Source organism: Trifolium pratense, linkage group LG3 (genome assembly GCF_020283565.1).
Source record: "Trifolium pratense cultivar HEN17-A07 linkage group LG3, ARS_RC_1.1, whole genome shotgun sequence".
Taxonomy (NCBI): domain Eukaryota; kingdom Viridiplantae; phylum Streptophyta; class Magnoliopsida; order Fabales; family Fabaceae; genus Trifolium; species Trifolium pratense.
In genome coordinates, this window is record NC_060061.1 from 21,620,840 (window position 1) to 21,678,744 (window position 57,905).

Sequence of the window (57,905 nt, forward strand, 5' to 3'; positions counted from 1 at the left end):
GAGAACCTAGGAGAAAATTGGACCCCAAAAGTGATGAGGGGATCTTTTTAGGTTACTCAACCAACAGCAGAGCCTACAGGGTTTTTAACTCCAGAACAAGAACTATGATGGAATCAATTAATGTTGTAGTTGATGATAGTGATACAACAAGTGCAGATCCAGCTGAAGAGACAGATGTCATAACACCTGTCCCAACACCTGATGATGATCAATCTGAACCTGAACCTGATCAACATTCTGAATCTACAACAGAGGTTCCTAGACCAAACAAGGGACCATCTACTAGAACACAGAAGAATCATCCTCTGGAACTTGTCATTGGAAATCCAAATCAAGGAATTGCAACAAGAAGATCAAAAGAAGCAATCTCCAATTCATGTTTCATATCAAAGATTGAACCAAAGAATGTTAAAGAAGCTTTAACTGATGAATACTGGATCAATGCTATGCAGGATGAACTAACTCAGTTCAAAAGAAGTGAGGTATGGGATCTAGTACCTAGACCAGATGGTATAAATGTTATTGGTACAAAGTGGGTGTACAAGAACAAAACTGATGAAAATGGTGATATTACTAGAAATAAAGCCAGACTTGTAGCACAAGGATACACCCAGATAGAAGGAGTAGATTTTGATGAAACTTTTGCTCCAGTTGCTCGCTTGGAGTCCATAAGATTACTCTTGGCTGTGGCATGCATTTTAAAATTCAAGCTATATCAAATGGATGTAAAAAGTGCATTCCTAAATGGCTATTTAAATGAAGAGGTATATGTTGAGCAACCAAAAGGGTTTGTAGATCCAAGCTTTCCTGACCATGTTTACAAACTAAAGAAAGCACTCTATGGATTGAAACAAGCCCCTAGAGCATGGTATGAAAGATTGACTGAATTCCTTGTCAGCCATGGATACAAGAAGGGTGGTAATGATAAAACCCTGTTTGTAAGAGAAGAGAAAGGGAAGCTAATGATAGCTCAGATATATGTGGATGATATTGTATTTGGTGGAATGTCGCGACAAATGGTGGAACATTTTGTGCATCAAATGCAATCTGAATTTGAAATGAGTCTTGTAGGTGAGCTAACTTATTTTTTAGGTCTTCAGGTCAAACAAATGGAAGACACCATATTTATTTCTCAAGAAAAATATGCAAGAAACATTGTGAAGAAATTTGGAATGGAGGGTGGTAGTCACAAAAGGACACCTGCACCTACACATTTGAAGCTTACCAAAGATGAGAAAGGGGTTGATGTGGATCAAAGTCTCTATAGAAGTATGATTGGGAGCTTGCTATATCTCACAGCTAGCAGGCCTGATATCATGTTTGCAGTTGGAGTTTGTGCTAGATACCAATCTGAACCCAAGATGAGTCATCTGACTCAAGTAAAGAGGATCTTCAAATATGTCAATGGCACATGTGGCTATGGAATTCTATACTCTCATGGTAATGATTCTACCTTAATTGGATATTGTGATGCAGATTGGGCTGGAAGTGCTGATGATAGAAAGAGCACCTCTGGTGCATGTTTCTTCTTGGGAAACAATCTAGTATCTTGGTTTAGTAAGAAGCAAAATAGTGTGTCTCTATCAACAGCTGAGGCAGAATATATAGCAGCTGGAAGTAGTTGCTCTCAATTGTTATGGATGAGACAAATGTTGAAGGAGTATAGTGTTGAGCAAGATGTCATGACACTTTACTGTGACAATCTGAGTGCTATAAACATTTCTAAAAATCCTATTCAACATAGTAGGACTAAGCACATTGATATACGTCATCATTTTATAAGAGAGCTTGTAGAAGAAAAAATTGTTACACTTGAGCACATTGCATCTGAAGAACAATTAGCAGATATTTTTACTAAAGCTTTGGACGCAAGTCAATTTGAAAAATTGAGGGGCAAATTGGGAATTTGCCTTTTTGAAAATCAATAGCAGTTATTGCAAGGAGAGTGTACAACAGTTACTTTATCTTCCCTCCTACACTCTCTGCACGTTTACAAAGGGAAATCATTACAACATTTATTCTATTCCCAAAACACGCAACCAACTGCTCAACTTCTTGTGTTCGTTCCAAACACAAACAGAACTGCATCTTCTCTCGCTCAAAATCTCTCCAACTTCTTCATCAACTCTGTTTTAATCTTAACCTTTCTTAGAAAATCTTACTCAATAATCATGTCTGATTCTGCAAAATCCTCACCAACGAAGAATGAAGATGTTCCGTCACCACAAATGGTGATTAATGCTATTCCTCTCAACACCATACCTTCCACAAGTCCAACGATGAGGAGAAAATCAGTCGCAAAGAAGGAAAAATCATCACGAACGAATATAAATCCTTCATCTCCCTCCACTTCAATTAAGAAAACGAAGAAGAAGAGCAAGAAATCGCGAACTGAATCGAGAAGGGCCTATACAATGTCTGAACTGTATAATGATCCACTACCATCGACTGATGCTCCTACACCTGTCATTAATCCTGCAGAAGAGAATGTTGACACATCTGGTAAGACTTCTGTTAATTTAGGTCTTAATGTTGAAAAACCTGCTGAAACCCTAGGCTTAAAGGACCCTGCTATGTCTGAAAAATTGGGGAAAACTGTTCCTAACCCCCCTACTGTTGTTGATGCTAATATTGGTGCTTCCACTGAGACCAATGAGGCTGTTGCTGATGAGTCTCTCCAGAAAACTGTTCCTGAGACTCATGATGCGCCAAATGTTGCAACACATGGCGCTGCGCCAAATGTGGTGCCAGATGTTCCCACATCTTTGGCACAAGAAAATTTGGTTGACTATTCTGAGTCTGATGAGAGTCCCCCACCTAAGGATATTGATAAAGAAGCTGTTTCTGATAAAGTTGTTAAAACTCCTGAGGTCATCATTGTTAATGAAAATGAAACTACTGTTAGTGATAAGGCTATTCCTGCACATTCTGAAGCTAGTGTGGCTAGGAGGACTAGAAGTAGGGTTAATAAAGGTGTAGAGACTGCTAGAACACCTGTCCAAACACCCAAACCCTCTAAGGCTGGAAAGGCTACTGGTAAAAAGCCTGTGTATGGACCTCCAAAACCTGTCAGTAAAGTGGTCCCTAGGTCAGAGACCAAGAAAAGAAAAACTCCTCCAACCAGTGATTCTGATTTTGAACCTGAGACAGATGTTGCTGCATCTGGCAGCACATCTAGAAAGAGTATAGGAAGGAAGAAGGTTCCTCAAACTGTTCCCTATGCTCCTTTAGATAATGTCTCATTCCATCTAGAAAATGGGTCTGCAAGATGGAAATTTGTGTATCATAGAAGGTTAGCTCTAGAAAGGAATTTGAAGAATGATATTCTTGAATGTCCAAGTGCTGTTGAAGCTCTTGAGTATGCTGGTTTGATGAAAACTGTTGTGGGTTTGGACAAGTGCTATGACAGGCTTGTCAAAGAATTTTTGATTAATGTAGCTGCAGATTGTAATGACCCAACAAGTCCTGAATACAGGCAAGTGTTTGTTCGTGGAAAGTGTGTGAAATTCTCACCTATTGTGATAAACCAATATCTCCAAAGAAGCTCTGATGAAGTGGCTCCTCTAAAAGCCACAGATAATGAAATCTGCAAGGTCCTCACTGGTGGAAAAATTAAAGTGTGGCCAAGCAAGGCAAAGTTGTCTGCAACTTCCCTCTCACCATTCTATGCTGTTTTAAATAGGATTGCTGCCCATAATTGGGTACCTACCACCCACTCAGGTGATATTGCAAGAGGATTGGGCAAGTTCATTTATGCTGTGGGTACAAAAGCCAACTTTGACTATGGTGCATATTTCTTTCAAGAGACTCTGAGCCATGCCCTGACTTATGCTGTTGAGAAGCCAGTTGCTCTCCCCACTCTGCTATGCAATATAATACTTGAGCAACACCCAGATATACTAAGGAGTACTGATGTTCCTTGCAAAAGGAAAGGGGTGTTGGTTATTGAGCAGAGACTGCTGGATGGGACAAATGCTGCAGCAGGTGTTGGCACATCTGTCCAGGCTGGTGTACTCTCTAGGAAGCAGATGATTGCAGACTTGACTGAGACCAGCAGAGCTCTTGAGGCCAGGAAGCTGAAAATAGACCGTGTAATTGAGGCACTCAAGGCTGAGGAAGCTGCTGAAATGGCTGAAGGTGAGCTAGATGGACAAGAAGGAAAGGAGGCTAGTGAGTCTGAGGATGGTTCTGAGGATGTGATGGAGGACTCTGATGAAAGTTCTTCAATCTGATTTCTGATGTTTTTCTTATGATTTTTTTTTTGATGTACTTTTGGGGTTTCTTTGATGTTCTTTTTGGGCAAGGCCCTGAATTTCTAGCACCTGTGTGTGCTCTATGGTCTGTAATAACTGCACACTGATATTCTCTATGCTCTGGTACACTATGATTTCCTATTCATGATGTTTGTCTAAATTGTGGCTAAAAAGGGGGAGTAGTGTGTGTGTGTGTGTGACAAGTGTGTGGTCAGATGTTCTCACATCTGGTGACTGTTGACTGTTTTTGTGCTAGTATCCGTATGCTCGTATTGAGGGGGAGTGTGAGTAATATGCATGTACTAAGGGGGAGTAGTAAATATTCTGGTATGTGTATGCATGAATTCAGGGGGAGTGTGAGTGAAATTATCTCTTGATCGCCTGAATGTATTTGATGACAAATGTTGTGCCAAGTGTTACGGCACCTGACTATTGAGTCCACTATCCACTATGACTGAGAATTTATTTTTCTCAGATGTTTATGGGAATTTATTTTTCCCTGTTGTTCTTATGTTGAAGAAATGCGCGTTAAACTATTAGGAGTTTATTTCTCCTACTTCTTAGCATCTACTATTGGGAGTTTATTTCTCCCTTGTGTTGTTCCATGAGGCTAGTTGTGTTTTATTCCGCTGTTGCATTGCCTCTGATGCTACTTGACTTTCTTGGAAGTAGTTTTTATTATGTGTTACCTTCTTTCCTAGTTGTGTGATCATGTTGACTCGAAGGAAAGGTAATACTGTATCTCTCTATATACTGGTCTAATATTGTTTTAGCCAAAATTTGCCAAAGGGGGAGATTGTTGGGTTTTTGTATGATTGGCTACATTTTGCAAAAACATATTTTAGCCAAGTGTTGAGACAAGTGTGCTGACCCCAAGTGTTGTGACAAATGTTGTGACACTTTGGAACAACACCTGACTCTGTTCTGCGCGCGCCAGCTGGATGTTATTATTTTCTACTCAATCTTTTGAAGATCTGTTTGAAGAATTATATCAAGGTTTCTTACAGAAGAAGGCGCACGTGTTTAATGTGTTTCATGAGGCAGCTAAACCCTAGTTTTATTTTCCAAAAGAATTATATTTTTGGAAAATATATTTTTGCGGTTTCAAAAATATAACTATTGTTTTCAAAAATATATCACTGCTGCCGCAATTCTAGAAGCCCTAATTTTTCTTGAAGCCCAAGTCGTTCTACTACTATAAATACGAAGGCAAGCATATGGTTTCAAGCATCTAAAATCGAGTCTTACAAAGCGTGTGTTTTTAGGGATTTTAGAGTGTTAATTGTGAGCCTTTCTTGTGTCTTATTGATGCAAGCTTAGGACCTGAGTGTTATTGAGTTGTAAGTGTGAACTTCTCCTAAGCTTTGAAGTACGGAGATTGTTCTATTGTGTTGTGTGGTTTACTCGCAAGCTTTTAAGCAAGAGTGAATCCTAGTTTCTTAGGAGTGTGTCTCCACCTGTTGTGTTTGTGTAAATTGAATAGCAGCACTGTCTGTGTTGCTAAGGTGGGAATTGGGACGGGGTCTCATATCTAGGAGTTCCTAGGTAGAAGTGTCATTGGGTAGTGATTAAGTGAGAAGTTGTAAACGGGTGAGTTTAGCTTCGAAGTAATACTGCTGATAGTGGACTTCATTCCTGGATTGGTATCCCCCAGAGTAGGCTTTAGGCTGAACTGGGTTAACAACTCTCGTGTGTTATTTACTTTACTGTTTGTATTGTTTTATGTTATTTGCTCTGTTTATAGACAAGTGTTGGCGCACCAGTGACAACATCTGTCTACAACAGACAAGTGTTGCTACACCTTGAGCAACACCTGTCCACTGTGTGCCAGGAATTTCAGGTAGAAATATTTTTTTTTCAAATTTTACTTATCTTTCATCCGAACTTTCGATTTACTAATACCCCATGCTCAAAAAAATCAGAAGGATAATAAAAAGAAGGCTTAATTAGTAAAATGGTCCCTTAAAGACATTTTTGGTTTCACATTGGTCCCTTAAAGAAAAAAAAGACCAAATAGGTCCCTTAAAGAAAAAAAGGTTCGAATAGGTCCCTTAAAGACATATCCGTTAATCAGTTTGATCCCTTAAAGACATCTCCGTTAATCAGTTTGGTCCTCGAAAAAATGGACGGAAAGGACCAAACTGATTAATGGAGATGTCTTTAAGGACCTATTCAAACTTTTTTTTCTTTAAGGGACCTATTCGAACATTTTTTTCTTTAAGGGACCAATGTAAAACTAAAAATATCTTTAAGGGACTATTTTACTAATTAAGCCCGAAAAGAAAAAAGGTAGAGATTATGAAGAAGAAAAAATAGAAATTGAATTGGTTTTTTTTAAATAAAAATTTAATTGTAATTAGTAAAATAAAAAAAATGAGAAATTACAATTATTAAAAAACTTAACCCAAGACCTCTTATTTCGTGAGTTTATTATTTTTGCCGAGGCATATTTCCTCTCATTCTTCTTCTTTTCCTTCTGTTCAATTCTAAACTTCAGTGGTGCACTCGCAGAGGCACCTATAGAAAAAACATTGCGTAATTTCCAGATCTCATAGATTCACCAACTCCGGCGATGGCTCAGCCGCTTGTCAAGAAAGACGATGACCGTGACGACGAAGGTAATTCATTTTTCACTCGTTTCCATCCACTTTTCTCTTTCGCAATTCGATCTACTCTCTTCCGTGCTCCTTTTCTAGATCCAATGTTTAATTTCTGTTTCTAATGAGGAATGCGTTAGGGTTTGCGTAGATCACAATACTTGAATTGGATTAGTGCGTTTTTTGATTCGTTTTATATATGATTTCGATTTGTAGAAATTTGAATTGATCTAATCGTGTAATCTGAAATGCAGTTCATTTTTAACATGCAATTGTTTGTGTGAATTTGAACAAGTTTATGATTAATAGATGATTTAGTCATTTAGATATTTCATAGCTTTAATTTTCACACTTTGGTTATTACTCAAGCTGGTTTATTGTGATGTGCATATTATAATGTTCATATTTGTTGATTAATTCTGTTTTTTTGTTTAATAGCTGATTATTCCCCCTTTATGGGAATTGAAAAGGGGGCTGTTCTTCAAGAGGCCAGGGTTTTTAATGATCCACAACTAGATGCTAGGAGATGTTCACAGGTTCTTTTATTTGTTTATTTATGATTTATGATTATGATTCCGCTGTCTTAATCGGTGGTTGATTTTTGACGGTGTGTGTTTTATATCCTTTTTTAGGTTATCACGAAACTTTTATACCTACTGAATCAGGGAGAGACATTTACAAAGGTCAAGATAATTTCCTTTTATTTCTTAATAATAAAAAGACTGTATCTTATTTATAGATGTACTTTGATTTGAAGGGTTATGTTAGAGTCAATATGAATCCATTTTCAGTAATTTTTTCTTGCCACATTTTCATAGGTTGAAGCCACAGAAGTTTTCTTTTCTGTTACCAAGCTTTTCCAGTCCCGAGATCTTGGGTTGAGGAGAATGGTCTACTTGATAATAAAGGAGCTCTCCCCCTCTGCAGACGAGGTTACAATTTCTCATGCAATTTATATCTGACTGTTGTATATCTTGTCAGATCCACTTAAACAGGTTTTGTTTTACTAAATTAAATTCTGACTGTGTCTGTCTCTTTTATTTTTTAAAAAAGGTTATTATTGTCACAAGCTCTCTCATGAAGGACATGAATAGTAAGACTGATATGTATAGGGCAAATGCCATTCGCGTGCTGTGTCGCATCACGGATGGAACCCTCCTTACCCAAATTGAGCGGTATTTGAAACAAGCAATTGTAGACAAGAATCCAGTTGTTGCAAGTGCGGCCCTAGTTAGTGGTATTCATCTACTTCAGGTATTATTAATATCTATTTGTAATTCCTTATATCTGTATCTGTATATTTCACATACATCAGTTGCTTATTCCATATCCCCCACTTTCAGACAAATCCTGAGATTGTAAAAAGGTGGAGCAATGAGGTTCAGGAAGCTGTGCAATCAAGAGCAGCTCTTGTACAATTTCATGCACTGGCTTTGTTACATCAGGTATGTGTGAATGGTTTGATGATGAAAGCCTTCTTGGTGTAATAAAATATTTTCTACTGAATAGCCTTAAACTCGGTCGTTGGTGCTGCAATATCATTCATCAGTTTCTGGGATATGTAACAGATCAATTTCTAGTACACTCAATATTTCAATTTATCACAGTTGAAGTTTGTTGAATATTCGGCATGAGCTAGTGTTTCATTATTTCCTTTTCAAACCACTTAGATATTCAGCATGACATCGATGCTTTATGCTAAAGTGGTTTAGAGTTAAATCCTTGTTACCTCCATATTTCCAAATAAAAATTCAAATTCAGTACAAGGGGAAGGGGGTGTTAAATATGAAAACCATTAAATTCCTTTAGTGGACAACTTGAATTTTCTTAATAATCGGTTCATGTCAGAACCATCCGTTGAATTACAACTAATCAAATAATTTGTCTAACTTTTCTATAAGCTTCTCAAGGAAATGAGTTTACCACAATAAAAGAAAGCAAAACTCCTTGTTATACACTTGAAGATTGGTTATTTGATTGTTTGTTATCTATTCCATCTTACGACATTATGCCATCTATTGTGACTAAATTTTTTGGAATAATCCTATTTATACTCTTATTTTTGCTTCAACTACTGCTGCAATTGATAACCGGCTGCATCATATAGCACTGTGAATAGTTTTTTTTTTTTTACAAAAGCACTGTGAATAGTTTTAAAGACTGATTATCTTGAACATTGCCGTGTTCCCAACTTTGGCAAAGTTTGTATATTATTTCGAACTCTTGTGGTAAATATGTATATGAATTTAATTTATATCACTCTTAAAGTCCTCCTATGACATATTGATTATACTTTCCAAACATCCTTCTTTTATCGGGCATACAAACAAGTTATTAACATATTTGTTGACACATGGTGACGTGAACATTGCAGATACGGCAGAATGATCGACTAGCAGTTAGCAAGCTGGTTACCAGCTTGACAAGGGGAAGTGTTCGCTCACCTTTGGCCCAATGTCTCTTGATCCGTTATACAAGTCAGGTGTGTTTTCCTTTTTTTTTTATATAGTTTCCCTGGGAGGGTATTCATTTGAATAATCTTTATGTAGCATAATATCTGCAGGTTATTCGTGAGTCAGGAAATACTACACAATCAGGGGACCGCCCCTTCTATGATTTTCTTGAAAGTTGCCTTCGTCACAAGTCAGAAATGGTGATTTTTGAAGCTGCTAAGGCAATTACAGACCTTAATGGGGTAACTAGCCGAGAATTAACTCCAGCAATAACTGTTCTTCAGCTCTTCCTAAGTTCTTCCAAGCCAGTTTTGAGATTTGCTGCTGTCCGCACGTTGAACAAGGTTGAACTTCTTTAATCACATAAACTTTAGTAGAAATATTATTCATGCTTTAACAGAATTTGAGAAATGATACAAGTCGATTCTCTCCCTTCTGGAGACACATTTTGCTTTTCTGGTCTGCTATGATTTTGGGAAAGTTGATGAAAAATCATACCTAATATTGTATTGTAGCTAATGTTATAAGATTTTTCACGTTCTAACTTGATCATTGTTTTTATTAACAATTTTGAGCGTGGCTTTGAACTTTGCAGGTGGCAATGACACATCCAATGGCAGTCACCAACTGCAACATTGATATGGAAAGTTTAATCTCTGACCAGAACAGAAGCATTGCCACACTTGCTATTACTACTCTTTTGAAGACAGGAAATGAATCAAGTGTGGATCGCCTCATGAAGCAGATTACAAATTTCATGTCTGATATTGCAGACGAGTTCAAAATTGTTGTTGTTGAAGCAATAAGATCATTGTGCTTGAAGTTTCCTTTAAAATATAGATCTTTGTGAGTATATGTGTCATTCTTTTTTATTTTTATAATAGTATGTGTCATTTGATATGTTTCTTTCAGTCAGATGTTACATCTTTCATTTGAATATTTTCCCCTAATAAATGTCTAAATTACTGGTTTATATTATGTTATTATTTTCAGGATGAATTTCCTGAGTAACATTCTTAGGGAAGAAGGTGGTTTCGATTACAAGAAAGCAATTGTTGATTCAATAGTGATTCTTATTAGAGATATCCCTGATGCTAAGGAAAGTGGGTTGCTTCATCTTTGTGAGTTCATTGAAGATTGTGAATTCACTTACCTGTCTACACAGGTGGTAATTTTGGTTGTCCTTTGTTGTTTACTTTGTGTGCTTTTGGAATTTCACCTTTTGTTAATCGTTTACCCTTGTACCTTAGATACTCCACTTCCTTGGAATTGAAGGACCAAAAACAGTGGACCCTAGCAAATATATTCGGTATATTTATAACAGAGTACATCTTGAGAATGCAACTGTTAGGGCCAGTGCTGTGAGCACACTGGCCAAATTTGGTGCTTCTGTTGATGGATTAAAGGTATTGTTGCCTTTATTTATTAATCATTTTCTCTAGAATATTTATTTTATTTATTTAGGTTAATATCTGTTATTAACTTGATTAAAAATCTCTTTATTATTCTTTTCAGCCCCGCATATTTGTTCTGCTAAGGCGATGTCTTTTTGACAGTGATGATGAGGTCAACTTCTATATCATTTCTTACATTGCATCTCTAAATTACACGGTTCCTTAAGTCATACATTTTTTCAAGGAAGTGTGTCAAACTATTATTTTCTTCGATTTATATTTGGATGATTATGATTTCTTTGCAGGTTCGCGATAGAGCCACTCTTTATCTGAACACCCTTGGAGGTGATATTGAGATTGATAACGATGTGAGTGATTTCCTCTTCGGCTCACTTGATATCCCGCTCGTCAATCTGGAGACTAGTTTGAAAAAATACGTAAGGCCTCTATATATTGTTGTTTCTTTTCATTGGTTGCTTTAGGACATATCTAATGTTTTATTGTGACTGCAGGAGCCTTCGGACAAGGCTTTTGACATTAATTTGGTGCCCAGGGAGGTCAAGTCTCAGCCTCTTGCAGAGAAGAAGGCCCCTGGTAAAAAGCCAACCGGTTTGGGTGCTCCTCCTAGTGGCCCCCCATCCACTGTAGATTCATATGAAAGGCAACTTCTGTCAATTCCCGAGTTTGCAAACTTTGGGAAGCTTTTTAAGGTTCTTTCCCTAAATCTTCGTACAAAACTCTATCTATTTATATTATTCTTTCTATATCCAATGTGATCATATATATTCTGATATATTTTATATTTCTTACCAGTCCTCAGCACCTGTGGAGCTTACTGAAGCAGAGACGGAATATGCAGTTAATGTTGTTAAACACATTTTTGATACGCATGTTGTGTTTCAGTACACCTGCACAAACACAATACCTGAACAACTATTGGAAGATGTAATGACTGATATAAATGATGTATATTTTCATACTATTATGCAACTTCAAGCCATCTGTGTAATTTTTCTCCCTATTCCAGGTTATTGTAATCGTGGATGCTTCAGAAGCAGAAGAATTTTCTCAGGTCATCTCCAAGCCCCTCAGATCTCTTCCTTATGACTCACCTGGGCAGACTTTTGTGGCATTTGAGAAGCCTGAGGGATTGCCAACAACTGGAAAGTTTTCTAACATTCTTAAATTTATTGTTAAAGAGGTACTTTTTCCCTTTATTTGAAATTTATTGAGTGTGTGTTTAAATATGAATCATGAAGCTTTCTTTGTGTTTGCAGAGGGAAATTTGTGCAAAACTAAACCTATACTTTATTTGTTGAAATTTGCTTGTTAGTTCATATATTTGCATATTTACCAGGTTGATCCAACTTCTGGTGAGGCTGAAGATGATGGCGTTGAAGATGAATACCAACTGGAGGATCTAGAGGTTGTTGCGGCAGATTACATATTGAAAGTGGGGGTGTCTAATTTCAGAAACGCATGGGAAAGCATGGACCCTGATTCTGAACGGGTGGATGAATATGGTCTTGGCCAAAGGGGGGAAGGCTTGTCTGAAGCTGTAAATACCGTCATCAATATTCTGGGCATGCAACCTTGTGAGGTAAGCCAATGATGTCAGTTGTTGATTTGTAGATGTTTGTTATGAGACCAATTTTATTAAACTGATTACGAGTGTTTTGCACTTATTACTGCAACATGACGTGATGTTCTCCCCGTTAGATGCTTGCCAGATGAGCATCTTGTATCAATCAATGCCTGTTCATTACTAATTCTGCCATATCTTCTAGGAGGCAATATCTTTCTGATTATTTTATTGTTCACTACTTGCAGGGCACAGAAGCAGTCCCGCCCAATTCAAGGTCACACACATGCTTATTGTCAGGTGTATTCATAGGGGGTGTGAAGGTACTTGTGCGGTTGTCTTTTGGAATTGATAGTACAAAGGATGTTGCAATGAAACTGGCTGTTAGATCCGATGATGTAAATGTCAGTGATGCCATCCATGAGATTGTAGCAAGCGGCTAGTTCACTCAAGTCAAGATATGTTGATTCAACGCGGCCCAAGTTTGTGTTGTGGTGATTGGAGCTAAACAGTCACATATATAGATGTGTGTAAAGAATTGCAAAACTGCATGTTTTGGCTTGGTATATGCAATTTATTTGTTACTCATTGCATGCTTGTTAGACCAGGAACAATACCCAGAAGTATCATGTCGGGTTTATTAGAGTAAATTTCCATAGTCATAATTATACTTCATTTCTTTGTAGCAAATGTATTATGAATTTTGAGAATTTTCCCTAATATTTGTTTTCTCAATGAATTGGATATTTGTTAAATAGCAAATGTGTTTAGTCCAGAATATACATCTCGTATTTAGGTGTGTATTTGTTCAATTTCAACTGGTTTGTTCAGTGATGTTGCTGCCCATGAAAGCTTTTTACGCTAAACTTATCTTGAACATATTTTTTACCCCAAATTTGAGGAGAAAAGTTCAAGTTAATTTACATGTTCAGGATATTCGACATAATACCATTTATATAACGAAACGTCTTATTTACTGTCAAAAAAAAAAGGAAAAAGAAACGTCTTAAAACATTTAAAAGATATATTAGATCTGATATATCAGCTTCAGATCTGCAACACACATTTCAGCCTCGTAAGTCGTAACAGGGTTGCAGTATTATTAAAGGTTTTTGTTTTTTTGAAAGGACGGTGATTGCAACCGTTGTTACTGTCAAGTCTACCTTTTGATTACTCCTGTTATTTTTCTCATTAGACCATTTTATTTTTTATTTACAATCTCAGTTGTTAGGATTTATTTACAGTCTCAGTTGTTGGATTAAGATTAAAACACGCGAGATGATAATATTAATTTATTTAATCCCTACAAAAAAAAATTGTCCAGTTAATCAGTGTCTTAAGAACACTTGCATTTTGATCTCTTGAATGCATGATTTCATAAAAACTTACTACTTATTAAACATTGCACCCAATATACTCATTAGTATTTTCCAAAAATAAAATAACTATTTTTTATGTCTTCAAAATTTAATACATCACCTCAACTAAGTGTCATTTTATTAATTTTTTTTTTGTAACTTATTTTGTTTTATAGTTCAATGTATTAAAAAATAAATAAATTGGCAGTCTTGGAATAGTTCAATGTAACTTATTTTCTTATTGATTTTTTTTTCATACTCCTACATTTATCTCTTTACCCCAACATATTTTAAAATATTCTCATTCTACCCTTATATTAAAGTGGGTTGGTATGTTAAATGTGTGCTGATATGTTAAAAGTGTGTTGGTATGTTAATTAAAGTATGATGATATGTTAAAAGTGTGTTGGTATGTTAAAACTACATCAAAAGTATGTTGGTATGTTAAAACTACATCAAAAGTGTGCTGGTATGTTAAAAGTATGTTGATATGTTAAAACTGCATCAAAAGTGTGCTATCTTCACCCAATCCATATGAGTTCCTTGTTCCTGTTAAATAAGCTTTGGATTCGCCATCCATTCCAATATACTTTCTCGAGACTTGTTTTCTAGTTTTACTTGTATGTCTTAAATTTCTCTTTTCTTTTGACTGCCACTTTGAACTATCTTTTTCTACTCCATCGCCAACAATATCGTGACCAACAGCTGAACTGGTACTACCAAATTCATTCTTAAACCCATTTCTCAATGGAAAAGCTTCTGATTGATTAGCTTGACAAGATTGTTGTTCCAATGCACTAACTTGAGGCATGCCGGATGAGCAAGAAACAAGTGTGGGTGACAAACCTAACAGAAGAAATTACAACAATAATGTGAGGTAATTATCCAACATATAGCTAACCTGATGCAGCATAGAAGAAATATAATCAAACTTAGGAAAGGACAACCTTCACATAGACAATTACAACAATTATGCTTACTCCACACCTAGAGCTTGAAGAAGAAACTTTAAACAATCAGTTTGCACACTACTATTGGAACGTTTAAAAGTAATAACCACAACAACAACAACAAAAACAAAAAATACCGGGTAATGACCTCAATTGGGAAGGGGGGAAATTATGTGCTTTAGATAAGTTTTCTTCTGCAGCAAAGTAACATAAATGCAACTTGCTCAAGTGCAAAATTGAAGGGCTGCATATTGTACGTTTTTATCTTTCTATTGAAGTTGTTCATAAAGCCATGCCTCAACTTAACTCATTAAACTGTTGCAAATCATGATGTATGATTCATTTTCCATCTCTCATTTGAAAATTCCATGTTATGTTTTAAGCAGTTCATGAACTATTTTACATGTATATGGAACACACCAAACTAAACAGTATTACAGTAACACATAAATCTACCATGAAACCAAAAGGCAAAGTTAGCAAATGCTAGGGGAAGTTGCATTCTCACAAGCAGCCTCAGCAGCACTATCTGAATTGTTAATTTCCATTGCAGAACTTTGAAGTGATTTTGAATAATTTTGAAAGTGTTTTGGTGTCGCAACTCATCCTTGGTTTGATGCAATTTTTTCCAGAATTTTTCATTTAGCCACGGTTTTAGCCACAGTTTCACGGTGTAACCATGACTAATTACATACCAAGATACTTTTGAAAAGTGTTCCGATAAAATATGTTAAAGAGATAAATGTAATTTTAATATACCAGCACACTTTTAACATACTAACACATTTTTAATACATCAGCACACTTTAATTAACATACCAACACACTTTTAACATACCAGTACACTTTTAACATACTAGCACACTTTAATATAAGGGTAGAATGAGAATATTTTAAAATATGTTGGGGTAAATAGATAAATGTAGGGGTAGAAAAAAAATTCACTTTCTTATTGTGTATTTGTGATATTAAATTATCCAATATCACTCCAATTTAAAAAATGGAAATAGTGATTTATTCATCGTTGTATTAATATTTATATTGAATTGAACAAATATTTACTCACACGTAATTTTTCTTTTTCTTTTAACTAGACATAAAATTTAGTAAAAAAAAAATTAGACACGGAATTAATATTTATTGAACAATTTTGATTAAATAAAACATTTCAAAACTCGAATAAAACATAAGTCACTAGGTTTAGTCTAATGGTGAAGGATTTCGGTAGTATGCTCTAGGTCCTGGGTTCGATCTTCAGCTTATTGTAAACAAAAAAGAAAACTCGAATAAAACTTTAAGTTTTTTCTAAATACACACATTCAAGTGAAATAAAACTTTAATATTTATTTTTATTATCATTAAGTGAAATTTATAAGAATAATCCTAAATATGTGAATCTAATTTTTTTTGTTTAGTGAGACCCATTTTTTAATGTATTAAAAAAGTGACATTAACTATTTTTTTTTTGGCATTTAACTCTTTTTACAAGGGTGACAATAACGCTGTTCAGAACAATTTATAAGCTAGGTTGAATTTCTAGTTTCCTTATCTCAATAAAGTCAAGACGTCTTAGTTTCATACAAGGAAAAAAGAAATTTTTGATAAAGTTGAAAAAAGTTCCATTGCCGGGAATCGAACCCGGGTCTCCTGGGTGAAAGCCAGATATCCTAACCGCTGGACGACAATGGAAGTTGATATTAATTTTGTCCAACACCTGTATTTGTAATCCATATATGGCAACAAACAATAACGTTTCTCTCTTTTCCTTTTGTCTTCTTTGTTATTATCAATTTCTTGTTATGGTACTCTGTTCGTCCTAAAACTTTGGAATTTTGCACGAAAATTAAGAAATGATAAGTAAAATCATTTTTATCCTTATGTTATTAAGAAAGATAAAATATATTTAATTAATGATTTAACTTTTGTAAGAGTACAAATGGTAAAGTATCAATAAATATGTATTGATTTCTTAAAAAGACTAAAATTTTGGGACAAAATTAAAAAGCTAAAAAATTAAAGAATTGAGACGGAGAGAGTAATTACTACGATAGCATTTTGACAGAAAAGTTAGCATCATATATTTTTTAAAGGAAACAAATTAATTTATCATTATTGGAAAAAATAGTTTTAATTTAATACTCGAGGATGAGGATTAACTATATACATATTCACCCCATGTTAGCTTGTCTCTTATAAAATTCAACCATGAAGTTTGAACAAAATGACTTATTAAAATTGTCTACCACCACTTTTGCATCCAATTCATAAATGACGGTTTTAAATTCTAATTCCCCTTTGTCAAAAAATAAATAAATCATAATTCCCCAAGATGGCTTGTAACAACCTATGTGCTTCACCTTCTACACCAAGCAAAATAAAATAACATTACGTTTTAGCTTGACAAAACCTGCACTGGTCTCGAATACACATTCCAATATTTATTATCACCAAAAGTTGCATTCATATTTCACTTTATTTTACCAACAGGTGGTTTTGAAGGTTTCTCTCCCGACCCTCCTCATTTCTTTTTTACCCCCTGAATTTCTATTTTTGCCCTTGGAGGGTACTTCGGTTTATACGAACCGAATTTTTTTGTCATGCTAAAAAAATTCGGTTTATATAAACCGAAATATTGTGTTCCAATTTTTTTATCAGCTTTCCTGCATAAATTCTGCATGAGACCCTCAACTTCCACAATTTATTTGAAATACTAAACGATGTCCAATTTGAGTAAACGACCACTCGTTGGAAAGCTTAGGGTGTCAAGAATACAAATATAATTTTTGTTTTGAGGGTTAACTATCCAATTGGTTCAGTTTGACCAAATAATGAGTACTGGTACAAAAACAGAGCATAAACTTTTCTCAAACTTGTAGGTAGATTTTCTCATACTATACTTAATGAAATTTAACAATTCCGGTGTCAATCTTGTAGTAAAATTTGTCTTCTTTACACTGGATCAAAAATCATTAGCATACGACTTATATTCAGAGAGCTATGATAAATTTATCACAGGTATCTCTACAACATTTTATAGAAACTTTGCTCAAACTTGTAGGTAGATTTTCTCATACTATACTTAATGAAATTTAATAATTCCGGTGTCAATCTTGTAGTAAATTTTGTCTTCTTTACACTGGATTAAAAATCATTAGCATACGACCTATATTCAGAGAGATATGCTAAATTTACCACAGGTAGCTCTACACGAATTTTCACATAAATTTTCCTTCTTTTGGGGGGTATATGTTATTTCGGTTTATATAAACCGAATTTTTTTTCCATGTTTAAAAACTTCAGTTTATATAAACCGAAGTTTGTTGGCAAAATTTTTTTATACCGCAAGGGGCAAAATGGGATTTTTGGGGGGTAGAAAAGAAATGAGGGGGGTCGGGAGAGAAAACATCGGTGGTTTTAGCCACTCAACACAAGTTGATCGAGTACCATGCCCATCACCTTGGTTGTCGCACGACTTTGTCCATTGCCATGCAGGGCCGACCAAGGCCCAGTGCAGGAGGTGCTACGGAGCTGGACCTCTATTTTCAAAATTTTCTCAACTCACCTACTCACTTTCTCCCCTACCCCTAGTAATTCAGAAAACGTTTTCCGAATCTTTTGTAGTGTAAATTTTACACTAGAAAAACAGTTCGGAACGTATTTTCCGAATTTTTTTGTGCGCTAGGGGAGTAGGCGAGAAAGTGAGTGAGTGGGATGAGAAAATTTCTCTATTTTCTGGGGGCCTCCAGTTTTTTGTATGCTGCAGTGTACCCAGTCCAATAAATGTTATATCTGTTAAAAAATAAAAAAAAGGAAAGGGCCAAATAAATGTGAATTTTTTTTTCTACCCCAACAATTGTCAATCTACCCCAACATTAATTTTGAATGGACGAATTTGCCCTCATATATAAACTAAAACTTTGAAGAAATTTTTTCTATTTTTTTTTTACCTGAACACTTTGAAAAAAAGTGTGTAGGTATGTAAAATTTTTCCAAATTTATTTTGTTACCTACACACTTTGGAAAAAAGTGTTCAGGTATGTAAAATTTTTCTAATTTTTTTTTGTTACCTGAACACTTTGAAAAAAAGTGTGTAGGTATGTAAAATTTTTCCAAATTTATTTTGTTACCTACACATTTTGGAAAAAAGTGTTCAGGTATGTAAAATTTTTCTAATTTTTTTTTGTTACCTAAACACTTTGAAAAAAAGTGTGTAGGTATGTAAAAAAAAAATTACTTTTTTTCCAAAGTAATAGGTAACAAAATAAATTAGGAATTTTTTTTTTGTTACCTATTACTTTGGAAAAAAGTAATTTTTTTTTTACATACCTACACAGTTTTTTCCATAATGTGTAGGTAACAAAATAAATTTGGAAAAATTTTACATACCTACACACTTTTTTTCAAAGTGTTCAGGTAACAAAAAAAAATTAGAAATTTTTTACATACCTACACATTTTTTTTCAAATTGTTCAGGTAACAAAAAAAAATTAGAAATATTTTACATACCTGGACACTTTTTTCCAAAGTGTGTAGGTAACAAAATAAATTTGAAAAAATTTTACATACCTACACACTTTTTTTCAAAGTGTTCAGGTAAAAAAAAATTAAAAAAAATTTCTTCAAGGTTTTAGTTTATATATGAGGGTAAATTCGTCCATTCAAAATTAATGTTGGGGTAGATTGATAATTATTGGGTTAAAAAAAAAATTCAGTAAATGTTACCCTTTCTGTTCAACAAAAATAAAAGAAGGCCCAAGTAAAAACGTGGGAATGGTCCATCACATTAAAACGTTAAAAAAAAAAGTTGTTGCTTCTTTTCCATACAAACCAACACCTCCACGGCTCCACTGCACTATTATTATTATATTAACATATGAATTTTTTTATTTTTTTATTTTTTTGACTCAATTTGAATTTTTTTATTGTTAGCTACACATTACAACCATATTTTTTTTTTATTATTGATGTGATTTATAATTTAAACAAGGATTTTTTTAATTTTTTTTTATTAAGAATCCATTTTTAACATTTAAGTCGGGCCTCCAAATAATTAGGACCGGCACTATTGCCATGGATTTAAAAACGATGCTGCACGCTGGACATTATTTGTAAAACGACATTGAGATTATGATTCAAGATGTTTTCTATTTGAAATTCAGTCTTACAGAAGAAATTTTTTATTTGAGATTTTGTATTAACTTTATTATCCAGTTTATTTATTGTCTATTTCAACTGTAGTTCAATCGGTTGAACCATAACTCAAAAATCTTGTCGGTTCAACCTCCACCCTAATTTTTTAAACATTGAACTTAAAGTTAATTTTAAGTTTTTAAAACTGAACATTTTTCTCTTTTCATTTTCTATTCAACAAAAAAGAAAGAGATAGAAACATGTATCTTTGATATTTCTCTTCTATTTTATATTTCTCTTCTATTTTCTGGTAAATAAGGTTTTACCCCTGCAAAATAGGCTAGTTTTGCGTTACCCTCCTGCAATTTTTTTTTTGTGATTACCCCCTGTAAAATGAAGATTCTATCATTTACCTCCTCAGTCGATAACATGAATGCTGACTGGTCAATATTGATGATGTGGCACGTACAAGTGGAATTAATTTATTTTATATTTATTTTTTTATTGTCAATTCATTAATGAATGTATAATTATTATTTTTTTAATTAAAAAAAACTGAAAAAAAAGAAGAAAAAAACGATAGTAATTGGGGTTGAAGGTTCATCTTCTTCAATATTGCTATAATTTCATCATTCTCTTCAAAAAAATCAAAAACAACAAAAGTTATCCCCTCTCTAAGAAAAGAAAATCAATCAACACACCACTCAACACCTAAATCTTCATCACTTACTTATTCATCATCTTCAAACCCAAATCTTCATCACTCAAACCCAAATCATCTAAACCTGTCATCTTGAACGAAAACAAGATAAACCTTCATCGTCACCTTCGCCGAAACCCACAAAAACCTTTATCTTCACCTTTGATTTTTGTTTTCAGATCTGGAAAATATTCATTAAACCTAAAGTTCCGGAAAATATTCCTTGTTAACACAAAAAAGTTCATCAAACTGTAGATCTGGAAAATATTCATTAAACTTAAATTAATAACTCAAACCTTCATCCAAGAATTGAAGAGTTTTGGAAAGTTTAAGTTTTTTGTTACTTTGACTTAGTTTTGTATCGTATAGTTGTGGTTATAGAAGAGAAATAATTTAGGGTTGTTAATAAGACGTGAAATTTGAGAGAAATTTGGGTAAGAAGATTTTGTTGATTGTTTGAGATTTGATTTGTGATTACACCGAGAAGAAGAAGAACAAGAATGTTTATAAATAAATGGGTAAATGATCATTTACCCCCCTGCAAAATAAGCAAATTTTCGTTTACCCCCCTATGCAGATTTTTTTTCTGTTTACCCCCCCTGCAAAAAATAGATTCACTCATTTTGCCCCCTGTGTGTACAGCAGGACATGTGATTGTGCAAATTTGCTGACGTGGCTTGTACACGTGGAAAAAACATTTATATTTATTTTTAACTTCCACGTCAGATAATATTTTTTTTTAAAAAAAAATTTAAATTTTTTTCCTACAAAATTAATAAAACGAATTTTTTTTCCAAAATAAAAAGAAAATCCTACAAATAAAATTTTTTTCCCTACAAAATTTTAAAAAATTCCTACAAATAGTTTTTTTCGTACAAAATTATTATTTTTTTCCTAAAATAAAAAAACGAATTTTCATATTTTTCTCCCAAATAAAGTTTATTTTTAAGATATTAAAAAATTATTTTCAAATCTTTTTTATTTAAAAAAAACAGAATCTTCGCCGGTTTGCTTCCACCGTCGTGATCATATTCGTCGTCATCTTCTTCAATCACCGGAATCGTCTTCTACTTCGTTATTGTCTTCTGCTTCCTTCTATTTTTCTAATTCTAGGACAAATAATTTTGGTATAAGAGGAAAATACGAATAAACTTCTTTTTCTATTTTTTTTAATTCAAAGAGATTAACAAAAAAATAATGTTTTGTTTTTAAAAAATAAAGATCATGTTTTTTTAATTCAAAAAGATTTGAAAATAAATCTTTAAAATTTTTATTTTGAAAATAAACTTTATTTTGGAGTAAATATTTATTTTGGGAGCAAAATAAGAAAATTCATTTTTTTTTGTTGGAAATTTTTTTAAATTCTTTGTAGGAAAAAAAATTACTTTTTTTGCAGGAAATGTTTTAAAAAATTTTGTAGGAAAAAAAATTTATTTGTAGGATTTTTTTGGGAAAAAAAAAAATCCGTTTTTTTATTTTGTAGAAATTTTTTTTTAAAAAAAATATATTATCTGACGTGGAATTTAAAAAATAAATATTAATTATTTTTTCCACGTGTACAAGCCATGTCAGCAGATTTGCACATTCACATGTCCTGCTGTACACACGGGGGGCAAAATGAGTGAATCTATTTTTTGCAGGGGGGTAAACAGAAAAAAAATCTGCATAGGGGGGTAAACGAAAATTTGCTTATTTTGCAGGGGGGTAAATGATCATTTACCCTAAATAAATTCTATTAACAATTTTTTTTAATTTCTTTTTCTTTTTGAAAATTTAATAATTATATTAAGTTATTTATCTACGTGGCACAAAAACTTTAATAAAAAATGAATGAAAAGCTACACATGCATCCCACGTCATCAATTTTGTCCAGTCAATATTCATGTTGTTGACTGAGGGGGGTAAATGATGGAATCTTCATTTTACAAGGGGTAATCACAATTATTTTTTTTTTTGCAGGGGGTAACGCAAAACTGGCCTATTTTGCAGGGGGTAAAACCCTATTTACCCTTTTCTATTTCTCTTATATCAAGTTTCTTTCTAACAACCCAACACAATATAACAGATATGATAGTAACCTAGGGTTTACATTAGAATACCAATAGCTTAACTTGTCAAAAGCTTACAAGGCAATATATAATATTTAATGTGATACTAACCTAAAAGTCCAATAACATAAGTCCTATTATCTAACACTTCCCCACAAACTCACGATGAGTCAATATGGCATATCGAGAGTTTGTCAAACAAAAAATGAAGAACATACTTAATAAGAAAAAATTCAAAACTTCTATTTGTAATACTACCCCTCAAGTTAAAGCTTACTAAGCTTTAAGTTTGTTACAAAATATACACTGAAAATAAATCATCCCAACTAATATCATAACCAAGAGCAACAATCAGGAGCCAAACGATGTGAACTATCATCCAAATAAAGAACCATCCGATAGAAGAACCAAACAGAAGTGCAATCAATCAAAAGAAACAACAGGGAGAAATGCAATTAATCAGAAGAAGCGATATAGGGAGAAGTGCAATGCAATGCAATCAAAAACAATAGAAAGAAGTGCAATGCAATCAGAAGAATCAATAGGGAGAAGTGCAATGCAATCAGAAGATAAGTGCAATACGGAGAAAGTGCAATGCAATCAGAAGAAACAATAGGGAGAAGTGCAATGCAATCGAAAGAGAAATGAAATAGGGAGAAGTGCGATGCAATCAGAAGAAACAATAGGGAGAAGTGCGATGCAATCAGAAGAATCAATAAAGAGAAGTACAATGCAATAGGTAGAAGTGTCATCAAACAGAAGAAACCAATAGGGAGAAGTGCAATGCAATCAATTAGAAGAATCAATACGGAGAAATGCAATCAATTAGGCAAACTGAACCAAACTAAACCGATCAAACCAAACAAAAACTAATTGAAAAACAGACTAACTCGCAAAACTCATATCAGACACCACAAAACAAACCGAACAACTACCAAAATTAGGAACCATGACCAAATCATATGTTCTTGTAACAAATGAAAAGAAAATAATACTACCAAAATGTATTGCAGCGACCAAGCACGTCTGCACTTTTGTTAGGAATCCAAAATTGAACCATGTTCCTTCTTTGATCAATTTCTTCAAAACAACCGAAAATTACTAACAAACACAATATTCTCAAACTATTGAGAATACAATCATGATTGCATGTTCAAGGCGGATCAAACCTTGCTCTGATACCATGTTAAATTTTAGAGATGCAAAATAGAGAAATAAACAAAAGGAGGCTAGGGTTTACATTAAAATACCAATAGTTTAACTTGTTAAAAGCTTACAAGGCAATATATAATAATAATACTTAATGAGCTACTAACCTAAAAGCCCAATAACATAAGTTCTATTTTCTAACAATGAGATACCTACAGAAACAATCATGATTTGGGATCCCTTTTTACAATTAAAGTTGTATATATAAAATAAAAGGACACCAAATAGAAGAGAATATGTAGAGCCTTGTTCATTCATTTAATTCTAAAAAATATACAAATTTTTTAATTGTCACAAATTTTCATGTACTTCCAAAATAAAAGAGAATATAAATGTAGAGCCTCTGCATTTTCATGTACTTCCACTTGGATAAACGCACGCATTGTAACCTACAAAGAGAGTAGCAAAAATCATGTTAGATAGCTCATTAATGAATTATATAGTACAGTATTCATTAGACATATTAATTTGAAAAAGAAAAAGGGGTGTAAAGGAAATTTACTTGGATTTTGAGATGTAAGAGTTGCAGTTTGAGAGAAATCACAATTCCAAGGATTTCTACCAAACTTTTGGTAATAAAGATTCATTGCAAAAGCAGCATGAGATGCTACTGTATTTGGATCATAACAAGCAGCTCCTGGTTGAATTGGTCCACAATCTATGCCTTGTCTACTACAAACATAGTCAAGATTTACCTGCAGTTCATCATCAGAGATTCCTAATTTTGGAATGCACCATTGAGTTGTTGTTTTAGGTGATGGAGTAATAGGAGCCTTTGGATTGGTTGATGGAGGAGTCTGTGCACATAGAGATAGAGATAAAGTAATTTATTTATGTTTCATGTAAAAGTGGCTAGTTCTATTGTGCATATGTGAGATAAATGTTATATGATGCACATATTTATTTTCACTGTTAAACTAAGTTAGATACTATAATAATATTCATGACTTGTGCACCGTAGAAGACTCGGTGAAATATTAATTTCACCATAGATTTGGCCATATGATAAGACTTATAAATCCAACAATGAAAATTTTTTTTGCATGATGCAATACTATATCTTCCTAGTGCATTAGAGTTCGTTGGTAAAAGTAGGTTGACCAATAAATTTAGGATTAAAACTCAATTTTAGAGTCAAAAGCTCCAAATTCTAGTTTCAAGTCAGAATCACATGCATGTAAGAACATCCAAACATATCAAAATTAATTTTACGAATCAATTTTGCTTCATTCAAAAGTTGAACCAAACATGCACAATAAAATCGTAAAGCCATGTCAACTCCATACCTTAAACTAATAAAATTTAAAATAATATATGAATTTTCTTTCTGAGAGGTCCTTGGATCTTCTTGTGGTGGTGGGTTACAAGTGTTTCACTTTTGGTTCGCCTTCTTATATAATTGTGTGTGTAATTTTGAATTTATTAGATGTTGGTAGAGTGTACTTCTAATAACTCTTTGTATTTTGAATTTTCTCTAATTTTTATTGCGTACGGAATATTATATATAATATGGGTCAAGATCAAATGACACAAACTACTTTGACACCAAATATTACAGCTCTCAATAACGTTTTAACCGGTATAAATTTTATAAAATCAACCGTTGGATTGAAAGTTTATATCATATAGCTCATTTATGTAAAATTAACGGTTTGACTCTTTTTTTATATGTCGTTAATCTTTATGTGTCGCAATAGCATATTAAATGATTTTGGATTTGTCTGAAATTTTACACAAATGATCTATATGATATAAACTTTTAATCCAACTGTGAATTTTATAAAATTTATATCGGTTAAAATATTATTGAGATGTGTAACATTTGATGTCACACTAGTTGGTGTCATTTGATCCTGACTCATCTAATATTATTTGCCATTTAAAAAAATTGTTTACCTTTTGGGAAGACTTGTCTAAGCCAACATCATATGCAACACTAAGATCAGTTTTATAAAGACCAAAAGCACGTTCAGATCCAGGACCAGGTTTTAAATCTTCATCATAGAGAGCAAAAAGGTATGTGTCAATAGATTTTCCAGGCATCAAAGGTGTACCAACCAATGATCTAAGATGTGTAATAAGATTTCCATTATAGGATTTGGCATTTTCAACACTTGTTCCTACTTCATTGTTGTCCCCACGTGTAGGCCATCCTGTCTCAGCTACCACAATTTCTATGTCTTCGAATCCCATTCCACTTAAAGCTGAATGTACTGCATCAACCTACTCAGATGCAAAGTGTAAAAAATTATTAATCGGTTAGGACTTAGGAAAAGAAACTATTTTTTTATTTTATTTTATATTACTTACTACTTATTATTCTTATTTTTTTAATCATTTATTCCATTTTTTTTCTCATGCAATTAATAAAGAATACTTATGCAAAGTAATTCATTCATAGTTTCACCTTTTTTTTTAATAATATTAATTTTTGAAAAATTATAAGTGGCTATTGTTGAAAAGTAGAGGCCATTGTGTGCTAGACAAATGATTAGGTTGGATAAGAGTCAGCAAATACGCCAAAATCAAATGGGAAATGCAACAAGACTAGACCGTTGGAGACTTGGAGCCCCCTTAGAAACAACGTACTAATATTTTCTTCTTATTAAATTTTTTTTTTTGAAAAATTAACTATCGTTCATTTTTACTTTAATCCATGTCCTACAAATACAATAATCAATCATAGCCAAGCCATGTGAATGTGATTTAGCAACTAGCCAGCCTGTCTGTCACAACTCACAACTATGCATTGTTAAAATTTCAACATGTGCACAAATTCTATATAATACCGTATCTTACTACTAGAACTTCATCGTGATTCATGACTCAATAGAGGCCGTCGAACCAAAAATTTCAATGAGTCAACGGCTACTAAAATACTTATCACTCCCTTCGTCCCAATTTTATTGATATAGTTGACTGTTTCATGCATGCCGATGCATAATTTTGATGATTAATACTTTTAATTGTGTAATAGTAAAAATTATAAAAATTTGATATTTTGACAATACTCATCGAGACGAATCAAACAATATCTTATATACTAATATTTATTTTTGTTTATCAGTAAAAAAATAAGGTCAAAACAATATGTGTGAATAGTACACAACAGTCAACTGTGTCAATCAAATTGGGACGAGGAAAGGAGTACAATTTAGAACTAAAATGCATTAATTAACTTTTAAGGGATTATAGTATAGCGTGAGAGACTAAGAGTGTATGCTATATTTAAAAAGTTTTTCTTTTTGACACAAGCTGTGAACCCAAGAGTAACAACTTTTATACACTAAAATTAGAAACTAAATAGTACGTAATCCTTTGTCAAGAAAAATAGTACGTAATCCTATAAAAGATGATTAAACGAAAAGAAGATGCGTGACCGTGACTTTTAACCTCTCTGGCTCTGCTGTAGCCTGTAGGCAGCCCACCATAAGCAAGGACAAGAATAGAAACCCGTTACAAAAGTAGCATCTTTCAAAAAAGTAAGAACTTGCACTCCAACTTCAAGTTCAATAATGAGTAATTTACAATCATAGAATAATCAAATTACGCTTGACCTTATCATTAATTTAATCAAGTATTTCAAATTCACTATAGTTTCAAAATTGAACAAACTATGTTAGGTCCGTAGAAATTACTTAGAAACAACTTTTATGTTTTAGTTACATTTATGTGTTAATTTTCTGATAATGAAAATTTATTTTAATTAGCTTTTAAAAAAAAAATACTTAGAAGCAACTTTTATGGTTTAGTTATGTTTGTGTCTTCATTTTTTGATAATGAAAAATTATTTTAATTACCTTTTAAAGAAGGAAAATGCTGAACGATATCTCCGACCACTAATTAAGCATACTAATACCTTAAAAATATAATGGTCTGGGACAATTTTTTTTTTATGGAAACTTTAAACAAACATAAAATAACATTTTTCTTATAAACCTCAAAAAATTAATTTATATCAAAACGATTTTTTTTAGAAAAACACTTAAACACAAAAATAATTTATATCAAAATGATTTTTTTAGAAAAACACTTTAACACAAAAATAACTAAAACGCTAAAAATGATTTCTTTAAATTTTTTAAACAAACAATCCCTTAATCTCACTCGCACATCAAGCTCAAACTTAGTCATGACAATAAAACCTATACCCGCGGGTATCCACCCAAATCATACCCGCTTTGACGGAGAAAACCCGAGTTGACTGAGTTTGGGTTCGGGTTTTCCCAGATTTCAAAAGATGGGTTTGGGGTGGGTAATGGGTACATTGATATCCACACCAAACCCGTCCCCGAACCCGCCCCGCTTATACTAAAAATTAGATTTCACCTCTTTTAAATTAGAAACGCTTAAACAATCTTTTAAATTACGCTCATATATTTATTTTTTATTTTAATTTGAGTATTAAACAAACCATTTTTTTCTTTATTTAAAAAAATATTATTGAGAGAAAATAATTTTGGACATTTAACTTTTTTTTTAATAAAAAAATATTAAAATATAATCTAAATTCATGTGGAAAGAGACATGATGGGGATACCCGGAACCCAAAGAGAATACCTGATTCCCGTTGGGTATGAGTTTGAGGTTATTATTTTTATCCCCGCTCAAATTTGGGATGAGCTTGGGGAAACCTGAACTTCATGGGTTTGGGTTTGAGGAAGGCAAAACTCGTCCCCGCCCCATTGTCATGCCTACTCAAACTCTCAAAGTGAACATTTTTAGACACTTAACAAAGGTTTACCATTGTCGGTTGACTGAAAAGTCAACATTTGGCAATAAAATATTAAAACAAGAACAAAAAAAGGAAATTGGTAACTGACCTGAGCATCGAACATGTTTGTGTAAAGTTTACCATTACCCGAATCAACCCGACCCGAATTCGGTTGAAACAAACAGAATGCAAGGGTTTCGGATCTTGTGTCACTCTGGTAAGCGAAAAACGGGTACGGGTTAATAGTGAATGGAGCTTTGTTCTCTTTCTGAAACTCAAGCAACTCTTTCAATGTGTTCTTAAGATTCGGGTCAAAAGACCCGGAAGATGGAGGATCCGACTGAGTCAACACGGCCATAGAATGAACTGAGGATACTTTGATCTTGCCACCGAGTGAGACCGAGTTGAGGGCATTTTGGACATTTTGAATCGCCGGAACTAGCTGTGATATGAGACCATTGTCGCCGGATGTCATAACTTCGTTACCGACGGTGATCAGAGTTATGTTGCTTGCAGGATAGTATGGTAACACGTTTGAGTTAACCCACTGAGTCGCTGAGTTTGGATTTGATGCTAAACTCGGAATGTCACCGTTGGCAGCTCCGATGGTTATTCCGATGCCGGAATTTGCTAAAGCTTTGATGATCGCTGGATCGGCACCATAAAGACGGACTTTTCCGATAGAGGTGGATTTTAGTAGGTTGGCCGTGGCGTCCGGCGGTGGAAGGTTGTCGGCGACTTGACCGTAGTTTACTCCGATGAAAGATTGCGAATCTGAAACACATGAAGATAAAAAGACCCATTAAGCTAAATCAATTCTAAAAGTGTAAAACAGTTCAAAAATGGAATCAAAATCAAAAATTGAATGAAGGGTCATTGAGAAAGGAACAAATTTTCACTTTGGTGTTAAATTACAGAGAAAAAGTTATCAGAAAGTAATGTTGTTTTTTTCTTGAACTATGCATAAAAGAAGTTTCTTCAACTTTCCCGGAAAATGAAAGAAAGTTTCTTTTAAAAAAAGAAACTTCTTTTTTTTTTTTGAAAAATTGAAAGGAAAAAAATCTAAAAAGATAAGAGTAATGTAACAAAGAACTAAGAAAGAACAAACCAGCAAAGTAGAGGGTAGTGGTGATGAGGGTAAGGTAAAGAAGGAATGAAAGGTTGGAAGTTGTAGCCATGGTTTCAAAAATTTGAGTTGAGTTGTTCAAACTTTGAAGTAGATGTTGTTTATATAAGGAACTTGGAAGGGTAAACTAAAACTAACTAAGAATGAGAGTTTTTCACATCACTTTTGTACACCTACTTTCTACGAACAAGGATTGTTTACATTGGCAATTTGAAGCATCATGACGTATGGGTTTATTTGATTAAGTATTCCCTCTAATTCTATATAGTGTTAAATATGTTTTTATCTTATAGTTTTCTAAAATTTTCATTTTAATTTTTGAAGATGTTTTTCACACTTTTTAGTCTTGAAGTTTTTTCCATCAATATTTTTAATCTATAACTTTTATTCAACTTGTGTATACTTTCATATTTTTTTAATGATTTTTTGTATTAATGTTTATAATATTGTAAGAACATCTCCGATAAAACTTTAGAATTTTTTAACATAAGATGGACTATTTATGAATTTTTATGTGCAAAAAACTAAAAAATTCATATTTAATTCATTTTTTGTTAAAAAAATTTAAACTTTTGAAACATAGATTCATATAATGTACTAAACATGACCGCAAAAAAAAATTTAAAATTTAAAATGGTATGCACGAGTTGAATGAAAAGTAGAGATTATAAAACATTGACAGAAAAAACTTCAGGGACTAAAAAGTGTGAAAAACATCTTCAGGGACTAAAAGGAAAATTTTGAAAAACTATAGGGACTAAAAATATATTTAACCCTTCTATATATAAAAGAAGAAATTTGTTTTTTAGATTCATTGGAAAGTTGATGTATCTAAATGAGTGTGGTTATGGTGCATAAGCCCAAACATATGCACCATGCATAAACTTGCTTCCTACACCCACCATATTTGCTTCCTACACCAAAAGTCAATCAAAGGTCAGCCCAAGCCCAAAATTAGGCAATCTATTACTCACGCGCCCCCCATATACTACCTCATTACTTGCGCCCCCCTTTTGCTTAGCGCACCCCCCAATTTTTTTTCCTTTTTCTCCTAGATTTCTTGTGAGCCCCCCAATTTTTTTTCCTCCACTAGATTTCTAGCGCGCCCCCAATTTTTTTCCCTCCTCCAAACTTCTAGCGCACCCCCCAAATTTCTAGCGCGCCCCGTTTTCAATTAAATAATAACTTTTGTTCCTTTGAAGTATATATTATAAAAATCCATTTTTAATTAATTTTCGTCATACACCCCCTCGAAGCCGAACATAATAATGAATGGTTCATGTATATATAAAACATACTTGTCAAACATACAATTTAATTTTAAGTTTTATCAATCATAATCACAATATAAATAAAATTTCATACATTAATTATATATATATATATATATATATATATATATATATATATCGATTTTTCTTTACAATAAAGAAATGATCGAATCCAATATCTCATGCATACTATCCAAATTTTTTTCAACTAAACTAACCCTAATTGCTTTATATGATTTTTTGCTTTATGTAGCATGGTTTTGTAAAATGGTTATGTGATGTTTTACTTAATAACAATGGTTTCAATGTATAACATCTTGGCACTAATGCGCATATGAAACCATTTAACTAAAATAATGGTTTCAGTGTATAACGCTATGAAACCATTTAACTAGACTAATGGTTTCAGTGTATAACATCTTGAAACCAAATAACAAGACTAATGGTTTCAGTGTATAACGCTATGAAACCATTTAACAAGAATAATGGTTTCTGTGTATAACAGTATGAAATCATTTAACTAGACAAATGGTTTCAATGTATAACATCTTGAAACCAATTAAAAGGACTAATGGTTTCAATGTATAACATCTTGACACTAATGCTCATATAAAACCATTTAACTATAATAATGGTTTCAGTGTATAACAGTATCAAACCATTTAACTAGACAAATGGTTTCAGTGTATAACATCTTGAAACCAATTAACAAGACTAATGGTTTCAGTGTATAACATCTTGACACTAATGCTCATATAAAACCATTTAACTATAATAATGGTTTCGGTGTATAACGCCATGAAACCATTTAACTAGACTAATGGTCTCAGTGTATAACGGTATGAAACCATTTTTGTTGTGGAATGGTTTCAAAGAGTTGTTCTCCAAAAACATATTTAACCCTTAATAAAAATTGTGAAATAAATTTAAATTTTTAAGACGATATAAAACCGAAGAGAGTGAGGTATCCCCAACCGTTCCAAATAATTCAAAATACCCTAAATAAAATTTTGGGAAAATTTTATTAATATCTTATATTTATAAAAGCATATTTACCTCATTTAATTAACTAAAAATAGTTCCAGGTCTCAGAAAAATACCAAACTGGTCCCAAAATTCTCAGAAAATTATTTACTATTTTTATGTAAAAATAATAAAAAAAATTGGAGTCTCCTTGGCACCGCACACGCCGCCACGCGCCGCCAGTGGGAGTGGGCGTGGACGCGCGTCACTGTTCATCATCTTCCTCACCCATTTTCTGCAGAAACGGGTCACGACGACCCGGTTCGTCGACCCGGTTCGTTCTCCCTCAATAATCAACGAAACTCGACGTTCTTTATACCGTTTTGATCATCGTTCGATTTTATGAATGTTTCCGGTATTAATTTTCAAAATCGGTGATCGAATCGCATGTAAAATGTGGCCGAAATTGAGCAAGAAAAAATATAAAGTTCTTTAGTTATGATTATTACATGTGTAAAATCATCTGATGGCTGTGAATGACTTATGCACCATACATAAGAAAAGGCTTATGCATATTAACTATTGCCTATCTAAATAATATTATAGTCTAAAGACATCAACTTTACAATTAATCTCGAAAGTAAAGTTTTTATATATAGGACCGGAGAGAGAGTTTTAAATTATAAATTACCTAATATTTCAATTTCTACAATGAATTATAAAAACATTTCAATGAATCCTCCTAATATATTTCAAATTAATAGGAATGACAGAAATAATAATCTTCAAAAAATATTTCAATGTTGCAATTTCAATGTTTCAAAACCAAAAACCACTGTGTCAAAGAAAAAACAACCAAAAACCACATAAATTCTACAAGGAGTCGTTACTAATCATAAATTACCTCTGGCGTCAAATATTTATGACAAACGGCGAAGTGGCGAACGAAGATTCTAAACCATGGAGAATGGAGATGCAATTACTAATATCTGACTAGAACCGGAAGGTGTGATGATGTCGTTAGGGGTGGCAAAGAGGGCATGTCCACCCCGTTTAGGCTCGGTCCGCTTAAGCCCGCCTAAAAGCGGTACGAGCCGAGCCAACTTAGGTGACTGAGTTTAAAATCACAGCCCGCCCTGTTTAATGGCGGACAAGCAAGTTGGCTGGCCGACACGTCAAACAAAAAGTTTTTTTGGTTTTTTATTTTATTTTGACACTTGCGTTGTTATGAAAAACATGTATATAGCTTATGAGACAAAATCATCAAGGAAGTATGTGATAAGTTCATTGATTATATATTTATAAACATGTATGTAGTCACTCTAATTATCAAGAAAGTATTTGACTATGTGTTTAAGGTAATGAACCGGGAAAAAATGTGAACCACACCGTATGAGATGTTGATTCAAATAATAGAATAAAAAAAGTAAGTTACACTAGAAATCCGGTGAAGAAGAAGAACGAATATGAAGACCGAAGAGACAAAAAGAAGCAAGAACGACAATAAAAGAGTAAAGCGGCAACACGTAATCCTAAATTTGGCACCGGTTGTATGAATGAATAGAAGGAAAAAAAAAACTAAATTTATTTTAAATAAGTCTTGTATTTTATTGGGTTGAACCACCTTATACTATTCTTACTAAAAAAATAGATTTTATATTTTTATGTAACTCGTGGGCCGGCCCGCCTTGTACTCGCCCCGATTTTAAGCGAGTTTGGCGGGACGGGCCAACTAAAGGGGTCAAGCTCAAAACTTAGGCTCAGCCCGCAAAAAATGGCAGGATAAACGTTTTGATGAGAGGAGAAATTGAGGAAGGCCGAAAGTAAGACTAAGAGAGGTGAGTTGCCGATGAGGTGCACCTTCGATAGTTAGGGAAAACTAAGAGAGGAAAGGGAAAAATGTTTTTGCTGGCAAACAATTTGTCTTTATTAATTCTACAAAACCACGTTGTTTTCATATACTCCATTCGTCCCAAAATATAAGAGCTACTTTGACTAAATGATACTATTCATTTATCTTGCTTTGACCATATTTTTTTAATAATATATAGATATAAATATTAACATATAAGATCTTGTTTGATTTGTTTTGATGCGTATTTTCAAAATATCAAGTTTTTATAATTTTTACTAATAGAGAATTAAATATATTAGTGATCAAAATTGTGCGTTGACATACGCGCATTAGTCTAGCTCTTATATTTTGGAACGGAAGGAGTATTTTTTTAAAAAAAAAAAAAATTGAGATGGACCGGTGTGACTATAGCCACCTAGTCTCAACCTCGACATAGGTCCGTCCATTCTAATATGAAATATTTATATTATTTATTTCTTCTCTTTAGTTATTTTATTTCCCCGTCTCTCTTTTGAAGGGTACACAATTTATGGCATCTTTTGAAGAGAAATAATATTTTTACAACTATTTTGGAACAATTTAATTGACCGTTGGATTGAAAGTTTATATCATATAGATTATCCATAAATTTTTTTAAAGAAATTAAAAATCATTTGATATGTTATTGAGACCGATCAAAATTAACGGTTTATGGATTTTTATCTGATATAAACTTTTAATCCAACAGTGGATTTTGTAAAATTCGTATTCGTTACTATGTTTTTGACTACTTGTGCACCATGGAAGACTTCATCAAGTCTTCCATGTTAGAACTCACCATGAAATATTTATATTATTTATTTCTTCTCTTTAGTTATTTTATTTCCCCATCTCTCTTTTGAAGGGTACACAATTTATTGCATCTTTTGAAGAGAAATAATATTTTTAGAACTATTTTGGAACAATTTAATAGACAACTTTTCGTACAAAATCATTTAACTTGTGTTCGTCTTAATTTTCATGCTAACATCTATATTGTGTTGCATTTTTTTTTTATTGTCTTATAAGTTGTAAAAAAAAATAGTTGTTTAAGTAACATAATTCTCTTTTGAATGAGGGAAGGAAAAGGAAAAATATATGGAAAGAAGGAAATCATGCATCAAAAAATTATTCCGTTATGAGTTATATCACAAGAGGAATTTTTTATTTTTTTTAGCAGACAATAACGATTAGAATTTAGTGTCATCGAGACAACATTTAAACCATCTCCAAATTTATATAGCCAATAGCATTGGACTTAAGTTCATAAATGCAACATTTAGCCATCTCCAAATTTATACAACCAATAGTAATTGAACTTTAGGGTCATCGATGCAACATTTAAACATCACAAAATTTATATAAGCAATAGCAAATAAATACAATGTAGTGTCATCGAGACAACATTTAAACCATCTCCGAATTTATTACAGATGGCAATTTGACCCATACCCAGAGGGTACCCACAAAAATTACCCACAACGGGTAGGGTAAAAACCTGCATTTTGGGTACGGGCACGGGTATGGGTAATTACCCGCAAAAATGAACGGATATGAGTGCGGGTACGGGTACCTTAGTGCCCACCCCGTCCCATACCCGCATAATATATATTTATTTATTTTATTTATATTAATATATTATAATATATGTAAATCAATTTAAAACAATACAACTCTACTAAACTATTACATATTTTTCAAAAAAATATTTATTTATAAGATAATATAAAAATAATGTGAATATTTAACATAAATATGAACTTTAACATAAAGTTAGTAATAATTTTGTTTATAATTTTCATTAGTCAATATTAAAATCTTTAATTTTTTTTAATTCTATTAAAATTATATGATATTTTATATAATTGATCAATTTATTTTTAGTAAAAATGCGGGTAACAGATATGGGTATGAGTACCTAGGTACCCATAGGGTATGGGGACGGGGGCAAAAGTTGCTACCCACGTGGGTATGGGGATGGGTACTATAGTACCCTACCCATTGCCATCCCTAGAATTTATATAGTGATTAACAATTGGACATAAGGTCATAAAGACAAACATTTAACCATCTCTAAATTTATACAACCAATATTAATTGAACTTCAGTGTTATCGAGGCAACATCATCTAACCATCTCAAAATTTATATAACCAATAGCAATTGGAATTTAGTGTCATCGATGCAACATTTAAACCATCACCGAATTTATATAGCCAGTAGCATTGTATTTAAATTCATCAATGCAACATTTACCCATCTCCAAATTTATACAGGGTCATCAATGCAACATTTAAACACTTCAAAATTTATATAACCAATAGCAAATAAAATTTAGTGCCATCGAGACAACATTAAAATCATCTCCAAATTTATATAGTCATTAGCAATTGGACTTAAAAGGTCATCAAGGCAAATATTTAACCATCTCTAAATTTATACGGCAATTGTAATTGGACTTTAGTTTCATCGAGGCACGCAACATCATTTAACCATCTTAAAATTTATATAACCAATATCTATTGGACTTAAGCGTCATTGAAGCATCATATAACCATCTTAGAATAATTTATATAGCCGTCAATAGAGATTAGACTTAAGGATCCTCAAGGCATAATAAAATTAACTCAAAATGTCAATATTTAACCATCTCCAAAAATCAATTAGACTTAAGGGACATCGAAATATCATTTAAACTATCTTTGATTTATATTTATATAGCCAATAGAAATTGACTTAAGGGACATCGAAACAACATTTAAACTTTATATAACTGATAGCAATTAGAATTTAGTCTCATCGAGGAAGCATACCTTATCACTATAGCCCTCCTGGGATTCTTCATCCAATAATGCGGACTTCATTCTTTTTTGAAAGATTGAATGAAAATTCATCTTTCAAAACATTGGTATCAAACAAACATAATCATCTCAAAATATCAATTGGACATAAGCTTCATCGAGACAACATTTAAACCATCTCCAAATTATATAGCCAATAGCATAGAACTTAAGTTCACCGGTGCAACTTTTAACCATCTCCAAATTTATACAACCAATAGTAATTGCATTTTAGGGTCATCGATTAAGCATTTAACCATCTCAAAAATTATATGAGCAATAGCAATTAGAATTTAGTGTCATCCAGACAACATTTAAACCATCTCCGAATTTATCTATTCATTAACAATTGGACTTAATGTCATCAAGGCAAAATTTAACCATCTCTAAATTTATACAACCACTATTAATTAGACTTTAGTGTTATCGAAGCAACATCATTTAACCATCTCAAAATTTATATAGCCAATACCAATTGGACTTAAGCGTCATTCAGGCAACATATAACTATCTCATCCTAATTTATATAGCCGCCAAAAGAGACTTAAGGATCCTCAAGGCATCATATAACCATCTTAAAATATCAATTGGATATAAGGGTCATTGAGGCAACATTTAAACCATCTCCAAATTTACATAGCCAGTAGCATTGGACTTAAGTTCATCAATGCAACATTTAATCATCTCCAAATATGCATAGCCAATAATATTGAACTTAAGTTCATCAATGCAACATTTGTACAACCAATAGTAATTGGACTTTAGGGTCATCGATGCAACATTTCACCATCTCAAAATTTATATAACTAATAGAAATTAGAATTTAGTATCATCGAGGCAACATTTAACCATCTCGAAATTTGTACACCCAATAGTAATTGAACTTACGGTCATCAAGCCAACATTTAGCCATCTCTAAATTTATACAACCAATATTAAGTGGACTTTAGTGACATCGAAGGCAACATCATTTAACCATCTCAAAAGTTATATAGCCAATACCAATTGGACTTAAGCGTCATTCAGACATCATATAACCATCTTAAAATATCAATTAGATTTAAGGGTGTCATACCCTAATTTTGTCCTACCCACTTCACATGCACACTCTCCATCTCATTTTTATTTTATCTTCATTATTCCCACATTCCCTTATTTTATTAAAACATAAAAAAAAAAAAAAAAAAAGTGTTTTTATAAAAATAAATAAAAACAACACAACAACAGCAGCAAAAGCTGTGTTGCTGCGTCCATCCCCCACCCCTTGTTGTTTATTTTTTATCTTATATTATTATTATTATAAAAAAAAAAAACAAAAAAAAATGAAACAAGAAGGACAGAACACTGTAGCTGACAGCACAGTGCATATTCCCTTTCCTCCATGAACAGTGCTACGCCTCCTCCCTACCCTGCTGCTAGCTTCACTCTCTTCTTCAACTTTTCACCAAAACCATGCTGAAACTTCACCAAATTCACAAGCAAGCATGAAGGACCAATCACTTCATTTCTTCTTTTATCTTTGCAAAACCAATTTTTTGGCCAAAGCACACTTTAATCAATACTCAAGTTTATCCAATGGTCATGAAGATTGATCAATTGGTCCTATAAATTGAGAAGAAGAAATCAGAACACAGGGGGAGGACGATTTTTGAGAGAAGAACAGAGAAGGAAAAAACCAAAAAAAACTCATCTTTTCATCACTTTTCCAAAAGTTCGAAATCCATTAAAACCACCTCCAACCTTCAGTTTTCTTCACCCAAATCACTCCAAACACCTCCCTAAGCTTGAAACCACAAGAAAAACGAAGAAAAACCATCAACAAAAGCTTACACAAGGTTCAAAAATAGCAAAGAAAAGAGTAGGTGTTAACCCACCTAAGCAAGCTTCAAAACAAGTAGGTTTCTAAACGTTTTCTACTCATAAGTACCTACTGAAGCTTTTCCAACCTTTAATTTTGTCTAAATCGTACAAATGTAGATTTTCAAATTTTTTGGGTTTTAAAGTTTCGAACTTTTTTTGAGATAAAAACACCTTTTAAAAAATCTAAGTTTATATTCATGATCTACGCATGATTTCGAGCGAAATGGTATATAAACTTTTGATTTTTGGTCAAGAATTGATGATGTTGTGTTTGGCCGTGAGCTTCACTTGAAGCTTTCATGGCTTCTTGTTGATTCTTCAACGTGAAGAAGGTGAAGGAGGTTGAAGACGATGACGTGTCCGCGCTTCATTGGCTCCCTCCCAAGTTTAAAACATGTCTGTTGGATCTGGTGAAAGGTTGAGATCTGTTTGATTATTTTAAAATCTAAGCCATCTGATGAATCAGAAAGCCCAGATCTGTGAAGCCTATCCCGCACCCTGATCCTGATGACACGCTGAATCATTTTTGTTCTGCTTGTTTTTTTGGACGAACTGGGCTGGGCTTGGTGTTGCAGCTTTGCTATTGCCTCACCGCCAGACCCCAATTTACACCCCCAGCGGCGGTTTATTTATTTTTTAGTGCTTATTCATATAAGTGCTTATTCAAATAAGAGCTTGTTGTCTATACTTTGTTAGCTTGATTTGTTTCTTCTTCGTCTTGCTTAAATTTATTCAATACTTAATCACTAAATAGAATGAAAAAGGAATGGACTGACGTATGACTTTCTCTACCCGAATGGTTTCGAGGCCCTGACGTATGACTCGTGTCTCGGACCATTCTCATTCTCAAACCTTAAAACACGTAAAAAACATCTCTTAATCTTTTCTTTTGATTTCGTTAAATCAAACTAAAACGACTTAAGATTAAAAGGATGAAAAAGGAAGGGACTGACGTATGACTTTCTCTACCCGGATGGTTTCGAGACCCTGACGTATGACTCGTGTCTCGGATCATCCTCATTCTCAAACATTTTCACAAAAACTCCTAAAATCAACTCAACACATTCAAACCTTTTTCACTACCCACACGCGCGCAGTAAAAGTAAAACCCTTTTCACAAAACGGGTGACGTTTTTGTCCTTTCTCCGTAACACAAACAACGCTTAAGCCTCCGCCGTGCGAGCATACAAGCAGCGTTTAAATACGAGAATGCGACATTCTTCGTAATACAAACCACGCTTAAGCCTCCGAAGTGCGAGCATACAAGCAGCGTTTAAATACGAGGATGCGACTTAGACGTCATGCGTCTAAAAGCAACCAACCCACAAACATTTTTTACCATGAACTACGAAACCCTGATTTTCCCATTGCACCTGGGAATACGTAGGAGCAGGATTCAACATCTTGTCGGGCACAATAATAAAAAACAAAACCTTTTTCCCCGCATATATAATAACATAAATAATAATAAAAACAAACTTTTTCTATTGATGAAGCAAGAAACGAGTAATCAAGCAAACATTAAAAAACACGTTAAAGCAAACAAACATTTCCCTCTAAAAGGTTCCCGTTGAGTACAACGGATGTGAGGGGTGCTAATACCTTCCCCTCGCATAACCAACTCCCGAACCCATTTCTCACTCCTCAAGGTTTTCTCGATATTTTCCTTTCCCTTCTCTGGGATAAATAAAATTCGGTGGCGACTCTGTTTCTTTTCGAGTGTTCACACTCGAGGATATTTTTCGCGCCGCGACAGCTGGCGACTCTGCTGGGGAATAAAACCTTTTGAGAGTTAAGCCTAATTTAGGGGGTTTTCGCTTGTTTGCTTTAATGTATGTTATTTACATTTTTGCTTTATTGCTTTTAATATTATATTGCATATTTGCTTGGATATTATCTGCTATATCTGTCTCTTCTGCTTCATCTCCTTTCTTTTTCCTTTTGCCCACTTGGGCCGGTTATTTGGTTACTGAGTGAAAAGTCCTATACCCGGACTTGAGGAAAACTTAAGACACATCGGGGGTTGATTGCTAGCTCGCCTGACGTATGACTCGAGGGTTGGCATGATACTCCCACTTGGGGTAGATTCGTCTTAGGGATATCGGTTCGCCTGACGTATGACTCGAGGACCGAAACGTTCCCTGGATGGATCTGTGACCTTGGGGACCTTTTTAAAAACCTATGACCTTGAACCTCTGTTTAAGAACCGAGTCGATGGTTGCGTTATGTTGACCTTCCCGGTTGATGTACCAACTTCACCTAGAGGAGGTTTATCTTTAGTAGATGTTTGTTATGAGCCGTTGCAACACGAACATCATCTCCTAAAGATTTACCTATGAATTTAGGAACGGTGTCAAACCTAGAACAAACATGTGAGAATGGGATGGGTTGCAGGTAACTCTGAGCCGTTGGCCTTCAAAATTTACACCTAATCTGTTACGGTTCGCTTGATCTGCTGCATGGAATACTACTTGCATTCGTAACAATAATCATGCATGTGCATTTTTGTTTTCAAGGAACTAAACAAACACTAGTTACATAAGCATAAAGTTTTTTCAATCATGGGAAGTAAAAGTTTGAATTTTTCTTATATCCCGGAACGCTTATGATAACAATGTGTCTACGGTTCACTTAAACCAAAATGACTAAAAAAAGGAATTAAAAATTTCGCATGCATTTTCATTCATAAATTGCATCTCATTCCATTCGTTCATATAACCAGTCATATTCCCGACGCCGGTATTTGACAAGAAACGTCTCAAGACTAGTCATGGAGAATTGGCAAGACCAGCACGATGCTTTGAAGGGCGAGGTGGCACAATTGACTGAAAAATTGGACAAGGCTCTTGAGTTGTTGATTAATCTGAACAAACTAGCGCAGCCAATTGTGGTTGAAACCGCGGTTCTCGCACCCCAAGGAGGAACTTCAGCAGTAAACACGGTTTGGCCAACTTTTGGTTTTCCCGTTGGGTATACTCCACAGAATCGGGTTGAAGTTCAACAGTCTCCTCAGAATACCCAGACTAGAGTCCCTCTGGTCCAACAAGGTTTTGTTTCACAACAAGAGAATCTGGATGATCCCATAAATGCTTATCAGAGTCTAGGGTTATTTGATGATGTGCCAAAGGTTAATTCTAATGTTCCTCAGCTAGAGGAAGCTCGACAGAAATTCAAGGCTATTGAAGACCGTCTAAGCATGATGGAAGGAGCTGATCCCTTAGACCTTGCCAATATGTGCCTAGTTCCAGACTTGGTGCTCCCGCTAAAATTTAAGGTCCCTGACTTCGAGAAGTATAAAGGCCTCAGCTGTCCAAAGAATCATTTGATTATGTATAGTCGGAAGATGGCCTCCTTTGCTAAAGATGACAAACTCATGATGCATTGCTTCCAAGATAGCCTCACTGGGGCATCACTCAACTGGTACATGCAACTGGAGGGGAACCGAATCCAATCATGGAGAGATTTGGCAAATGCTTTCATTAAGCAGTACCAATATAACATTGACATGGCTCCAGATCGTACTCAGTTACAAAACATGTCTCAAAAGGAGGGTGAGTCATTCAGGGTCTATGCTCAATGTTGGAGAGAGTTGGCTGCACAAGTATGTCCTCCACTCTTAGAAGCCGAACTAGTGGACATATTCACTAACACTCTGCAAGGGGCGTATTTTGAAAAGATGGTTGGCAGTGTTTCAACTGGTTTTTCTGATATGGTGAAGATAGGTGAGAGGATTGAAATGGGGATCAAGAGTGGTAAGATTCAAGCTACTGTGGGCAATCAATGTACCTCAAAAGAGCCTGCAAACAGTTTCACCAAAATGAAGGAGGAGGAAACTAATGCTGCCACTCCCAAAAGAAAGGTCTTTGATCTGATTCCTATGTCATATAGTCAGCTTCTTCCATATCTAGTGCATAATGGAATGGTAACTCCTAGGGCTCTAAAACCCATGACACCACCGTTCCCGGCTTGGTATGATGATAAAGCTAGTTGTGAGTTTCATATGGGTGTTGAAGGTCATTCCATTGATAACTGCATAGCATTCAAACATCTAGTACAAGAGCTCATCGACGGGAAGGTCTTGACTTTCAGGGATGGCAAGCCAAATGTGAAAGATAGTCCGCTGCTAGAGGCCGTCTAAAAGTTTAAAGGTTGCCAACCGGTCAAAAGGGAATCAAGCTCAAGGATTGATTATCATTAGACTGTTTTCATTTTTGTAATTTTCCTATTTGCAAGAGTTTGATTTGTGTTTAAACTTGTTTATTCGCAATAGTAATCATAATGGAATAATAATGCATGTTTTGAATTAATCTTTTCATGTCCATTCACTTTTCTCTTCTTCTCCACAAAAGCAAAATATATATATTTCACTCATTTCATTTCTTTCATTATCAAATCCGTTTGAATAAAGATTGGAGGGAGAATGATGAAAAACGAAATAACCAAAATTGCTACAGTATGCTTTCGGATAAAACTTTGTTGATGATGTAAGGTATTGTTTCAAATCCCCAAACACCGGAGAAATAAGGAAGATAATCCGTAGTCACCCATGTTGAGCCTAGAAGTTGGTGTTTCTTTCTATACGAAAAAACCCGCAATTTTAACCCGGGGCAGGGTAGTGTTCAGTTAATTCGACCATGCGTTCGAGTTTCAAGAGAAAAACATCTCATTCGAGGATCAATCACATTTTCTTCCTTGAACACATCACATGACGTCAAGGAAATAAAAGAGAGTCAAAAAGAGAATTTGTTTTCCTCAACCATTGTCGAGGCAGTCACAATATCCAAATAAAAAGAAAAAGAAAAGAAAGCCCGCTAAGTCAAAACTCAAAAGGACTTAGGCAAAAATTAGGGATTATAAACAAAAAAAAGAACTGAAAGAGAGCATCACCAATGAAAACAAAATCATGTGACCGAAAAAAAAGTAAGTGACTGCCAAGTCAAAAAGCATCATTGACCTCTGAGCCATCATATCCTCACCATCGCGTTTCCAAAATCTCTTGGAACTTGAGTGCATGAGTTAAGTTAATTGATCGTATGACCGAAGACCATCATGGAGAATGGGTTGGGTTAAAATTAAATTTTGAGCCTTATATCCTTTTATTCAAAAACCGTGAACCAGGCCACGTTAAAACCCTCAAAAGACCTAATTGAAGTAAGGTTTATTTTGAAAGCATGCGGTAGCAAGGTTGCGTTAACCTGACTCCGAAGATCTTTTGTTAATCATCAGTGTTGATATCATACTCTCACACCCTCTTTCACAACATTCATCCACTATACATCAATTTCATCTCAATATTGATTTCCAAACTAGCATACACATTGCATTAGAATTACTATTTTGAATAAACAGGTTTATCTGCAAATCAGCACTTAACAATAAGGAAGTTTCAGCTATGAACGGTCACCAAGTGATCAGCAAGAAGTTCGGTCCAATCTGGGGCAACTATCTCGGGACTTCATTTAACCAAGAGGCATGTTCCCTAGGAAGGCTATTCAATGTGGGGAAAGTGACCCAAGATCACATCATGGCAAGCTGCATCAAAACCCAGGTGTTCAAAACCTAACGAACTAGTTCAAGATGTTCCTAATTAGGGGCAAACCACCTTGGGATCCTGACAATCAAGAGTGAACCCTTGTGACTAGGGGCACCTGAAGATCTCGTTGGTCCGGCCAAACATTTCAAGAATGGGGCAATCAGAGTTGCACCTCCAAAATGCCAGTTTGATCAAAGAACATACCTCCTAGAAAAGGGGCACCAATATCAGTGAGTTAGCTAATCACTTCAAAGACGCAATTGACTGGGGCAAGACAGGTTACACAGGGGCAACTCCTCCTCATACCTTCAAGGCGGCCAAACCAAATCTAGCATACATCTGCAACTGTTGAGTCCGGAATAGGCGTCGGGATTATGTTGACACAACATCAGGCCACCTTTCCACAAAAAGCCTTGTTACAAAAAGCATTCACCGGTTCTAAACTAATCCTCACCCACTGCAGGGGCATTCATAGTAATATGCAAATCATCGCATTAATCATCTTCATGCATTAATCATGTCATTTCATTCTAGCAAATCGACATCACACGTTAATCATGTCATTTCATTCATCTGGTATGCCCCATACCACAAACTCAATAACCTCGAGACTAGACAGCAAATCAAATATCCTCAACAAAAGTCCAATCGTTATTGGCACCCTAAAAATCCAATTGTTATTGGTACCCACAAAAGTCCAATCGTTATTGGCATCCACAAAAAATCCAATTGTTATTGGTACACAACCAAAATCCAATTGTTATTGGTATCTACTCAAAAGTCCAATCGTCATTGGCACCAACTCAAAATCCAATCGTTATTGGTACCCAGCAAAAAGTCCAATTGTTATTGGCGCACCTCAAAAATCCAATTGTTATTGGTACCCTCAAAAGTCCAATCGTTATTGGCACACACTCAAAGCCCAACCTCGCTTGGCACCACCCACAGCCTAATCACCATTGGCACTTGTTTTAAGCCCAATTGTCATTAGCATTCACTTTGCAGCCTAATCACCATTGGCATCTGTTTAAGCCCAATTGTCATTAGCACCCACTTTGCAGCCTAATCACCATTGGCACCTGTTTAAGCCCAATTGTCATTAGCATCCACTTTGCAGCCTAATCACCATTGGTCACATTTAAGCCCAATTGTCATTAGCACCCGTTCATAAAAAATCAATTTCTACTCGTCCCAACGATCATCACATGCACTAGTCATGCATTCCACTTCATGCATTTCATTACATGCACCAACAATGTGCCCAACAAACAAAGACATATCATGCATATCATGAATCAACAAATTCATTTGCATTAGCTTTGCATCTTTAGGCATTAAGACATGCATAAACAATCATTGCATCATCCAAGATATTCATGCAGCAGATTCAAAGGTTTCTCTCCACAGAGTATAACCTTCAGCCTTCAATCTCGAGCAAGGTAGAGTCACCTTTTCCCCAACAAGTCTGAATTGAAAGATGTCTAGCTTTCTCCCCAGCGAGTCTCTTGAAGAATCCTTAGATAGGATAGCTTGAAAGTACATCCCCAGCAGAATCTCCTTGAAGAGCATCACCTCATCAGTAAGGATCAACCTTCAGCAAAAGTGGCTGAACAAGATTATCTTATCCCCGGTGGGATCTCAAGATCACCTTACTTGCAAAGCTCTCAAAGCAGAGTCTCCAATTGCAAAGCTCTCAAAGCGGAGTATCCAGTATTTCAAAAGCTCTCAAAGCGGAGTATCCAGTATTTCAAAAGCTTTCAAAGCAAAGTGGAGAACAAGTGTTAGATTTCAAAACTTACAAAGTGAAGTGGCGAACAAATTCAAAAGTTGGTTGACCTTCAGTGTGGGCGGCTGAATAAGATCAGAAGTGGATCGACCTTCAGTGTGGGCGGCTGAATAAGATCAACAGAAGATGGACCTTCAGTGTGGGCGGCTGGATAAAATCACTTTCAAAGATTGACCTTCAGCGTGGGCGGCTGAATAAGATCAAACCAAGGATTGACCTTCAGTGTGGGCGGCTGAATAAGATCAGAAGTGGATCGACCTTCAGTGTGGGCGGCTGAATAAGATCAAAAGTGGATTGACCTTCAGTGTGGGCGGCTGGATAAAATCACTTTCAAAGATTGACCTTCAGCGTGGGCGGCTGAATAAGATCAAACCAAGGATTGACCTTCAGTGTGGGCGGCTGAATAAGATCGAATCACGGATCAAGGGATTGACCTTCAGTGTGGGCGGCTGATTAAAATCAGAATCTTCTCTACCTTAAGTATCCGACTTTTCCAGGGAAGTGGATCTCATTCTTTATCATCATCAAATTCATTTTTCTCCATGGAGCAAAATTAGGGCATTTGTATTTAATTACCTTGCACCACAAGAATATGAAGACAAATGTCATACATATTCATGAGTCCAAGATAATTAAATAGGGGCAGCTGTCATACCCTAATTTTGTCCTACCCACTTCACATGCACACTCTCCATCTCATTTTTATTTTATCTTCATTATTCCCACATTCCCTTATTTTATTAAAACATAAAAAAAAAAAAAAAAAGTGTTTTTATAAAAATAAATAAAAACAACACAACAACAGCAGCAAAAGCTGTGTTGCTGCGTCCATCCCCCACCCCTTGTTGTTTATTTTTTATCTTATATTATTATTATTATAAAAAAAAAAACAAAAAAAATGAAACAAGAAGGACAGAACACTGTAGCTGACAGCACAGTGCACATTCCCTTTCCTCCATGAACAGTGCTACGCCTCCTCCCTACCCTGCTGCTAGCTTCACTCTCTTCTTCAACTTTTCACCAAAACCATGCTGAAACTTCACCAAATTCACAAGCAAGCATGAAGGACCAATCACTTCATTTCTTCTTTTATCTTTGCAAAACCAATTTTTTGGCCAAAGCACACTTTAATCAATACTCAAGTTTATCCAATGGTCATGAAGATTGATCAATTGGTCCTATAAATTGAGAAGAAGAAATCAGAACACAGGGGGAGGACGATTTTTGAGAGAAGAACAGAGAAGGAAAAAACCAAAAAAAACTCATCTTTTCATCACTTTTCCAAAAGTTCGAAATCCATTAAAACCACCTCCAACCTTCAGTTTTCTTCACCCAAATCACTCCAAACACCTCCCTAAGCTTGAAACCACAAGAAAAACGAAGAAAAACCATCAACAAAAGCTTACACAAGGTTCAAAAATAGCAAAGAAAAGAGTAGGTGTTAACCCACCTAAGCAAGCTTCAAAACAAGTAGGTTTCTAAACGTTTTCTACTCATAAGTACCTACTGAAGCTTTTCCAACCTTTAATTTTGTCTAAATCGTACAAATGTAGATTTTCAAATTTTTTGGGTTTTAAAGTTTCGAACTTTTTTTGAGATAAAAACACCTTTTAAAAAATCTAAGTTTATATTCATGATCTACGCATGATTTCGAGCGAAATGGTATATAAACTTTTGATTTTTGGTCAAGAATTGATGATGTTGTGTTTGGCCGTGAGCTTCACTTGAAGCTTTCATGGCTTCTTGTTGTTGATTCTTCAACGTGAAGAAGGTGAAGGAGGTTGAAGACGATGACGTGTCCGCGCTTCATTGGCTCCCTCCCAAGTTTAAAACATGTCTGTTGGATCTGGTGAAAGGTTGAGATCTGTTTGATTATTTTAAAATCTAAGCCATCTGATGAATCAGAAAGCCCAGATCTGTGAAGCCTATCCCGCACCCTGATCCTGATGACACGCTGAATCATTTTTGTTCTGCTTGTTTTTTTGGACGAACTGGGCTGGGCTTGGTGTTGCAGCTTTGCTATTGCCTCACCGCCAGACCCTAATTTACACCCCCAGCGGCGGTTTATTTATTTTTTAGTGCTTATTCATATAAGTGCTTATTCAAATAAGAGCTTGTTGTCTATACTTTGTTAGCTTGATTTGTTTCTTCTTCGTCTTGCTTAAATTTATTCAATACTTAATCACTAAATAGAATGAAAAAGGAATGGACTGACGTATGACTTTCTCTACCCGAATGGTTTCGAGGCCCTGACGTATGACTCGTGTCTCGGACCATTCTCATTCTCAAACCTTAAAACACGTAAAAAACATCTCTTAATCTTTTCTTTTGATTTCGTTAAATCAAACTAAAACGACTTAAGATTAAAAGGATGAAAAAGGAAGGGACTGACGTATGACTTTCTCTACCCGGATGGTTTCGAGACCCTGACGTATGACTCGTGTCTCGGATCATCCTCATTCTCAAACATTTTCACAAAAACTCCTAAAATCAACTCAACACATTCAAACCTTTTTCACTACCCACACGCGCGCAGTAAAAGTAAAACCCTTTTCACAAAACGGGTGACGTTTTTGTCCTTTCTCCGTAACACAAACAACGCTTAAGCCTCCGCCGTGCGAGCATACAAGCAGCGTTTAAATACGAGAATGCGACATTCTTCGTAATACAAACCACGCTTAAGCCTCCGAAGTGCGAGCATACAAGCAGCGTTTAAATACGAGGATGCGACTTAGACGTCATGCGTCTAAAAGCAACCAACCCACAAACATTTTTTACCATGAACTACGAAACCCTGATTTTCCCATTGCACCTGGGAATACGTAGGAGCAGGATTCAACATCTTGTCGGGCACAATAATAAAAAACAAAACCTTTTTCCCCGCATATATAATAACATAAATAATAATAAAAACAAACTTTTTCTATTGATGAAGCAAGAAACGAGTAATCAAGCAAACATTAAAAAACACGTTAAAGCAAACAAACATTTCCCTCTAAAAGGTTCCCGTTGAGTACAACGGATGTGAGGGGTGCTAATACCTTCCCCTCGCATAACCAACTCCCGAACCCATTTCTCACTCCTCAAGGTTTTCTCGATATTTTCCTTTCCCTTCTCTGGGATAAATAAAATTCGGTGGCGACTCTGTTTCTTTTCGAGTGTTCACACTCGAGGATATTTTTCGCGCCGCGACAAAGGGTCATTGAGACAACATATAAACCTTCTTCGAATTTATATAGCCAATAGAAATTGGACTAAAGGTCAATAATGCAACTTTTAAACCACCTCCGAATTTATATAGCCAATAGAAATTGGACTTAAGGTTATTAAGGCAACATTTAACCATATCCGAATTTATACTGCCAATAGTAAATTGGACTTTAGGGTCGTCGAGTCAACATTTAGACTTAAAGGTCGACAACATCTAACCATCTAAAAATAATTTATGTACCCAATATCAATTGAACTTAACATATAACTATCTAATAATTTATATAGTCAACGACAATTGGACTTAAGAGTCATTGACACAATATCTAAACCATCTCAAAATTCCAATTTAATGAAAATTCAACATTTGAGAATGCGATAAAAGGCACGGGCTTATAAAATAAGGGTTTAGTATCCCATTTTTAAGCATAATTTATATATATTTTTTCTTCTTTTTGTTTTATCTAAAACAAGTAACTTCAACAGAGTTACAGAGAGGTATCATTGACCGTGACATGTGCAACATTATTTTGTCGCAGAGTTCCAAAAAGTTTGGGAATATACTCGGTAGTTATATTCAAACATGCTATGAAATTACTGAAAAGGAAAGTTTTCAAATAGAGGATATTATGGTTTACCTTGCTCTTTTGCACTCTTAAACGAACTTTAAGGCCAATTTCTTCATCTCTTTTGGCCTAAAAGGTAGTGAAAATGCAGATTAGTTCTTTATATTAGAAACAAATGTATTTTGGAGTAAAAAGACCAAATAGCAACAGAAAGTTTAAGATAATATATAACAGAATATGTGGCGAAAAGGTTATTGTGCTTAACGACTTTATCTTCCCCTATAGGACAAACTTCTAGCCCATCCAATGCAAAAAACTTCAATGCAATTCCGCCGTTTGCCACTTCTGGATTTCCATAATAGACACCAATCTACGAAAGTGAAGAGAAACTCAAACCATAAAACTAAAGCAAGAGATTTATAATGCCATATATCATTGAACTTATATGATTAAGCAATTATAAATAGAGGTACTTATAGTTAAATGCATAGTCTTCCAGTAAAGAAATTTTACTAATCAAATACAAGCACCTTTAGGATAACCGGCTTTAAAGGCAATTCCAGTCATCTTATGCAACGAATTCCAATTTGCTGCATTCCAATCTCACCCTATGCATTTTTATATGAAAAATATGGTTATATAAAAAAAAATTCAATTGAAACGGTTATATAAAAACATTTCATAACACGCAAAGAATTATATTTCCTAAAAGTTAAGTTAACTTAATCCAATACATTATTGTCTTAAAAAAAATAAAATCCAATACATTATTAATTTAAATTTGAAGTTAAAATAATATACCTCCGTGAACAGTAATATGCAGAGCAAACATACAAAAGATGATATGGTGAAATTTTGTAATATTATTATGATTATTAAAAAGGTAAATCTAATAGATGATAAAATACATATATAGAATTGTGTCAAAAAAAAAATAAAATACATATATAGAACAAAAAAATTATCATATGCACATATAGTATATTTCTCATACATCATTCTTGAAGAGTATTTTGATCTTTACTATAAGTGGAAATGTGTAATCATCACTGATGACAAAGGAGCATATCAATTGACCAAATCATAAAACAAAGAAAAAATAACGTGTTCTAATTTTATAAGGACTATATTGAGACCAAAGAACTCATTTAGCCAAAGTTTTATAAAGTGAGGTGCAGAAATTAAAAACAAGAAACTCAAAAAACAAACAAGAACATAAAACCATCTACAGTAGAAACTCTTTAAATTAATAATGTCAGGACCGGAAAAATTTATTAATTTAGAGAGTTATTAATTTATCGATAAATTAATAATTATTAATTTAAAGAGTTTTTAAGTAATTATACTGTACATACCAAAGAAAAAGGCAAATTAGTCTATGCCTCTTAGAATTACGTTGCAACGAACCTTGAGACTCAACGTAAATTAGTAACTAATGTGTTCATATGCTTTGGAAATCAATAAGGACTTTTGAACTTTAAAGGAAACCAGACAACTATTGAATCATATTTCAATAGAGTGTAATATATTTTTTTCAGTTTCTATGAATTATTAATTTATGATTTTCTTGGGACCGAAAATTATAAAGGGATCTCCCGAAAAATTATTATCTTATTATTTTATCGAATTTTTCAATTTTTTCCATTGGCCCAAGTTGGGACCGGACAAATTTATTATTTTAGAGAGTTTATTAATTTACCGAGTATTAATTTAAAGAGTTTCTACCGTAGTTGATAAGAAATTCACAAAACCATTTCTTGTCCAAAACAAATTTAGTATAATAATTCCTTTCAAAATCAGTTCTCATCATTAAAAAAAAACCCAAGAAGTTGGAAGAAGATACCTACATATTATAAGAGGGAATCATCAAGTCGGTTCATTGAATGTAGGCGATGTGGTAGCAAGAGCAAGGTTGAAAGTGAGGGTGTAGTAAAGAGGTAGGGTTTTAGGGAAATAACGAGGAAAAACAATGTTATCATACCAGGAGCCGAAAGGATCGCCGTCGTCTCCAGAGGGCGGTGGTGGAGGTAGGGCATTGAAGAAATTGTAAGGTGCGGTGTCAATGGCGGTTTTGACGGTGAGAATTGAGACAAATTGGGATTGAGTTTTGTTGACAAAGAAGGAATTGAGTGAGAATTTGAATGAGTAACAGTGAGAATTGAGATAAATTGGGATTCTAATCAAAGGGAGAAGAGAATGGTTCTGCTAGAGAGACAAACTGGTCCCTAATATTAATAATAATTAAATTTTAAAATATCACTGAAATTGAAGATCATCTGGGACGGACTGATGTGATCGATGATTTTCATTCCATGCATGAAGACCAAATTGTCTGCCCCTACAATTTTAGCGATTAAATTGGTGATTCACTGATATAAAAAGCCTGCGAGCAACAACAATTCAACAAAATCATATACATAAAATTACAGTATAACGATTGCCAAAATAAAAGTGGTGTCATGATACCATTGGATCATTAACCAGAAACAAGGCAGTGACACTGCTAGAACAGCACCCTAGCTTGATAACATCATCAAAATATATCTTTTCAGAATAATATGCAGTATTAAAACTGAAATGATACTTTCCTCAAACTTTGTTGAACACGAGAAGATAAAGTGAAATGCAATGATAAACAAAGTGAGCATACTTCCTCAATCAGTAATGTTCTGTCAAAAACATTTGTAGCATCTAGTCTTGACATGCTAGTGTGACATAAGAAACAACTCAAATAACTTTACTTACTACTTTATAACATGGGAGGGAACAATATCGTGAACTGCATCCAGGACATGTGTATTGGGAGACCTACTTCTGACATCTATTTTTGTATGAAAATGTATAAAAGAGAATAGTTTGATCAGTAATCTTACCAAGAAATAAATGGCTAATTTTCATTGCAAAGGCTAACATGACGTATAACTCAAATCCAGAGAGAGAGATTCAGCAACTGAAAAAGAAAAAAACAACTTATTTATTTTTTTGGCTTAACTACACATTTGGTCTCTTACGTTTATTTTAGGTGTCAATTTGGTCCCTTACGTTTTTACCGTTTGCATTAGTTAGTCATTTCCGTCAGTTTTGTCACATGTGGCAACCAGTTTGCATATGTGGACAGACACTTGGACACACCGACACGTGTATAGTTCAAACGGTGTTAGTGACAAAATTAACGGAAATGATTAAATTGAAACCTAATGGAAACGTAAGGGACCAAATTGGTACTTTTTAAACTTAAGGGACCAAATTGAAACCTAAAATAAACGTAAGGGACCACATGTGTAGTTAAGCCTATTTTTGTTAGATAAATTAAGCGCCACCAGGTATCAGGCGTGAATAGATGTGTAGAATTGCAGCGCGCGCAAGGTTCAGTAAGTGATCACTCCACCAAGCTGGGAGAGTAAGGAAGTAATGGAGTTAGTAACAAGAACATAGTGCAATAAGGATCCCGGCCAGCACCTTAGCTGCTGTGCAAACGGACAAGACAGGAACAGATGCACCGTCGTTTCTAAATGCGCAAAACAAAGAACGCAAACTGATACGACCACGCAGCCACGCTTGACAAGGTTCTCATCCGTTGGCATCTTATTATGAAGGCATCGCCAGACTACGAAGGAAGTTGACAGAGGGACAGTGGCATGCCATAACCATTTCGCCCACGGAACAGTTTGGTAATCCGAAAATAAAAATTCATAAGCTTGCTTTCATGTTAGAGCAGTGGTGGGGAGTATCGTCTTGTTTATAAGCTGCGCAACTGCGGGATCCTTGTCGACAATGCAGTGTGGAACACGCCAAGAGTTGTTATGCGTGAAAGAGCTTGCGGGATCCTTGTCGACAATGCAGTGTGGAACACGCCAAGAGTTGTTGTTATGCGTGAAAGAGCGTACCGTACCTTGCAGCGATTGGGGGATGTGCAATAATTCAATCAGATAGTTCCCCAACCAGTTATCAGACCAGAAAAGAATGTTGTCACCTGAACCAATAAACCACCGTGTCTGCTGATTGACAGTTGCAATATGCGGTTTAATTCCTGGCCAAACTGACGAGCGAATATAGCGCGCGACAGGAACACCATCACACATGTATCGCGCTCTGCAGAGTCGCGCCCAATCATCATTTGATGATAAAAATTTCCAGCATAAATGGAGCAGCAGTGATGTATTGATATTGCTAAGGGAGCGCAGCTCTAAACCGCCAGCTTCGTAAGGCAGACAAACGGTTTTCCAAGAAATAGTACATATTTTTTTTGTATTCACATCACCACTCCAAATGAAGTTCCGAATCCATTTATCCATTCTTTTCAACAGCGAGGGTGGCCAAAGATAGATATGGAATGAGTATATCAACATACTATGGATGATAGATCTCACGAGTTGCACTCTACCCATGATAGAAAGGGAACCTTTCCAAGTAGCTAGCTAGATTTTTATTTTGTCCGCAACAGCGGGAAGATGAATACTCTTGGGCCTGCCCACAAAAATTGGAAAGCCGAGATAATGGAACGGTAAGCTGCCTAAAGTGAATCCAAAAAGATTAGAAAGCATAAGCATTCTAGCACTAGACACTGAACCGCATAGAATTTACTTTTCTGCGTACTTATAAGCAGACCCGATGCTTGACCGTAAAGATTATAAATAAGTAAAAACTGCCTGATATTTTTCTTCGATGCCTTGCAAAAAATATGATGTCCTCTGCATATAACACATGAGAGGGTATGTGAACTCCTCGACATCATGCATTGCTTTGGAGATACCCCTGCTAAGCACCTCCTCAGCGAAACAGAACAGCAGAGGGGACAGGGGATCACCTTGCCGAACTCCTCTTACACAATTGAAATAGCCCACGGACCTATCATTAACAAGAATTGATATCCTCGCCGAGTGAAGGATTTCAGAAATCCAATCACAAAAAGAGTTACCAAATCCAAATTTGCGTAAGACCTCCAATAAAAACAACCACTCCAAATAGTGTCAAATGCATTATGAATGTCAATTTTTAAAGCAATATTTCCAGCAAAGCACTTCTTAGAGAGTAACATTGATGGCCTCCGATGTCACAATAACACAATTTGAGATATTTCTTCCGGGAATAAAACCTCTCCGATGACTGGAAATAACTCTAGACGCAATCAGAGACAGCCTGTCTGCTAGAATTTTGGTTATAATCTTGAATTGGAAGTTTGCCAACGCAATTAGTCGAAATTTCTCAATGGTGTCCACACCCGGTGTCTTTGGAATCAAGCCACCATTGTTTATGCTTCCATTTATGTTACATTATTAAACAGCCACCATTATATTTATGTCTTCACCAGAAAGAAGTAGCACACAGTAATAGCAATAAAAAAAACCAAAATAACACAAACTGACCCACCAATGAAAATTTGCTCAAAACGAGAACTTGAGTTGTGTTATAATCTCTATTTCAGTTGTGTTTAAGAGATTAAGAAGTGTGAGAATGGTGGATATGTGAGGGAAGATCAAATAGATCTGAAGATTTTAGATGAGCAACTACGGAGACATCTTATAATCATCTCAAAATAACAATTGGACTTGAGGGTTATTGAGACATCATATAACTATCTCAAAATATCAATTAGACTTAAGGGACATCGAGACAACATTTAAACCATTTCCGAATTTATATTTATATAGCCAATAGAAATTGAACTTAAGGTCATTAAGGCATCATTTATATAGCCAATAGTAATTGGACTTTAGGGTCGTCAAGTCGACATTTAACCATCTCAAAATTTATATAACCAATAGCAATTGGAATTTAGTGTCATTGAGGAAGCATATAACCAACTCAAAATCAATAATTTTTATAGTCAATAGCAAATACGGAACATCAGGGCAACATATAACCATCTCAAAATGGCAAATCTAACCATCTAAAAATGCATTTAACTCACCAAACCAACTTTTACAATATGAATAAAGAATCCATATTTCAGTTCCAATAGTATCAATAAAACATTTCATGCATTACAGGCATGAAGTATCCAATAAAAATCGCAAACCAATAGGTCGAAATGAAAATTTCTAAACCACTTCCAAAATATTAGTACAAAATTGGAGTTTGGGTTAAAGAAAAATTTGCTCACTTTATGTTTTTTTTTCTCAAACAAAAGATTGAATGTTCTTGAACAATAAAAAATGAGAAAAAGTCATATCTCAACATTTCTTGACCAAAATTTATATAGAGGTTTAATTAAGAAATTGATCTTACTAAATAGTATTATCCGACATAAATTCCACAATACAGATTTCTTTTTTTTTTTGAAAGATTGAATGATAAATTCATCTTTCAAAACATTGGTATCAAACAAGGCAACATAAAATCATCGCAAAATATAAATTGGACTTAATGATTATCGATACAACATTTAAACCGTCTCTAAATTTATATGGCCAATAGCATAAAACTTAAGTTCACCAATGCAACATTTAACCATCTCCAAATTTGTACAACCAATAGTAATTGGACTTTAGGAACCATTTCAAAATTTATGTAACTAATAGCAATTGGAATTTAATGTCATCGAGGAAGCATACCTTATCACTATAGCCCTCCTGGGACTCTGCATCCAATAACTGTTTTCTATGAACTGAGTTTTGGGGACACAGAAATGAAGCAAGGTATGCTGTCGAACTTTTGCAAGGTCCATGGATAGGATTCTGCGTTTACTTTGTATACAGTTGTTAAAATTTAGAGATCTACTGAATCTGCAGGGCTTTCCACTCTGCTTTATCATTAAGGATATCAACATATGTCAATATTTATAAATTCTTCATTCTTTCTGCAGTCGAATTTAGGAGATCCTTGCACTCTAGGTTGGGGATACCTTATGATCGTCCCCTTCTAAGAATTGCTAATGCTGAAATTGGAATTTACTGTCATCGAGAAAGCATATAATCATCCCAAAATCAATAATTTTTATAGTCAATAGCAAATACTGAATGATTTTTATACATGGGCAACATATAACCATCTCAAAACGGCAACATCTAACCATCTAAAAATGCAATTAAGTCAACTAACCAACTTTTACAATTTGAATAAAGAATCCATATTTCAGTTCCAATAGTATCAACAAACATTTCATTCATTACAGGAATGAAAAATGAGTATCGAATATATATCGCAAACCAATACGTAGAAGAGAAAATTTCTAAACCACCTTCAAAATATTAGTACAAAATTGGTTTTGGGTTAAAGAAAAATTTGCTCACGTAATTTTTTTTTTTTCCGAAGCAAAAGATTGAATGTTCTTGAACACTCAAATGAAAAATAGTCATATCTCAACATTTCTTGACCAAAATAGATAGAGGTTTAATTAAGAAATTGATCTTGCTAAATAGTATCATCCGACCTAAATTCCACAATGCATATTTCATTCTTTTTTGAAAGATTGAATGAAAATTCATGTTTTAAAACATTGGTATCAAACATGGCAACATATAATCATCTCAACATATCAATTGGACTTGAGGATCTTCTCATAATATTTAAACCATCTCCAAATTTATATAACCAATAGCATTGAACTTAAGTTCATCAATGCAACATTTACCTATCTCCAAATTTGTACAACCGATAGTAATTGGACTTTAGGGTCATCATGTAACATTTAACCATCTCAAAATTTATATAACCAATAGCAATTAGAATTTAGTGTCATCTGACAACATTTAACCATCTCCAAATTTGTCCTCAAGCCAACGCTTAACCATCTCTTAATTTATACAGCCAATATTAATTGGACTTTAGTGTCATCTAGGCAACACATCATTTAACCATCTAAAAATTTATATAGCCAATACCAATTAGACTTAAGCATCATTTAGGCAATCATATGACCATCTTAAAATATCAATTAGATTTAAGGGTCATTGAGGCAACATTTAAACCATCTCCGAATTTATATAGCCCGTAAGTTCATCAATGCAACATTTAACTATAGGGTCATCGATGTAACATTTAACCATCTCAAATTTATATAACCAGCAACAATTAGAATTTAGTGTCATCGAGACTATTTTTCCATCTCCAAATTTGTCCAAACAATAGTAATTGGACGTAAGGTCCTCAAGCCAACATTTAACCATCTCAAAATTTATACGACCAATATTAATTGGACTTTAGTGTCATCTAGGCAACATCATTTAACCATTTCAAAATTTATATAGCCAATACCAATTGGACTTAAGAGTCATTCAGGCATCATATAACCATCTTAAAATATCAATTAGATTTAAGGGTCATCGGGACAACATTTAAACCATCTCCGAATTTTTATAGCCAACAGAAATTGGACTTAAAGTCATATAGCCAACAGAAATTGTTGACTATTTTTCCATCTCCAAATTTGTCCAAACAATAGTAATTGGACTTAAGGTCCTCAAGCCAACATTTAACCATCTCAAAATTTATACGACCAATATTAATTGGACTTTAGCGTCATCTAGGCAACATCATTTAACCATTTCA

The 57,905-nt window shown here is 34.4% G+C and overlaps 2 protein-coding genes, 1 long non-coding RNA gene and 1 other non-coding gene across 5 annotated transcripts in view; 1 reads left to right on the forward strand and 3 right to left on the reverse strand.

Moving 5' to 3' along the window:
- The first annotated feature begins 6,659 nt into the window (after window positions 1-6,659).
- Window positions 6,660-13,034, forward strand: LOC123913145 (coatomer subunit gamma). Its single transcript, XM_045963749.1, has 18 exons — window positions 6,660-6,871; window positions 7,289-7,386; window positions 7,483-7,533; window positions 7,669-7,782; window positions 7,904-8,104; window positions 8,194-8,295; window positions 9,225-9,332; window positions 9,414-9,647; window positions 9,899-10,149; window positions 10,297-10,468; window positions 10,554-10,709; window positions 10,819-10,869; window positions 11,003-11,134; window positions 11,210-11,407; window positions 11,511-11,642; window positions 11,725-11,898; window positions 12,055-12,297; window positions 12,528-13,034. The coding sequence occupies exons 1-18, from the start codon at window positions 6,826-6,828 to the stop codon at window positions 12,720-12,722; spliced, it is 2,658 nt and encodes an 885-aa protein (XP_045819705.1). The 5' UTR covers window positions 6,660-6,825; the 3' UTR covers window positions 12,723-13,034.
- A 3,170-nt stretch (window positions 13,035-16,204) lies between these two features.
- TRNAE-UUC lies at window positions 16,205-16,276 on the reverse strand. The gene has a single exon. It is a non-coding gene; the product is annotated as a tRNA-Glu (tRNA).
- Window positions 16,277-23,901: 7,625 nt separating this feature from the next.
- LOC123913146 (glucan endo-1,3-beta-D-glucosidase-like) lies at window positions 23,902-29,780 on the reverse strand. The gene is made up of 5 exons (XM_045963750.1): window positions 29,497-29,780; window positions 28,498-29,162; window positions 25,571-25,897; window positions 24,177-24,471; window positions 23,902-24,063 (listed from the first exon to the last, which is right to left on the reverse strand). The coding sequence occupies exons 1-5, from the start codon at window positions 29,564-29,566 to the stop codon at window positions 24,026-24,028; spliced, it is 1,395 nt and encodes a 464-aa protein (XP_045819706.1). The 5' UTR covers window positions 29,567-29,780; the 3' UTR covers window positions 23,902-24,025.
- Window positions 29,781-49,618: 19,838 nt separating this feature from the next.
- Window positions 49,619-57,905, reverse strand: part of LOC123913147 — a 10,057-nt gene continuing 1,770 nt past the window's right edge. Inside the window, exons 4-8 of one of the 2 annotated variants that reach the window (XR_006811578.1) lie at window positions 55,970-56,292; window positions 52,161-52,236; window positions 51,263-51,753; window positions 49,946-50,023; window positions 49,680-49,785 (exon numbers count right to left, since the gene is read on the reverse strand). This is a non-coding gene — a long non-coding RNA (uncharacterized LOC123913147). Of the gene's footprint in view, window positions 49,786-49,945; window positions 50,024-51,262; window positions 52,237-55,969; window positions 56,309-57,905 lie in introns of both variants that reach the window. The other variant, XR_006811577.1, reaches the window with a different exon arrangement.

Coding starts and splice junctions, on each gene's coding strand:
- LOC123913146 (XM_045963750.1), bottom strand. CDS start 29,566: ATGGCTACAACTTCCAACCTTTCATTCCTTCTTTACCTTACCCTCATC. Junction 29,163..29,496: donor CACTACCCTCTACTTTGCTG/GTTTGTTCTTTC, acceptor CATGTGTTTCAG/ATTCGCAATCTTTCATCGGA. Junction 24,064..24,176: donor TCTTACATCTCAAAATCCAA/GTAAATTTCCTT, acceptor CTCTCTTTGTAG/GTTACAATGCGTGCGTTTAT.
- LOC123913145 (XM_045963749.1), top strand. CDS start 6,826: ATGGCTCAGCCGCTTGTCAAGAAAGACGATGACCGTGACGACGAAG. Junction 9,333..9,413: donor TGATCCGTTATACAAGTCAG/GTGTGTTTTCCT, acceptor TAATATCTGCAG/GTTATTCGTGAGTCAGGAAA. Junction 11,408..11,510: donor ACTTTGGGAAGCTTTTTAAG/GTTCTTTCCCTA, acceptor ATTTCTTACCAG/TCCTCAGCACCTGTGGAGCT.